Source organism: Garra rufa, chromosome 13 (assembly GCF_049309525.1).
Source record: "Garra rufa chromosome 13, GarRuf1.0, whole genome shotgun sequence".
NCBI classification, from domain to species: Eukaryota; Metazoa; Chordata; class Actinopteri; order Cypriniformes; family Cyprinidae; genus Garra; species Garra rufa.
In genome coordinates this window covers 6,792,391-6,864,479 of record NC_133373.1, presented here as the reverse complement: position 1 = coordinate 6,864,479, position 72,089 = coordinate 6,792,391, and the positions used below count along the sequence as shown (strand labels likewise).

At 36.7% G+C, this 72,089-nt stretch overlaps 2 protein-coding genes across 2 annotated transcripts; both read left to right on the top strand.

The window, feature by feature from the left end:
• Positions 1 to 30,753: 30,753 nt before the first annotated feature.
• Positions 30,754 to 38,054, top strand: six4b (SIX homeobox 4b). The gene is made up of 3 exons (XM_073816460.1): positions 30,754 to 31,561; positions 33,242 to 33,879; positions 36,401 to 38,054. Exons 1-3 carry the CDS (start codon positions 30,828 to 30,830, stop codon positions 36,874 to 36,876), a joined length of 1,848 nt encoding a protein of 615 aa, XP_073672561.1. The 5' UTR covers positions 30,754 to 30,827; the 3' UTR covers positions 36,877 to 38,054.
• Positions 38,055 to 45,389: 7,335 nt separating this feature from the next.
• Positions 45,390 to 47,339, top strand: six1b (SIX homeobox 1b). The gene is made up of 2 exons (XM_073816622.1): positions 45,390 to 46,109; positions 46,773 to 47,339. Exons 1-2 carry the CDS (start codon positions 45,550 to 45,552, stop codon positions 47,065 to 47,067), a joined length of 855 nt encoding a protein of 284 aa, XP_073672723.1. The 5' UTR covers positions 45,390 to 45,549; the 3' UTR covers positions 47,068 to 47,339.
• Positions 47,340 to 72,089: the final 24,750 nt, after the last annotated feature.

Below are 72,089 nucleotides of genomic sequence, written 5' to 3'. Positions count from 1 at the left end.
TCAGCTTTAAACTGGGTTAAGTGATGTTTACTCAACATGGGCTAATTGTGTGGCATATGGTAAGCTTGGTAGATGGAAGAGTGGAGGTGGGTTTGTTGTTGGATAGTTTGGGATAGGTCTGCAGTAAAGCTATTAGGGATTACCTGGTCTGATGGCGGTGGTCTTGAAGACCCTGAGGGGACATGAGGTTGGAGAATTTAGAATCCGCCCTACGCAATCAACAGGGGGTTTCAAGATCTCTTCCTTCCATGAGCTCTCTAAAAATGTCTATAGAGAGAGAGAGAGAGAGAAATCTAAAATTGTATAAAATAATTTATAGTATACTTATTAATTTCAATTATTTTAAAGATAAATAAAAACATTTTATTCAAATTATTATAAAATAATAATAACACTATTTCTAATTTATAATATTAGATTCCCTCCAATGTATAAAAAAACAGGTATATATCTGATTAAAGGAGAAGTCACTTCTAGAACTAAAATTGACAGATAATTTACATTATCTTGTCATCCGAGATGTTTATGTCTTTCTTTCTTCAGTAGTAAAGAAATTATGTTTTTTGAGGAAAACATTTCAGGATTTCTCTCCATATAGTGGACGTCTATGGTGCCCATGAGTTCCATCAACTTCCAAAATGCAGCTTCAAAGGGCTTTTAATGATCCCAGTTGAGGAAGAAGGGTCTTATCTAGTGAAACAATCAATTATTAAAAAAAGACAATTTATATACTTTTTAACATCAAATGCCCGCCTTGTCTAGCTCTGCGTCCCAAAAAACTCCCATCTCATTTTCTTCTCAAACTTCAAAATAGTCCTCCTACATTGCTGTTTTGTAATTTTTGTAAAGGGCATTTGATCTTCTTTGCACGTTCACTTTGTAAACCCTGGGTCGGTACTTCGGCAGCGATGTACTGTAGGAGGATTTTGAAGTTGGAGGAGAAAATGTGAGTTTTTCGATCTACCATAACTGTCTTTAACTGGAACACACAGAGCTGACACAGAGCTAGACAAGACAAGGTTAAAAAGTATATAAACTGTCAATTTATTTTTTCCTGTTTTGCTAGGTAAGACACTTCTTCCTTGGCTGCATTTTGGAAGTTCAAACTCGGGGGCACCATAAAAGTCCACTATATGGAGAGAAATCCTGAAATGTTTTCCTCAAAAACACAATTTCTTTACGACTGATGAAAGAAAGACATTTTGGATGACAGATGGGTGAGTAAACTATCTGTAAATTTTGGTTCTGGAAGTGAACTTCTCCTTTAAGCTCTCTAATGGCATCAGTGGTAAACAGACTGATGTTAAACAATGTTTCTCAGTGTCACAAAGGTTGGTTAAGAGTAGCAGGGTTGCTCTTTTTCTATCCAGGGAACAGTGACAGCTGTGGGGCCAACAGTGGATCCGAGCTCCCCTGCAGCTGTCTTGTGTGCCTGGGGTGGAATGATTCAGTGATCCTCCTCTAACTGGACAGATCCGGACCAGCACAACACCTGCTCTCTCTGGCAAAGCACACATGGGCCAACCTTGCTATGGGGTTATTGTGCAATAATTCCACAGGACAGGCTAGTTGTGGTGCCCTGTGCATTATGAGACATGAAAAGTTGCTTTAAAAGGTTCTTCACAGCGATGCCATAGAAGAACCATTTTTTGGTTTCACAAAGAACCATTCAGTCAAAGGTTCTTTGAAGAACCATCTCTTTCTTACCTTTTATAATATGAAGAACCTTCTTTCGCCATAAAGAACCTTTTGTGAAACAGAAAGGTTCTTCAGATGTTAAAGGTTATGGAACCATTTAGACAATAAAAGGTTCTTCTATGGCATCTTGAAGCACCTTTATTTTTAAGAGTGAACCTTGATTCAAACAGGAACCACAAATGAGGGATTCTTCAGGCAGAGCTATAAGAAGAAGAATAAGGGATTCTGAGAGAAGAGAGAACAATAGGCTGGAATGCCCTCTGTGCTCCTGAATTTGCAACGTTCAGTATTTTTCTGTTTCTGTTAGTCAGCAAATGAATCATATTATAAATTCTGATGACTGCAGAATATACAACCAGTGTCTTTTTCCCCTCCCTTTTTTTCAAAGGCCCAAAGGAATTGACTTTGAAGGCTTCTTTTCCAACATCCTTCCTTGACCTAACCTGATTCATCTCCACGTCTCATTATCTAATACAAGCTTTGGCTAGGTGACCTCTTTATGTAGAGTCAGCAAGTCAGCTGTAAAGCTTGTGGCCTTTAGGCTTCTGTTAGGGGTTGACAAAGTACAAAGTGTAATCAATAAGCTTTCAGTAAATGCTGCAATGAAAACTTGTGAAAAGTTTTGGGACGCCGCCATCAAGTTTGTCGACGATATCTAAAATGTGTCGCAACTACCCGTCATTGGCAACTGGCCATGCGGTTGTACAATCAAAGACCCTCCATCACAACCTCTCCTTGGAGGATGTGTGTTATTAGTCTCGTTGACAGACAGATATTCTGTATGGCTACCATTCGCAAGGGAGTAAGAGGCTTAGCAATGGCTTTTTTGGGATTCTGCCCTTGCCAAGTTTCAGGGAGTATGTGTTTAGAGCATTCATAAGGATTGCCCTCTGGAGCTTACGAACACTGACGTGTAGGAATAGAGGGGCTACCATGCTGCTGCCCTTCTGAAGGGCAACTGGAAAAGTTTGGAGAGAGAGGGAAGAGAATTGGGGAGAAGAAAATGCTGACAGGGTGATGCGGTAAGACGAGAACAGCATGGCACAGTGTAAATGGAGTTGGCACCGTACTGAGAGAGCAAAGAGATTCACAGTACCAACTAGCTGGCACTTTTTGCCCATGCTTTGCAGCAAAAGTCATGGAGTAATGCATCCAAAACAGCTTAAATACATGCTGAAAATCTCAAATAAACATCCTAATTGTGGTTTGAGAATTCATAGTAATCACAAATCACATGTAATCTGGATTACGTAATAAGATTCCAAAAAATTAAGCACTTGTAACTAGATTAAATTATATTTTAAAATACTCATAATCAGACTACACTCTTAAAATAAAGGTGCTTTAAATGGTTCTTCAAGCGATGCCATAGAAGAACCATTTCTGGTTCCACAAAGAACCATTCAGTCAAAGGTTCTTTAAAGAACCAACTCTTTCTTACCTTTTTATAGTCTAAGAACCTTCTTTCACACAAAGAACCTTTTGTGAAACAGAAAGGTTCTTCAGATGTTAAAGGTTCTTTATGGAACCATTTAGACAAAAACCTCCTATGGCATTGTGAAGCACCTTAATTTTTACCTTTATTACATGATTACATATTATTTACGCAATAGCAATAAATGATTAATAATTTATTGATTCTCCCTCATTCATCTTTTGAATTTGAATTAGTGACAAATGAACACCAATAAAACAATTGGTGAGTGCATTAAAAGAAAATAGACGACGGATAAGGAAAGTAGGCCAATGTCCCTTGAGAAATAAACATCCTTGAGTTATTCCCTAGACTCAACAAGCAAACAAAGTACAGAAGAAATAGCTTTAGCAGGATATGAAATCTGGGTTTAATTGTTTAAATAAATCTAATAAGTATTTGGGTAAATGGGGTCTTGAACAGTTTAGCTTTACCAGACAACTGAGTTCCCAGACTATAAACTATAAAAACATGGTAACATTTTACAAGTTTAATTTACATGAATTTAGTCATTAGGCATCATTACAGCATTTTTTAAAGTTAATGTTAATTTACTAATGTTAATCAATGTCATTAGTGTTAATGTATTGTCATTTATTGTTATTCATCTTAGTTCATAATAGAATACGTCAATAAATAAATACCTTTAAAAAATCAAACAACAATATTTAGTTTTAATATTAAATATAAATATAAATATAATACGTATTAGTAATTATTGTTATTATAATACCTGATGCATTAACTAAACAGTGAACTAAAGCTTTAACATGCAGAACATATTGTCAAATACAAAGAAGGTACAAAAGCTGTTCCTGGGATGGTACCCTTTCAAAAAGTACACATTTATTACATTTATTTATTACACCTTATTTAACCCTACAGGGTGCACATAAATACCTTAAAGGTACATATTATATACAGTTTAGGTCAAAAGTTTACATACACCTTGCAGAAACAGCAAAATGATAATTATTTTACCAAAGAGGGATCATACAAAATGCAGGTTATTTTTTATTTAGTACTGACCTGAATAAAATATGAAAACTTTTTGATTTTGAAGATCAGGGTAAATTTAGCATATTTTGTCCTGTGGGAAACATGTAAGTATCTTCTGTAGCTTCTGAGGGGCAGTACTAAATGAAAAAAATATGATATTTAGGCAAAATAAGAACATTGCATCTTCATTCTATTCAAAAGTTTTCACCCTCCAGATGGTAATGTATGGTTTTTCATTCTGAAGCATCAGTGAGCGTTTGAACCTTCTGTAATAGTTGCATATGAGTCCCTCAGTTGTCCTCAGGGTGAAAAGACGGATCTCAAAATCATACAGTCATTGTTGGAAAGGGTTCAAATACACAAAAAGGCTGAAAAACCAAAGAATTGGCTGGACCTGAAGGATTTTTCTGAAGAACAGCAGACAGTTTAACTGTTCAGGACTCTTGAGACAACTATCACAAAAAACACACAGCTGTGGATCATTCAGGTAAGAAAAGGTATTAAGAATCAAGTGTATGTAAACTTTTGAACAGGGTCATTTTTATAAATTAAATACTATTTATTGGACTATATGTGAATGTCTGTGTGAAAATATCTTATTCAGGTCAGTGCTTAATAAAAAATAACATGCGTTTTGTATGATCCTTCTTATTTTGGTCAAATATTTAATATTTTGCAGATTCTGCAAGGTGTATGTAAACTTTTAACCTCAACTGTAGTTCTTTAATGGTACACCAAATTCAAATGCGAGTGTGTATAGAAATTAATTTTACTAGCGTGAAATAGCCAAATGCTCAAACGCCACTAAGGGACCCCACATAGTTCACATGAATCCGTAGGTTCACCTAATCCAAAGCCAGACACCAATATAACTGCCAAACAACTGACCTTTGACCTCAAATTACACTAATACTTCCTGTGTTCGGTACAGCATGTCTCTTATGGCCGACTGACATGAGAGAATTCCAAAACTCATATATATACTGCCAGAGGAGGCTAAACACATACACCAGGGTACATGGAGATGCTGCCATGAAGGTAAGCAAAACTTAAAAGGAGATTATATCCGAGAGGCCATCAGCGTATTGATTTGCTCAGAAGTTTTTTTTCCTCAGTCAGAGCTTGAAGGCTATTTCCAGCTCAACGCGGGCGGCTGTCCTTCCTGGTTTGATCCCCTAGGCAACCGATGTGGTCATTCCTTCCAGAAAATGGAGAACAACGCGTAACCAAACACCAACAGGGGCCCCAGAAAAGCCAATGTGTGTATGTGTGTGGGTAGGTGTACATTAGGGTTGAAAAGTGGAAAGTCAGAAAGGTTTTGTTTTCTTATAGCAGAATGTTTAAATTTATTTATGTGTTTAATAAATTGACTTAATATTTAAGATTTAAATAAATAATAACATCAATAAATATTTTTTTATAAAAATGTATCTAACTTCTCATATATTCATTCTTACTAATCATATTTACAACCACATATTCCACGTAAAATCAGCCATAGTAAAATGAATAGTGCTCAATGAAAACTTATTTTGTCTTCTGGTAAACATGTATCTTCTGTAGCCTCTGAAGAGCAGTACTCTCCGGCTCTTAATGCATGTTTTTTCCTTCTGAAGCATCAGTACATGTTTGAACCTTCTGTAATAGTTGCATATGAGTCCCTCAGTTGTCCTCAGTGTGAAAATATGGATCTCAAAATCATAAAGTCATTGTTGGAAACGGTTCAAATACACAAAAATGCTGAAAAACCAACAAATTTGTTGGACCTGAAGGATTTTCCGAAGAAAAGTAGGCAGTTTAACTGTTTAGGACAAACAAGGGACTCATGAACAACTATCACTAAACAAAAAGAAAAAACACTGCTGTGTATTATTCAGGTAATAACACAGTATTAATAATAAAGGGGATGTAAACTTTTGAACAGGGTCATTTTTAACTATTATTTGCTCTAGTGGACTATATGTAAATGTCTTCTATGCGAAATATCTTATTCAGGTCAGTACTAAATAAAAAATAGCATGCATTTTGTATGATCTTTCTTATTTTGGTATATTTCTTCTTCTTTAACCATATTTACAACCACATATTCCACATGAAATCAGCCATAGTAAAATGAATAGTGCTCAATTTTCCCTTGATTTCACAATCCCCATCTTCCTCCCACTGTTCAGTTTTCACAGCCTATTTCATGCACAATCGTTTCACCTCCCTATCCATCCCTTCCTGCTCAAGTGTCTTTCATATTCTTTCCCCCTGCCCTCCCTTTTTATTTCCCAACTCTCCCTCTGTATAATTTCCTTTCCACAGGCTTTGTTAGGCACCTTGAAACCTTAGCCGTTTCAAATAGCAACGTCTCTCAGCAGCAGGTCCTTGCTATAGCATTAGATGCAACTTGATCTGGGCCCTCAAGCAGAGGCTTGTTATTGGATAAATACAGGGCCTCCTGCCATGACTGATCTGTTCTACAGGGGGCACTAGAAGAGAAGAGATTCAAGGCTAGCGGAAACGCAGAGATAGCTTTTTAGGATCTTTTTGCAGCAAAACAGGTTGGTAGCTATTCATATACTTCATCGAAGTGTCATTTAAAGTGTATTACACTACCTTTTAGTCTGAGGGAGGATGAGCTTCTCTATAGGAAGCCATCTTACTCAAACAAAGAGAGTATGTAGGCCGGCCCCACATTAGCACACACTCTCTCAAGCTCCATTAGGGACATAATGAAGATACAAATCAATCTAATCCTATTGTGGAGACATTCCCTCCTACTCATCCACATAATCCCGCTGCAGTCCTGCTGGAATGCCGTGCTGAGGGAATACAAATCTCTTGCTGAGATAATTAGCATTTCACAGCTCCACCAATATAATGCACATAAGATGATTTTCCAAACACGTACAAAGTATCATATATTCACAAAATATGATTATATACGTATATTTTTTTATTTATAGGGTTTACACTGACTGAGAGGAAAGAGTTGAGGTGACTGATGGGAGGTGATGAACATGAGAGTGACTTTTGGGGGCCAGGTCTTCTCAGCAGGGCTGCTTCAGGTTCTGTCCCACATGTGTTCTGCATAAAGACTATCAAAGGCTGAGTCCCCCCCTGCGGCACAAGCCCGCCCTGCTGTAAAGAGCCATCAAACGAAAGTGTGACAGACTGAAGGGGCTGTAATGGGTATATGAGGGCCTGGAGAGAGTCCAGACACACATACACAAATGCAGGTCTGCATGAAGACATAAACTAGAGTTTTTCCTCTATTACAGTCACTCTGTCTCATGCAGGCACACAACCTAAATGAGAAAAAGACAAAATTTAGCAACTGACCAAACTGTGATGCTTTTAAACATTCAGTCAATGTACTTGATATTTATACACACTACCAGGCAAAAGTTTTTGAACAGTAAGATTTTTAATTTTTTCAAAGAAGTCTCTTCTGTTCAGCAAACCTGCATTTATTTGATTATTTAAGTACAGCAAAAACAGTAATATTGTGAAATATTTGTACTGTTTAGAATAACTGTTTTCTATTTGAATATATTTTAAAAATATAATTTATTCCTGCGATTTCAAAGATGAATTTTTGCATCATTACAGTCTCGTGATCCTTCAGAAATCATGCTAATATGCAGATTTTAAAACAGTTGAGTATATGTTTTTTTGTTACAAGCTATTTCTATTTCTGATAAATGCTATTTTCCATCACAGAAACCTATAACCTCAACATAGTAATAATAATAAATGTTGTTTGAGCAGCAAATAAGAATATTAGAATGATTTCTGAAGGGTCATGTGACTGGAGTAATGACGCTAAAAATTCAGCGTTGAAATCACAGAAATGAATCACGTTCAAATAGAAAACGGTTATTTAAAATAGTAAAAATTAGGGCTGTTGATTAAAAATTTGAATCTAATTAATTACATGATTCGATTAATTAATCTAATTAATCTCAAATTAAATTTGGCTGTGAAAATACCCACAAAAGATTATTTAAAGCTATTATTGTGTTAAATGAGAAAGTAGCAAGTACATTTTGCAAATAGTAGCTTTAGAAAGAAACATTTTAGTCAACTACTATTTTTTAAATAACTTATTAATTAAGTTAATGAGTTAAACTGACAACCCTATTAAGGATATTTAAAAAAAATTAATGTTTTTACTGTACTTTAGATAAAATAAATGCAGGCTTGGTGAGCATCCAAAGCAAAACTTTTGACTGGTAGTGTATATATTTTATATTTTTACATTAACAATGTCATCAATATTTAATTTATTACAGCCATGTATGAATCTCATCAAGTTCATGTTTTTAAGCATTTTGTTACACCAGGCCAGCAGAGGGAGCTCTTACCCACACTGACAGTTGCTTCTGCCAAGTCAAGCCACGTCACAGCTGCTATTCCTGCTGAGTCAAACCAAGCAGCTCTTCTTGAGTCAGGTCAAGTCGCAGCTGATCCTCCAAGGCCAAGTCACGTCTCCCCCGAGAGTTCAGAGCCAACGCTCCCAAGCCATGCAGAGCCAACGCTCCCAAGCCATGCAGAGCCAACGCTCCCAAGTCACGCAGAGCCAACGCTCCCAAGCCTCACGCCCACTGACCCGGAGGGCATTCCTCTGCCAACTGCGTTACCTGTTGTGGCAATCGCCATTTTGAGTGTGTGGACTGTACACTGCGCCCCAGAGGCCTCTTCTGCCCATGAGTCTGTCCACAAGTTTGCTCTGGAGGCTTCATCTGCACGCATGTCCGCTGCGCCTATACCTCTTTCGGAGGTGGCGTGCATAGCGGAACTTCACGCTCTGCCCGCTCCGCCAAGGCTTCACGCTCTGCCCGCTCCGCCAAGGCTTCACGCTCTGCCTGCACCGCCTATGCTCCCTGCTCTGCCAGCACCACCAGGGTTCCCTGCTCTACCTGCTCCGCCAAGGTTCCTGGCTCTGCCTGTTCCGCCAAGACTCCTTGCTCTGTCTGCTCCGCCAAAATTCCCTGCTCTGCCTGCTCCGCCAAGATTCCTTGCTCTGTCTGCTCCGCCAGAACTCCCTGCTCTGCCTGTACCGCCTAGGCTCCCTGTCATCTCTGTCTCGGCTTTTGGGGCCGTTCCAGAAGTCTCTGTCTGCCCAGTAACAGCCACGAAAGCCGTACCAGAAGTTCTCGTCTGCCTAGTCACGGCCATGGAGGCCACGTTCTCCCATGAACTCTCTACATCTCTCCTTGTTCTGTCTGCCTCCTCTGTCCCTACTCTCCCCAGGTCCCAGTCCATGATGCGGCCGCCTGTTCTGCCCTGGAGGGCTTCTGCGCCTCCTGTTCCGCCCTGGAGGGCTCCTGCGCCTCCTGTTCCGCCCTGGAGGGCTCCTGCGCTTTCTGTTCCGCCCTGGAGGGTTCCTGCGCCTCCTACTCCGCCCCGGAGGGCCGCTCCGCCTCCTGCCCCGCTCTGGAGGGTTCCTGCACCTCCTGCTCCGCCCTGGAGGGCTCCTAAGCCTCTTGCTCCGCCTCCAGCTCCGCCCTTGAGGGCTTCTACGCCTCCTGCTCTGCCCCGGAGGGTCGCAAAGCCTCCTGCTCCGCCCCGGAGGGCTGCTCCGCCTCCTGCTCCGCCCTGGAGGGCTCTTAAGCCTCTTGCTCCGCCTCCAGCTCCACCCTGGAGGGCTTCTACGCCTCCTGCTCTGCCCCGGAGGGTCACTAAGCCTCCTGCTCCGCCCCGGAGGGTCGCTAAGCCTCCTGCTCCGCCCCGGAGGGCTGCTCCGCCTCCTGCTCCGCCCTGGAGGGCTCCTAAGCCTCTTGCTCCACCTCGGAGGACTGCTCTGCCTCCAGCTCTGCTCTGGAGGGCCTTTGCCCAACCTGTTCTGCCTCAGTCTCCTGGCCCCCCCACCGCTCCCCTGGACTGTTTCTTCCTGTTGTTTTTTGGAGCGTCTGGAAGCCGCTCCTTAGGGGGGGGGCTATGTTACACCAGGCCAGCAGAGGAGCTCTTACCCTGCTAGACTGTTGCTGCTCCCTCTGCTGCCTCTATGGTAGCTTCCTGTTTGTCAGCCATAAAAGCCAGCTCAGCACACACTCTCACTGCGAAGTATTGATTTGCTATTGTGGACTCTACTTAGCGTTTTTCCCTGTTTCATTTCCTGGTTTTCCTAGTTCAGTTTATTCCCAGTCTTAGTCATAGTTTACCTTGTTTCATGGTTTATTTCATTTTTTCACGTTTGGACTGCTCTTTGGATTTTGACCCTCAGCCTGTGTTCTATTGGATTACTCTCTGGATTATCTCTGCTGTTGTTGTTCGCTGGTGATTGACCCTGTCTGTTTTGACCTCGTCTAATAAAGCCTTGCATTTGGATCCACCTCTCACCGACTCCTCTGTAACACATTTAAATGTGCTAAATATTCGTTTTAGATTTACTTTAAGTTTCTCCAAGTTAATTACTCACTAAAAACTCCCACAGATCATGTTTTCATGCCATTTTAGGTCTTACTATGTAAATATGTGAGCTATTTACTTACTTTTTTTAAAATTAGTATTCTTATTAACGCCATTATATTGTTCATTCAAACTGATTTGCAGGATTTATCGCATGAACCAATCACAGCCGAACATAACCAGTCATATCCAATCATATCATTATGGAGGCACTGCCTCCTTTCACATGACTTTCCCCATTCATTCTCAATTACCCCCCACCAAACTCACCGCACACTTTAGTGTTAAAGTGTTAAACTGTTAAGTCTCAATGGGCTCAGTGGAGGCAGGAGAGACGCAGACTCCTGATGTATCTTTACCTGCTGGTGTCACTGTTGGACAATGTTTCTTTAGAAAAACAAGTGATTTATACACCTTTTTATGTTATATTTTGTAATACTGACATTGTTTTATTTTTGTATTACTATGTCTCATCCAGTATTTTGAGGAGACACTGCTGCCTCCCAGTTGTTTTGTTCCTAAACAAATTGGTTAGGTCAATGACTCATCAAGAGAGTCACGTGTCGCCACCTACTGATGTAATGATGTAATTTATAAAAAAGGCACTTAAAAATCTGAAATACATACATTCTAAAAATACAGGCTACTTCTTTTATTTATATTGCATGCAGAACCGGAAAAGTATTTGAGAGCTGAGCTGTGTAGTCCGGCAGTCGTGTTGGCTCTACTGTGAGGGATGAGTGGCACACCTGCTGAGTAATCTGTCATTACAGCTGGGGGACAAATCTCAGCTGCCCACACCAATCATCCTCTCCTCTGCCCACCCCTGAACACCCCCAACATTCCTCACACAGCTCTGTTTTCAAACCTCTCTGTGTACGTGTGTGTTACAACACAGAGTGTGCTGTCGTTTATGTGGCCATGTTTAATTTAGATTGAAAGTTGACATTACATAAGGACAATGCATATATGGGTATAAAAACCAATATACATGTACAATTTTCAGAATAATTAATAATATTAATATTTTAATAATTAATATTAATAATTAATATTTATTTTAAACCGTGAGAGATTTTTAATGCTTCTTGAAGGAGACTTTTCTGCTTATTAAGGCTGCGTTTATTTGATTAAAAATACAGAAAAAAATGTAATATTGTGAAATGTTAATGCAATTTAAAATAGTAGTTTTCTATTTTAATATACTTTAAAATATAATTTATTTCTGTGCTGCAAAGCTAAATTTTCAGCGCTCAAAAGTTTTGGATCAGTAAGATTTTAATGCTTTTTAAAGGAGACTTTTCTGCTTATCAAGGATGTGTTTATTTGATAAAAATACAGAAAAAAAGTAATATTGTGAAATGTTAATGATATTTAATGCTTTTTAAAGGAGACTTTTCTGCTTATCAAGGCTGTGTTTATTTGATTAAAAATACTGAAAAAAACTGTAATATTAAAATGTTAATGCAATTTAAAATAGTAGTTTTCTATTTTAATATACTTTAAAATATCATTTATTTCTGTGTTGCAAAGCTACATTTTCAGCATAATTTCTGCAGTATTCAGTGTCACATGATCCTTCAGAAATCACTCTAATATGCTCATTTATTATGAATGTTGGAAACAGTTATGCTGCTTAATATTTTTTTGGAACCTGTGATAATTTTTCGGGATTCTTTAATAAATAGAACATTAAAAAAGAGCATTTATTTAAAATGGAAAACTTTTCTATTTAAAATAGAAAAGTTTGGGGGTCAGTAAATGTTTTCTATATTTCTCTCTTTAAAAGAAATTAATACTTTTATTAATGCAAGGATGTGTTAAATTGATCAAAATGATAGTAAAGACTTATATTGTTAGAAAATATTTCTATTTTGAATAAATGCTGTTCTTTTTAACTTTTTATTCATCAAAGAATCCTAGAAAATGTATCACATATTCCAAAAAAATATTGAGCAGCACAATGATGTCCAACATTAATAATAAAAGTAATAAATCAGTATAGTATAATGATTTCTGAAGGATCATGTGAGTAATGGCTGATGAAAATTCAGCTTTGCATCACAGAAATAAGTTATATTTCAAAGTATATTAAAATGTTATTAAAACTGTTATTTTGTTTATATTACTTTTTTATATGTATTTTTGATCAAATAAATGGGACTTTGATAAGCATAAGAGACTTAAAAAAACATTTAAAATGGTATATATATATATATATATATATATATATATATATATATATATATATATATATATATATATATTTACAGTAATCGTAGTGTGATGTGATATGGCAGAGACATATGAGGTGAATGAAACCGTTATCTTACTGAAATGCATGTCTGCTCAAGTTTGCTGTGCCTATAGGCACTGACTTGACAACTGATAGATGAAGAGAATAATAGTCTTTACATCAAGACAAATGCAAAGCCCAGCAGCTATCCTGGAGCTACCATGAAATTTGTAACTTTTAAACTTGGTACCTGACAATACAAATTAAATAATTTTCTTTGGCTTAAGTGTACAAGCCAAGTGTTTGATGTGTTATTGGTTAAACTGTAGGGATAAATTAACACTGCTCTCTAACCAAGCATGATGTGACATGTTTTTAGACAAGCAGATAAAAAAAAAACATTAAACACGGCATGTTTCGTGATGCTCTTGTGAATACGTGTCGACTGACACAGAAGAGAAGAAATTGTTGGATAAAGTTATTTTTGTTTTCTTTGCACTCAAGAACTATTCTTGTAGCTTTGTAACCTTACAAATGAACCACTAATGTTACTATTTTAACAATGTTCCTACTACCTTTCTGGGCATTGAACGTGGTAGTTGCGTTGCTGTCTATGCAGGGTCAGAAAGCTCTCGAATTTTATAAAAAATATCTAATTTGTACTCTAAAGATGAATGATGATCTTACAGGTTTGGAACGACATGAGGGTGAGTAATTCACGACAGAATTTTCATTTTTGGGTGAACTATCCCTTTATATGCAGCATACTGGTGGGTTTTCTGACAAGTCATATTTTCACTGAATGTGACCAAAGGCAACTCATATAGAGCAGGTTTCGACTAAAAGGAGATCACATGATCAGTGACTTCACTGTCTCATCGAAAACGAAAGACTTCCGTATGCTTTGTCAAGGCAAATTGCTGTCAGTGCGAACGCCTTCGTTTTAGGAATCAGTAGCGTTGAGCTTGTGATGCTGCAGTGTGAAACTTGATCTAGGAGTTCCCAACTGTGTTGAGTGCAATATACTGGGCAGGAAAACACTGAAAGGGACTTTATTCTAGAGGGAAACGGATGAAAGCATTCAGGATACCTGGTTGAATAGAAAAAGGAGAAGAGGTTCAGAACAGACAAAAAAGTCCAAATCAATTTGTAGGATTCCTGTTTCAGCACTTACAGTTGAGGTCAAAAGTTTACATCCCCGTTTAGAATCTGCAACATTTCATTATTTTACCAAATTAAAAGGGATCATACAAAATGAACAATAACCTGTCTTGTTTTTTAAATACTGACCTGAATAAGATATTTCACACAAAAGAGAAAATACTAGTTTTTTATTTATAAAAAAGACCCCATTCAAAAGTTTACATCCCCTTGATTCTTAATACTGTGTTGTTACCTGAATGAACCACAGCCTTTTTTTTTGTTTAGTGATAGTTGTTTATGAGTCCCTTGTTTGTCCTGAACATTTAAACCGCCTGCTGTTCTTCAGAAAAATCCTTCAGGTCCCACAAATTCTTTGGTTTTCCAGCATTTTTGTGTATTTGAACCCTTTCCAATATGACTGTATGATTATGAGATCCATCTTTTCACAATAAGGACAACTGATGGACTGATGGATATGCAACTATTACAGAAGGTTCAAACAGTCACTGATGCTTTAGAAGGAAAAAAAAAAAAAAAACGATTAATTTAGAGATGGGGGGTGAAAACTTTTGAACAGGATGGAGATGTGTACAATTTTCTTATTTTGTCTAAATATCATGTTTTTTTTTCATTTAGTACTGCCCTTCAGAAGCTACAGAAGATAATTACATGTTTCCCAGAAGACAAAATAAGTTAAATTTACCCTGGTCTTCAAATTCAAAAAGTTTTCACTCCCCCTCAATAGATGTTTTTCCTTCTTGAGCATCAATGAGCGTTTGAACCTTCAGTAATAATTGCATATGAGTCCCTCCGTTGTCCTCAGTGTGAAAATATGGATCTCAAAATCATACAGTCATTGTTGGAAAGGGTTCAAATACACAAAAATGCTGGAAGACCAAAGAATTTGTGGGACCTAAAGGATTTTCCTGAAGAACAGCAGGCAGTTGAACTGTTCAGGACAAACAAGGGACTCATGAACAACTATCACTAAACAAAAAAACACAGCTGTGGATCATTCAGGTAACAACACAGTATTAAGAATGAAGGGGGTGTAAACTTTTGAACAAGCTCATTTTTATATATCTTTTATGTGAAATATCTTATTCAGGTGAGTACTAAATAAACAATAACATGCATTTGTATGACTGCATGATGATATTTTGCTAAAATAATGAACATTTTGCAGATTCTGAAAGGGGGTGTTAACTTTTGACCTCAACTGAATGTTCTATGAATATTTACATCCCAGTAGACTGTCTTGATGAAAACATGGTCTAACAATGTGTCTTACACATCCTATGGGTCCTACAGAGAGAGTTGAGCCACTTGAGGCTCCCCTGTTAGTGCAGCAAGGGCGTTAGCTAAACTAATAAACATTAAATTATTAATCATGACCTTTTCTAGCCACTCAGATTCCCAAAGGTCCATAAGGAGGGTGGGCGGAGGCTGAACTTCCTGCTTTGTCGTCATGCTGCTCGGAGAGAGGGTGGGAGCGCACTAAACACTCATCACCGCTGTCCTTCTCTTCTTCCTCTGATGATGAGAGATGATTTCCCGACAACTGCTCCTTGGTAAAACAAATGAACAGAAAATCTTCTGGGTATCCCACCAATTAACCCGAAGAAGGGGAAAAAGTCTTTGGAATGCTTTTCTGATTGACAGTTAGCGCAGAGAAATCTGCGTCTCTCCGAGGTGAAGTCATTTTCTTACTCTATGCCAACAGCAACAAGAGCAAGATCGCTCACAGTTTCTCTCTCTCTCATTCTCTCGCTGTCAGCGCGTGAGGTTTAATTCGGGTTTGAGGAACTGCACTGCACAAGTCTCACAATCCTCCTGTGTTTTTTTTTGTTTCTCCCTTAATACACCACTTGGTGCCTACTGCCAAGATATGTGTAAGGAAAACATTCACTCACACTGCGAAAATCAGATCTCAGCAAATCAGAATATATGAGTCAGAGCACTCAGATACACTTATCGATGTGAATAAATTGCATATGACTATATAAACATAATGGCTTTCCACTTCTAACGTAGACTCGAAACTTCTTGCATTGATTTTGGCAAGGATCAGTCCTGATCTTCAGCACTGACTCATCCATGAGCTATTATTTTTTTAATTGACATCTGATTGACATTTTTACATTTAGATTGCCTTTGCCAGTTGCATCTATTCAGTGAAAAAAAAACATTTAATTGATAAAAAAGTGACTGTTAAACCTAATAAAAAAGTTATAGATTTAAATGCATAGTATAGTTCAAGTCTTAACATATTTACTGATGTACCGCTCAAGACTTACTGATATAAAAACACTGATATAAACTTTATTGGGAGTAATACTTGTGCACAATGCACATTTCTTAATATTAAGCCTAAAATATGTTTTAATGTCACTATTGATGAGGACTGTATAATCTTTAAATAATATCGGTCTTTAAATGCAAAATATTTAAAGTGTACCTAAAGTATATCTGGAATAGTTATACTTAAGCACAATCAAATATACTTAAATATGTCTTTAGTTGGACTTCAGCACTACTTCCACACAATTAAAGTGCATTAAGTACAAAATTAGTTGTTCAGACTTTAAGTATACCAGTTTAGTATACTAATTTTTTTATTAAATGCATAATATGTAAATATATTTGTAGTATACATAGCAATAACTAATGTATTTTAAATACATTTTAGTATATTTAGTTTAATTGCTACAGATTTTTTTTGCAGATGTTTCATGCAGTGCTACTTTATTAGATACTTTTATATTTTTTTAGTAATCTTATGAATTACTTTTTATATTTTATTTTTTCATTTTAATTTTAGTTAAGGTATTAGTAATGTTGTGTGTAATTTTTATTAGTTTTACCTTTATATTTTTTATTATTTTTAATATTTATTTTACTACATCTAGTTAAACTAAATGAAAATAAGGAATGTATCAAAAATATATATGTTTATTTTATTTTACGGGAAAAAAATGAATAGTTTAACTTAAAGAATAACCTTGTATTCATCAAACTATACATATTCTTAAAATAAAATAAACATTACTTAAAAAAAAGTTTTATTTTGGCTACATTTCTTTTTTAATTTAGTTTAACCAGATGTACAAAAAATGAATAAAAATAATTAAAAATATAAACGTAAATCTAATAAAAATTACATACAACATTAATAGCTTAACTAAAATTTAAATGAAAAATAAAATATAAAATCTAATTCATAAGATTACAAAAAAATATGAAAGCAATTTATTAAATGCATAATATGGAAATGTATTTGTTGTATACTTAGCATGAAATCAATGCATTTTAATTACATTTTAGCTTTCACTAGGAAAGACGTTTAAATTGCTACAGATTTTTTCGCAGATGTTTCATGCAGTGCTACTTTATTAGATACTATTATTTTTTTAGTAATCTTATGAATTAGTTTTTATATTTTATTTTTTCAATTTAATTTTAGTTAAGGTATTAGTAATGTTGTGTGTAATTGTTATTAGTTTTACGTTTATATTTTTAATTCTATTTAAATATTTATTTTACTACATCTAGTTAAACTAAAAAAAAAAAAAAAGAAAGAAATGTAGCCAAAATAAAATGTTTTTTTTTTTTTTTTTTTTTTTCAGGTAATGTTTATTTTATTTTAATAAAAAAAATTATAGTTTAACCTAAACCATAACCTTGTATACATCAAAGAATTCTCATTTTATGTTTTTAAAAAAATAAGGTAGCACTGTTATTATTTTTAACAGAATATTACATTATAAAAAAATCTCATCAACCCCAAAATTTGAACAGTACTGCTGCATGCAAAAGACTGAAGACTGAAACTTCAACACTGATGTGCTGCTGATACTAATTTTTGGAGGTATAAACCTGTTCATGACTGATCTGTGCAAAACAAACAAAACCACAAACTTTTTTCTTTTTCGACTGCTTGAAGGACAAGTGTTGTCCCTGTATAATAAACAAAGAGTTGAGTAATGGCAGCTGGCCTGGCCACATCTACGGTTCATATTCACACTGTAATATGCTGGATGATTTATGATGAGCCGATGTAGGTCTCCTGCAGCTGGCTTATAAAAACCTGACAGCAAAAAAAACATGCCTAAGTAAAGAAAAGAGTGAGTCAGTGAATGTGTGTGTGTGTGTGTGTGTGTGTGTGAGAGAGAGAGAGAGAGAGACAGAGAGTGAGAGAGAGAGAGGCTAAAGTAGTGGAGGTAGAGATAATGGCAAATAGTAATGGCAAGAGAGCACTCACTCCCCAGTTCTCTAATGACCATTTCTCATCCTTCTGGAGAATAATATTGATCACAGACAAATGAGCAGGCCAGATTAAGGTTGTCATGAGGACATGGATGGAAAAAATAGAACATGTGAAGAACAACGACTTTACAAGAGGTATTCTGTGAGGTTTCTAATAGCGCAGTGTTGTATAAGTCATGTTCAGTCATGTGTTTGGGGTTGTCTGCATTATCCGTTAAATGCTGCATCAACTATTTTTACAAAAACAATGGCACATGCACCCATTAAAAAAAAATCTTAAAGGTGCCGTGTTGAATTTTTGCATCTTTAACAATGCCAAATGGCACTGGGAACATTATTAATAACTTTGAAGCAAAAGGCACTGCCACAATGTCAGGGTCTTATGCACTCTTAAGAATAAATGCCAAAAAGTAACCCAGCACAATGCACAAAGAACCATTAAGTCAAAGGTTCTTTAAAGAACCATCTCTTTCTTACCTTTTTATAATCTGAAGAACTTTCTTTCGCCACAAAGAACCTTTTGTGAAACAGAAAGGTTCTTCAGATGTTTTTATGGAACCATTTAAACAAAAAAGGTTATTCTATGTCATCGTGAAGCACCTATATTTTTAAGAGTTTATACCCGTGCTACTTAAGACTGGTTTTGTGGTCCAGGGTCACATATACATTTTCATTGTCATGTCTCAGAAACCATCCTTAATTGATCTACAGCTGCTAACTTGCTGTTAACAATGGTTGAATTTACAGATGTAGATAGTTTGGTACCAAACCAAAAGTCAAATTAAGCAGATCTCTCCTTTAGTCAATATTATCACCGTAGGAGGTTCTGTCAAACAGCATGCATGCTTTGCTTATGTAAACATGTAGCAGACTGGTGAAGAATAATCATCTTCATGGGGAGCAGGCACTCATCCATAACTCCCTTTAATGTGGGTTTGTTCACTACGTGACTGATGGGAATCAAGACAGATGTGTTTGTCATCCCTTCAAAGATCAACCTGAAATACAAGTCTGATATGTGATGTTATTTAAAGCTATTTACAATAATGTGTCTGTTTAATTGGATTAAAATCTTCTTTTATGTCTTCTTCCCACATCATAACAACCAAAGGTCTAATTTGCAAAATGAGAGGCATGGATTATGTCATATTTAAGTTCTTCTCTTCAGGAGAGAAGACTGAAGCCAAGAAAAACACATTTTCTCAAGCATTTCTTAACAATAATGCCTGATAATGACATGCTTGATGAGGAGATGGAGGATTAAATACCTGTGAAAGGTGGAAAGATGCCAGAGGGTGGGATATATCAACAATACAGCGAAGGGAGCCAACTATGCCAAGAGCTAAAACCCTGACGGAGCAGACTTCACACCTGCAAGCTCTCTGCAGCAGCCCCTATGCAAACACTGCAAGCTCAGGGAGAAAGAGATAGTCAACAGCTGATAAGATAAGACAAGACATTTCCCACATTGATGGGGCTAAGAGGAAAACTACTGTGCGAGGTTATCAGATGCTTAATGAATTTTCAGAATCCTTCCTCATCAATAGATTGAAGGTTTTCCCACCTCATTTACTTACGTTTAAAGCCTGGATGTCGGCAAAGCGTTAGACTTTCAAAGCCAGCCTATGAGTCAAAGTCCACTGCTTAAGGTTTCTCACTGAGCAACACTGTTTAAAAGTAATTACAAAAAACAACAAAACCTCAGAGTGGCCATTATCCATTGTGGGGCTGTATGTACACAGACTTTGTGTGTGTGTGTGTGTGTGTGTGTGTGTGTGTGTGTGTGTGTGTGTGTGTAAGTGGTAGAAGTAGTATTTCATAAACTAGACATTTATCCACATATACAATAATAACACCCATAAAATTAAGTAATCGTTTATTGAACATATTAATAAATGTTCATTTCCAACCTATGTTGGGTTCATTATAAGCTAAAAATATAGTAATTTTAAGCAATAGTTTAGTTAAATAAAACTGTGCAGGAGGTTGGATTAAACATTTAACCTAATTGCTGGGTTTGTCCATATTTCACCCAGCGCTGGTTGTTTTTAACCCAGCATTTTATTTAGAATATACACTCCAAAAAATATTCTGTTTTTTTTTTTTTTAGCCTGTTGGGTCATTTTTAATATTTTTTACCCAGGTGCTGGGTAGTATTTCTGCTCTCTAAAAAATGCTGGGTTAATTTTTTTTAACCCAAATGCTGGGTTCAGCTTGTTTCATTTTTAATATTTTACCCAGGTGCTGGGTAGGTTTTCTGCACTCTAGAAAATGCTGGGTTAGGTTTTTTAACCCAAATGCTGGGTTCAGCTTGTTGGGTCATTTTATTGGGTTGTTTTTAATATTTTTACCCAGGTGCTGCGTAGTTTTTCTGCTCTCTAAAAAATGCTGGGTTAATTTTTTTTACCCAAATGCTGGGTTCAGCTTGTTGGGTCATTTTATAGGGTTGTTTTTAATATTTTTACCCAGGTGCTGGGTAGTTTTTTCTGCACTCTAAAAAATGCTGGGTTACCTTTTTAACCCAAATGCTGGGTTATGCATGTTGGGCCATTTTGTTGGGTTGTTTTTAATATTTTTACCCAGGTGCTGGGTAGCTTTTCTGCACTCTAAAAAATGCTGGGTTACCTTTTTAACCCAAATGCTGTGTTATGCATGTTGGGTCATTTTATTGGGTTGTTTTTAATATTTTTACCCAGGCGCTGGGTAGTTTTTCCCGCACTCTAAAAATGCTGGGTTCATTTTTTTTAACCCAAATGCTGGGTTCCGCCTGTTGGGTCATTTTATTGGGTTGTTTTTAATATTTTTACCCAGGTGATGGGTAGTTTCTTCTGCACTCTAAAAAATGCTGGGTTACTTTTTTAACCCAAATGCTGGGGTCAGCTTGTTGGTCATTTTTAATATTTTTACCAAGGTGCTAGGTAGTTTTTCTCCACTCTAGAAAATGCTGGGTTATTTTTTTTAACCTTAAAGCTGGGTTTAGCTTGTTGGGTATACTTTATTGGATTGTTTTTAACATTTTTACCCAGGTGTTGGGTAGTTTTTCTGCACTCTAAAAAATTCTGGGTTACTTTTTTAACCCAAATACTGGGTTCCGATTAGGTCATTTTATTGAGTTCATTTTAATATTTTTACCCAGGTACTGGGAAGCTTTTCTGCATTTTAAAAAATGAGGTTCGTAGTTCCCCTGCGAACAGCAGCCCATCACTGACTCACCAGCATGAGAATTAGTGGTATTTTGGTGAAAAGCACTTCAAAGTACTTAATTACATAAAACAGCTGTATACACTTGAATTAAAATTCTCACATGTAAAAATATGCATTTCTAAAATGATGATTGTTAAATGAGTTTAATGGTATGTAATATTATAAACTACGCTGTATTCACCCAAATAAATTCAATTTGTCTTATATTTTTGTCCATGGGTGTTCTTGCTTAATAATAAATGTTAATCTTTTGATTATTGCTGTTGCCTCAATTCCGTGTGTGAGTTTTAATTTCCAGACCAATTTAAGCCAGCAATATAATAGTTTTTTTAACAATAGTTGACTCTGCATGTTGGGTAAAAACCCAGCATGTGTTCTGTCCAATATCTACCCAGTGCTGAGTTGCCAAATAAACCAAGCTGGGTTGTTTTTAACCCAGAATTTTTTAGAGTGTACTTGTATACAAATTTGGATTGACTGGTTGGTGAAATAGCCAGTATTTGGATACTGATTTATTCAGCAGTAAACTTGTGTGTGTGTGTGTGTGTGTGTGTGTGTGTGTGTGTGTGTGTGTGTGTGTGTGTGTGTGTGTGTGTGTGTGTGTGTGTGTGTGTGTGTGTGTGTGTGTGTGACCGACCCTCCTCCGTTGTTGACAGTACACAAGGTTAAGACACACCCTGGACTGAGAGGCCTGGGAATGGAAGATTTGTTGGCAATACAAAATACTGCACAGTCATCACAGATGACACACTACAATACAAGTGACATATTTGTCATTTGAATGTTTTAGCCATATTTGTTGCCATTAGTAACGTCACTTTGACAATAAATGTATGTCATATATCATTACAGTGTTCAAAGGCATAATCTTAACCGCTCATCTGTGGCTCTTCATATTCATTGGTGGAATCTGATATGGCCAAACACTATAGGCCTCTGATTAGGGTGATTTTCCCTTTCACTGACTTACAACAGTGGTTTTTGTGTGACCTCTAACTTCACACCTTTCTATTTGCAGATAAGACAGTTGAAATTGCATTTAATTATATTTATTAAGAGACAATAAGTGATGACAAATGGCAGGACCCTTGCCAAAAGGTAGCAAGGCTATTAACTTGATATATGGAGTGCAAGATTAGCTGATGGTGATTAGCTGCAACAACCTAAAAGGCAGTATGACTGAAACATAAAACAAAAAGCACATTCTTCAAGGCTACGACTTGTCCCGCTGTCAATCATTCTTAGAAGGCTGAAGTCAGTTTTTACCCTCCAGCACAAAGTGACAACTAGATTAAACACATGTATGACTGCCGCAAAAGCCCAGAGGTCAAAAGAATAACCTGATGCATATTTACTGGTAGAGTTTGCCTGCAGCAATTGACAAGACACTTATTTCTTTGGAAGTCAATTTAGGGGTTGGGACATGTAACACCTACATTAGCGCCTACACAATATATTTGATACCAATCAGTTAGTCTTCAAAAATGGTGGTTGCCATCACCTTGACATCATGACAAAGGTGAAGGAAGTGTCAGAGAGACTATTTCCGCAGTTGGGTGGTTCACCTTAAATGAGTGTGTTTACCTTTGTGGCATTCCAAGTTTCTGTTTATTTCCATGTCTGTCAGAACTACCCATTGAACAGGTCCTGAGCACACAGAGACGCACACACTAATGCAAACATACTTCTGCTAATGCACATACCACGCACACTCTAAACCACAAGAATGAAAACTATTAGCATCTGAGTTTTGTAGTCTGTCACTTTAAATGCTCGAGCTGGATTCTGATTGGCTGATTGGACAATTTTATTTTTGTTCATTGGCTGGGAAAAATACATTCTGAAAGAGATTCCAACAATATCATTCCTTGTGTTGCTATTATTATAGCTATGGAATTACTAATTCTCATAATTAAGGGTCGTTCACACCAAGAACAATAACCAAAAAGATAACAAACTATATTAGCATCTACTTTAAACCCCATAAGTCACAAGAGTCTATCAGAACAAGCCGTTTGCAGAATCTGTAAAATGTGAGGTCACATTTTACAGGCCACGGCCACGAGTCAGCCACTCACAATCTGCCATGTTTATCTTCACGGTGGAGCATTTAAAAGCAACATTCATGTAAGAAATTCTCCTTTTCAGAGCTACATACATTTTTCATTCAAGAGCAGTGAGTTTTTTCTGTTTTTATTGTATTGTTTAGTTCATATTAACAGCGTAGACAGCAGTAGGTACTGTATATTATGCTGCCGTCACTTAACACTCTAATATAAACATGCAATTTCTTTCCCAGCTGTTTGGCTTAAAAATTGTGTGTATTTGACAATTTAAGCGCAATAAGAATTGAAAGAGAGCTTAGTTTAGTAGTCACTTTGTTTGGATGTGTGCGCTCAGAAAACTCTATACCAGAAGTTTAAACTGATATGGCTTTAAAACACATGATTTCAGCGAGATAGACATGATACTCAAAGGCAAACAGATGTTTTTTGGCAGAATATCTGAGATACAAGCTGTAAAGGCAATGCCCTATCCTGGAAAACAGGCGGGGAGCAGCAGCTCATTTGCATTTAAAGAAACATGCATGAAAATTGTGTGTTTCTGCTTCCACTCAAAATAGGCATTTTCAAAATGATACAATAAATGATCTTTAATCACATTGTGAAAAGGGGCATAATAACGTTCACAACAACAAATGATAATATTCTGTTTGTTAAAAATAAGTGAGAGTGCAGTTATGGTGACTGTCGGGTGAATTCTGATTGGCTTTTAATATTTTTATTGTTCATCAGCTGGAAAAAAATCATTCTTAAATAAGGTTTTTTTTATACAGCAACGCTTTATACTGCAAACAGCGTTTGGCAGTCTGACAACGCAAACCTTTGAAAACTACTATTACCATCTCTGCGTAAGCTACGAAAATACAAATTTGTGAAAACACTGTCATGCACATGTGTATTACCTGTTCAGTCTAGGAATGCTTATGTGCGTATGCACGTAGTGTTTCTTTACAAAGTGATATTGCCAACTACTGGTCCGGAGTGTGTAATACAGTGTTTTAGTCATTTTGGCAGATCTGTGTGAACAAGGGTTAGTCAACTTTGTTGTCTGTCGTTAAATGTTTAAAATATGCAATGGAGACACGTTGTGTAAATGCACACTGATTCCAATATTGTTCCTCTGTGTAAGGGGTTGACCGAAATGTGTTTTTCAGGGCCGATGCCAATACCGATTATTACAGATCAAGGTGACCGATAACCGATATATATGTCTGGTGTAAAAAAAAAACAAAAACTACCTGATCTCATGATGAACTTTTTCACAAGCTACGTACCAATAAGTGCATATCACTGCAGTTTTCAACAGAAATAAACACTAGAGGCAATAAAACAGTGAGCACAGAGTTATGATTACCGCTACATTTGTTTCACTTTCCAGACGTAACAAGCTTGCTCGGTAGCTTCAGCCGGCACGGAATTGGACCTAGGATGTGGAATTCTTGGGTACGAATGCCATTAAAAACATGACTCACGATGAAAGACAAGCTAAACTGGCATGCTTGCAATTAGCATTTTTATGTCATATTCCTTTCTGTTCATACTATTGGGTAGGGTTAGGTGTAGTGCAGATGGTACGTTATTTTAAAACATCATGAAGCATTAGAGTTATAGCCCCACCCAATGGACATTTCAAGTCCATACAAAACCAACATCACATAAAAAGTACAATATGTACGTTCATCTGTTCAGAACAAAAACAACAACTCTTATTTAGTGCCACTCAGTGGACATTTCCCATCAAATATGTCATGAAACGTACATGGCTTTATGTATTTCACATCTTGCAAAGATGTTCCCACAGATACGTTCTTGTCATTAGATCAGGTTTGAAGAATGACAAGGGCTCTGACAAAAAACTTTCTTTAAATGCTTTTTATCAGCAAATCAGTTTTAAAAATAAACAATGGCAATAACCATAAAAATGTTTAATATCGGCGCCGATAATTGACGTTAACGAGACTTGCAAAATATCCAACAACCACATCAACGTGTTTGTTGACCCTGGCATTCTTAAACATCATAACCATCGGGACGCTCAGCCACGAACCTGCAGCCATGATGAGATAATTTCTGGTAAAGTGAGGAAGCTGAACTCTGGTCAAACTGTGAAGCAAGTTAAATTGATCATTTTAAAGACAAGCCTATCTGAAGACGCCGTGCCAAACCTCTGTCAGAAGAAATAAAAAATGCTTGCACTGGCTCGTTTTGCTTACATTCCATCCTAAACTCAGCATTACAGTCAAATCAAGGGCATTTTATCCTACGTTTAGCATGCGTTGATCTAACAGATAACAGCTCACTGCGCAGTGCGAACAAACTGAAAAAAATCCCCTTTGTAAGACTGGTAAAACCAGACATGTGGGGAAACTAAAAGACTTGCACAAACAGATGCACAATGAACATAGACAAACACACACTCATACAAATGCACACATCAGCACTCTCATAGTCCATCACCTTCAGAATTACAAAATTATAAAAGGACACCTATCCCACTCCCTCCTATCTTGCTGATGTTCCTAAGTCATCATCAATGTTGGATTGTCCATCCTTAATGAAGAATAGGCCCCATTGTAGCCCGGGCAGGGGCAGGTGCTTAGTGGGAGCCCCCCAGGCCACAGGTTTAGATGTATTGGGAACATATGGAGGGAAGGGTGGAGGTTGCAAAGAGGTTGGGGTGGGTTGCTTCTGTGCAGTTGCAGTGCCACAAAGGATTCATTCATGGCCATAGTGTTGGACATGTGGAGATGCCACAAGCAATGAAACAGACAGCGGGTGGTGACCATATTTGAGAGAAATAGAGATCTACTCTCTATACCTTGACATTAAGAACATAAAAAGTTATTCATCAAATGATGAACATATCTAAACCCCTTAAGGAGCTTAGACATTTCGATTAGTCTGGTATAAATAATAGAAATAAAAGCAATAATAAAAATAAATTAAAAAATAATAAATTATAAATAAATACACTACCAGTCAAAAGTTTTCGAACAGTAAGATTTTGAATGTTTTCAAATTTCAAATTATTTGATCCAAAGTACAGCAAAAACAGTACAATTTTAAAATACTTTTACTTTTTTTACTATTTTAGAAAACTTTTTCCCATTTCAATTTTAAAATGCAATTTATTCCTGTGATTTCAGCTGAATTTTTAACATCATTAAAAAATATATATTATTAAATATTATGAAGTTGAAAACACCTGAGTGGAATTTTTTTCAGGTTTCTTTGATGAATAGAAAGTTCAGAAGAACAGCATTTATCTAAAATAAGACATTTTTGTAACATTATAAATGTCTTTATCATCACTTTTGATCAATTTAAAGCATCCTTGCTGTGAATAATCTTACAAAAGCTTTTCATTTTAGATAAATAAGTTTTAAATATTGATAATAATAATGAGTGTTTCTTGAACAGCTAATTAGAATGTTTTCTGAAGGATCATTTGACACTGAAGACTGGAGCAATGATGCAGAAAATTTACAGGAATAAATTACATTTTGTCAAATAGAATGCAGTAATTTTAAATAATGAAATGATTTTACAGTAGTATTGCTTTTGTTGTATTTTGGATCAAATAAATGCAGGCTTAGTGAGCAGAAGAGACTTCTTTAAAAAACATTAAAAATCTTACTGTTCAAAAACTTTTGACTGGTAGTGTATCTAAACCTCGTAAAGAGGTTTTCACATTTTGATCAATCTGGTATACAAATATTAATAAAAGCAATAATAAATAAAGACAAATAAAAATTTATTATAAATATTTAGAAATGATAACATTTAAAAAAATAACTAAAATCAATGAATTAATCACTCAATGAATGAATGAACATACAATTAAACATTTCAGAGAAAAGATTTTTGGTGTTTCTTTTTGTCCGCCACTCTCTGCTTTGACTATTTTGGCCAATTGACTGAAGCACTGTGATGGATTTGGTTGCATGTGTTTTGGATCATCTGCTGAAGCTCCAGGTATATCGAGGATTTAAACTGGCAGGAAATTCTCTGCTGAATTCCAACACCCAGCCCCCTATGACAACCTCATCATCCCACTCTTACACATGGATTCAACCAGGGAAATTTCACAAGCCACCCAAGAAGCCAGTAAAGAGAAACTATCAATAGAAATGGAGCGTTTTCAAATGCAAAAGCATGTAAAACATAAATATCGTAAAAATCTAAGAGGGTGGTTTTGGTGACAATGATGGATTGTATTGAAACGCTTTGTATCACAACATTTTATCATACCCTGATTAGAGATAACATCCTTGTAAAAAGAGAAATGAGGAAAATTGACAAATATGAATTTACAAAGTGACTATTTAAAATATTCAACAAGTCAAAATCCCACTAATTGTTTCTATCAGGCAATTGAGACTATTTATCTGCTAACACTACAAGCAACACCTAATCTAAAGGTCTTATCCTGATGCATGTAACACACTATAACACAGCTTCATGACAGCTCTCATCATTACAAAGTCCATTCCTGAACGTAGAGATAGTTTACTGCTTTTCCCCTGAGACAGGCATGGGCTTCTATAATCACTGACCAGTATAAAGTCTGATACCTACATACCTACGTGCCGCCGTCATACCAAAGAGCATGTGAATGGAGGGTTGCGCACAGAGCTTCTGCCAGGTATTCTGTTTGTGCTGTGTTTAATTTTAGGGATGCAATCACGTCAAACTTCCCTTTGCTTTTGTGAGAGGCTTCTGGGGCCTCCTCTCAGCTGTTGCGGTTGTTGGCTCCCATTCAGACCTTCGGTTTCCAGTAAACAGCATGACAAACTGAAAAAAAAAGAGTGCAATCAAGAGGCAGATTGTCAGTGCCTGTCTGACAAATGGACAGACATAAACAGTTGGAAGAGTCGCAGTGCTATTTGAGATTCAGAAAATCTGCTTCTTATACAACCTGCGAAACAATAGATGGCTAACTAGCTTTGCATTTTGTTATTTTTTTTATCAGTGGTGAAGCTTTCTAAACAATAATGGTCCATTTCTCCAAATTGTATGTAAACATACACTACCAGTCAAAAGTTTTTGGACAGTAAGATTTAATTTAATGTTTTATAAAGACGTATCTTCTGCTCACCAAGCCCGCAATTATTTAATCCAAAATATAGAAAAGCAGTAATATTGTGAAATATTTTTACTATTTAAAATATCTGCTGTCTTTTTGAATGTATTTTAAAATGTAATTTATTCCTGTGATCAAAGCTAATTTTTTTAGCATCATTACTCCAGTCTTCAGTGTCACATAATCCGTTAGAAGTCATTCTAATATGCTGATTTGATGTTGAAGAAACATGTTTAAATTTTAAAGATCCAAAGATCAGGATTTATCGGAAATAAAAAGGTTTTGTAACATTATACATTATATGATTTAAAAGCTTGGAGTCAGTATAATTTTTTTTTTTTTTAGAAATTATAGAAATTAAGACTTTTATTTAACAAGGATGCTTTAAAGTTATCAAAAGACATGTATAATGTTACAAAATATTTCTAATTAGATGAATGCTGTTCTTCTGAATTTTATATTCATCAAAGAAAAAAAATCTACTCAGCTGTTTTCAACATAATAATAATAATAAATGTTTTTTGAGCAGCAAATCAGCATATTAGAATGATTTTTGAAGGGTCATGGAACTGGAGTAATGATGCTAAAAATTCAGCCTTGAATTCAGGAATAAATTACATTTTAAAATATATTCAAAAAGAAAAGAGTTATTTTAAATAGTAAAAATATTTCAAAATTTTACTTTTTTTGCTGTACTTTGGATCAAATAAATGCAGGCTTGTTGATCACAAGAGACATCTTTAAAAAACAATAAAAATCTTACACTTCAAAAACTGAAAGTGTACTGGTAGTGTTGCAGCACATTTAGTTTCTCTGAAACTTATTGTTATTGTTTTTTTTTTTATTTTTGCATGATGTGTCTCAAACTTTTATATACTGTTCCCATATGTATCTCCTATAAACTGAAGTAGTTTGGAAATATAAAAAAGTAACTTAAAACTATGTAAATTAATGTCAAATACAAAGAGTGGTGTTGTTACACCCAACCTCAATACCTGTTTTAAATTCTGTGTATGAATTTATTGTGGCAATTATATTTTCTAAGATAATTTCACTTAAAACATTTAAATAAAGTAATAAAAGTGAGTAAATAGTTCATTTTTAACAGTAAATTAAATATTTGTGACCAAAAATGACCAAAAATACATATGGGTCAAAATGATTGATTTTCTTCTATGCCAAAAATCATTAGGAAATTAAGTAAAGATAATGTTGAAGATATTTTGTAAATTTCCTACTGTAAATATCAAAACTTAATTTTTGATTAGTAATATGCATTGCTAAGAACTTCATTTGGACAACTTCAAAGGCAATTTTTCTCTCAATATTTAGATTTTCCACCCTCAGATTCCAGTTTTTTAATAGTTGTATCTCGGCCAAATATTGTCCTATCCTAACAATCCATACAACAATGGAAAGCTTATTGTATAAAAGTATAAATTATGTAGAAATCTCAATTTCTAAAAATTGACCCTTATGATTGGTTTTGTAGTCCAGGCTCACATATATAAATTCATGAAGCAGGGTAAAAACTTTTAAAACATTCAATTTGTGTGTGTGTCTTAGTCATACTTACAACCATGGCAAATATAAACAAGTAATGGAAAATGCTACAACCCTCCCCATAGGCTCATGTTATTTGTTTTTTAAACATATGAATGAAAGGTAGTAAAAGCTGAATGCTTTATATTACTAAACAAGACAATCTGCTGATTCAAGAGATACCAGCCATCTGAAAAGTTCAAGGTTCTCCAAGTTTCTACTTTAAATTTTACATAAAGCCTTATAATTTCGACTATCAAACTCTGGACAGTAACAGTCAAAGATGTCAATTAGGCTATAATTCCTAATTAAAATGATGCTGTTCTCTTCAAGACAATGCGTGTTTTAGCCTCAAAGCAATTACTGAAAGTAACTCATGAGTGATGACACTGACACTAGCTGAACAGGAAGCAACTATTTTGTACGAATGTGAAATCTCATGTTTGTAGAAACAGCCTGCATTACCTTTCGCAGGTACCCGCGTTCTAGCTGCACGCTTGATGGACGTTCCCAGCGCAAACATTTGTCTTCTCATCCCAGTCGCTCCTCCCCGCAGGGGCAGAGCGGCGAATCAAAATGCGCTCAAGACTTGGACTCCTTTCCAACGTGGGCTGTGGAGTTAAACTTGTGGTGGAACGGGGGACGCCAGATCTTATCCACACCACACAGCGGCCAGATACCTGATCGTGCTTGGATGGAGGGGCGAAACCCGATCGCCTGATGTGCTGCCTGAAACCCAGAGGAGTGACTTATCAGGACGCGCTCAAAATGTCTTCTTCCTCAAGCGAGGTCATTAGTGCCGATGAGATCAAGAGGGAGAATCGTGGGAGTGTCAAGCTGTCAGTGCTGGACCCCGCGGAGTTGCCGATGGAGAATGCCGAACTTTTGGACTGCTCGCCGGCCTCCCTGGCCTTCTCTCCGGAGCAGGTTGCGTGCGTCTGCGAAGCGCTGCTGCAGGGTGGGAACGTGGAGCGCCTGGCCAGGTTCCTCTGGTCACTGCCGCAGAGTGACCTGCTGCGGGGGAACGAGAGCATCCTGAAAGCGCAGGCGATAGTCGCGTTCCACCAGGCCCGCTACCAAGAGCTCTACTGCATTTTGGAGAACCACAGTTTCAGCCCGTCAAACCACTCGTCTCTGCAGGATATGTGGTACAAGGCGCGCTATATCGAAGCGGAGAAGGCGCGGGGCAGACCGCTGGGTGCCGTGGACAAGTATCGCTTACGCAGGAAATATCCGCTGCCTCGGACTATCTGGGACGGAGAGGAGACCGTGTATTGTTTCAAAGAGAGGTCCAGGAACGCGCTGAAGGATATGTACAAGCGGAACCGGTACCCATCTCCGGCCGAGAAACGAAACCTGGCCAAAATGACAGGACTCTCTCTGACGCAGGTCAGCAACTGGTTCAAAAACAGGAGGCAGAGAGACAGAAATCCATCCGAGGCGCAGTCAAAAAGGTAAGCGCCGTTATATTTAAGTTGTTAATCGAGAGTGGAAAACGTATGATGGAATGCGTGAGACCGAATGGAGGACACGTTTCACCAATGTTTTGAAATACGAAGCTTTGAGCGCGGTGCAGTTTTGAAGAACGTGGAGACCATGACGCTTTTGGAAATTAAAAAGCAATTTAAAGTACACGTTTGAAGTAGATTTAAAGTTCAATTTGAAGAATTGTTCAAAATTAATTTTGAGTTGTTAGTTCTGCTAACAAATACTAAGTATTTCTTTTTTAAATTGGTGTATTTAATTCAAAGGACCGCATTAATTGGATGAGCAAAACAAACCTGACAAACAGACATGTTGCTGCTTTCAAAAACAACCCAAACAGACCCTAGGTTTACTTTAGATATGATCAGCCATTACATTACCATAGCCATTGTCTATGTTTGTTTCTGGATTTTAAAGCTATTGTCCCACCCTGATAATCAGTCAGAGAGATCTGCACTCAATCTCCTGACGTGGCCAAAATCCTCTTCACAGCTAGAGGCATCTGAGGCAGATAAGGAGCAGCTCTGTATTTGTAAACTTTTGCTTGCAGATCGTTCAGAGTTTCAAACTGCGGTGGAAACAACGCTTAACCATTACGGCCGCAAAATGCTGCTTTTATCATAAATAATAAATCTTGGGACTCGTAAATAAGGGAGGTCAGCCTTTTCCGTGCGTCAAGATTGAGAGCTGCTTTGATGTTTCACCGTCACTCTGACAATGATAATCACTTATTGTTTGAACGAAAATGTCCATGAACTCCTTATGGGAGATCCTCGGACCAGAAAAGACCAACGGGTTGTCGTGTCAATAAGATCTTTGTATAGATGCGGGTTGGCTTGCTCGAGCCACTCTGAACGATGCACCCGCAGCTGTCATAGTCTGTAACCCACCAAATGCCTCCAAGAGCTCAGATCCTTTTATCTGATTTTTGACCCCCGGGGGCAAGAGGTTCACTTTAGAAATGATGACTGAGATATTTACAGAAAATGATTTTTATTATAGCGGTCTGTTTTTAGAAGAGCACAGAGGTCGAATTTCTAATAGTATTTGTAATTGAAACGTGCCTAAAAGTTGGGCAGTTCGTTTATAGAAATTAAGTGTTTCAACATTAGAAGTGCCTTAGTACACATGCTCTTCCTTTTGTAGTTCCACAGTATTTCTAATTCCCTGATTAAGAGAGAAACAAACAGAGATATCAATTGAAAAAAATATAGACCTATAAAAATATAGGTGCTTTGCAATTCCATAGAAGAACCTTTATTTTTGTTAAATGGTTCCATAAAGAACCTTTAACATTTGAAGAACCTTTCTGTTTCACAAAAGGTTCTTTGTTGCAAAAGAAAGTTCTTCAGATTATAAAAAGGTAAAAAAGAGATGGTTCTTTAAAGAACCTTTGATTTATTGGTTCTTTGTGGAACCAAAAATGGTTCTTCTATGGAATTGCTGTGAAGAACCTTTTAAAACACCTTTTTTTGAATAAGAGTGTACACAGGTAGTTACAATACACAGGCTATTTTCAAAAAATCAATTATGTTGTATATTGCAACAATTCAAATGAAAAGTGTAGGTGCAGAAGACTGCAAAATGCTGATAGCTTTGTAGAAAAAAGCACTAAACCATTGGTCTGTTTCTTAAACCATTTTTTTCAGTGAGTCAGATGGCAATCACAGTACAGAAGATGAGTCCAGTAAAGGCCAGGAGGACTTGTCACCACGTCCCCTCTCCAGCGGCTCTTCTAGCTCTGTCGCACATGGAACAGCCCCCCCTACAGTTTACTCCGATGGAGGAACGACGGTCATCCAACAAATTGGAGATGTCAAGATGCCTTCACACGCAGCTGGAGGAATGAGTTTTAACGGTGATCTAGCAAGCGTGAATGCTCACTACATCAACGGCGGAGCCTACGTTCAGTCACACGGTAGCAACGCTCTCCTGAATGGACTTGGTACCACGAGTGGCCATTTCTTGACCTTTGATCCCCAAAGGGTCTCCCATCACTGCCAGGAGAGGCTGTTAGGTGGGTCTTCCGTGTCTTACGCTCCGTTCTCAATGGGCATTTCTGAAACTGCCTCTGGAAAGCTGGAGGCCATGCAGACTCTGGTATCCAATGCTGAAGATGGAGTCATTTCTTCAGTGGTCTCCTTCGCTTCGGCCCCCTCCACGCCATCCACTACCTCAGGAGGCCTTCATCTCAGCGGTTACAATGTGGTCAATCTCCCTGGAGGTGAAACCACCATGGGGCTTCCTCCTCTAATGCTGCCTCCATCCTCAACATCATCCAGTCACGGTAGGAGGCCATTTATTGAGATATATTGAGACCGTTACCAAAAATCAGTCAGAATTGTCTAACTTTCATGTTGTTCCAACTTCCAAACACAGAAGAAGATATTTTGTGCTTATAATAAATTTCAGTGGGTTTCAGCTTCTTTTATGATCATACAGGTTTGGAACAACATGAGAGTGAGTAATTAATGACAAAATGTTAATTTTTGGGTTATTTCTTTACGTAAATTGGATATATACGTGTTTTCCTGACACTTCCAGTTCAAAATGGCAGTTTTGCGCCTCTGCGTCCCAAGCGCATGTCTTTGAAGATGCAAAAACAACAATATCTAAAGTAGTCCAAGCACTTCTAGTGAGCTCATGAGAGCCAGAGTAATTACATCATCACTTTGGAGAATACTGTGACCGAACATTTATGTGGTTAAGCTTGCCAAAAGTGACCGCAGAGCTCAGTGCAAAAGAGCAGAGGTTTTGCAAGAAAGCCTTGTGGGTCATGGGCAGTTGGAGTGCATTGTGGGTGAAGCTGTGAGAGGCATGTGGGGGTCCAGGTCAACTGGCTAGAGGATCATACCAAACGCAGTCTCTCAACACGGTCCCCACCTCCCCTCCATGGCCCTAACCACTCACTAATGGTTCTTTCCATGAATATTTTATGGCCACATCAATAACAGCAAGGCTAGCTGCGTTCTGCTCCTCTCTCGCTCGTCTGTTTTATCCTTTAATATGCAGTTTACGAGCCACATAAAAACAAACCCACCCCTGGCTGAACTTTTGATTTAGAAGGAAAACAGTTGAGCCCAAACGATCCAAGCAAGAAAAAGACGATATTAAAATTGTTTAGCCAAAACCCTATTTCCTTGTGCCCATAATTTTCAAGGCAATTCAATAAAACATGTCTTCATAAAAGGACAAAGTTTGATCTCCAGTGCCTCACAAATACAAAGAAACAATAGAAATTTCCTTGCAGTGCCATTTTTGTCTATGAAGTCAAAACTAGCGAGATACGGTTTCAGATTGTTCTGTTGCATAGTCGTATAAGTCAGATGGAAGGAAAATATATTCCTGACCCCCTTTACACAACAACTCTCTCCCACAAGCAATGTCTGCGGGAAGCTAAAGAAAACTTGTAGAAAACTTGGTTCTGGTTTCAGAAAGCGAGCGAGTATGAAGCGGGGGAGGAGGGGTTTTGGGCGCTGTGATTATTTATCAGACATTTGTGCAAGCCTAATGGAAGAAAAGTGTCTGGCCCAAAGCCAGAGGCTGTCACTACAAGAGACATGTGCCAAGAACCACATTCTAGAGTTACAAGGAAATCATAGCGAGTCTAACCGCAAACAGAAAATGAAAAAGGTGTTTCATTTTACAGTTCACAAGAAAAGTTCTGAAGAAAAGAAGGAAGAGAGGTACAAAGAGATATTGACCGAAAGAATGAAATACAAGACACAGAGAGGGACAGAAGCAAACCTCTTGAGAAGGAGTCCATCTGGATAAACAGATCACACCTTTACGCTCTGTCCTTTCTCCCTCATCCATTCTCAATTGAGTTGTTACGAGCCGTAAGAGTAGCTACTGCCAACTAAAAGAAAAGAACTTTGTATTTAACTGGAAAAGGTTGATGTCCTGGCCAAAGTGTTTGGGGTTACAGTACCTTGAAATACAGCACAGTATGTGAGCTGCTCCATTAGTTTCGTTGGAGACAGTTTGAACCTGAGATTTTCAGTTTTAAGCAATGAATCAAAAAGGAAAAACTGCTTTCTAATATTAAATACAATACATTAGCTCTCCTTTCTGACTCCAAACTTACATCTTTTACAGAATTAGATGTATTCAAAATACATAAAATAATTGATACATCAATAAGATGTTATGGAAAATATAATGCATTTGTAATAGTCAATAAGCAATATTTTGCGATATGTATTTTTTCTTGCTACAACTACTATTAATAGCTACGGACACTTTCCTGAGGCAAATGTAATGACATGAGAGATTATATATTTAAGTTGTAAGTTGTTTCCAACATATTTTCTGATGTTCATTGATGTTTATTTTGTGCTATAACGTTTGTAAAGCAGAAGGAGATAAAACGATCAATTGCGGCACATTATAGAGATTTTCTGCTTAACATTTTGAGAACTGACTGTAATTCAGACAACTTGAAATAATTTGTTACCCCGCTGACTTAAAACTTTTAGTTTAGTCAACTAAAATATCCAAGTTGTCACTTAAATTTTCATTAAGTAACTTAACATTTCTATTTGACTAAACTTAAAATTTCAGTAGTAGGATAACAATTTATGTTAATTTGAAACAATTATTCTTTTGAGTAAGTTGAAGTTTTTTTTTTCTCCACAAAGTCAACAAACAACTCACTGCAACTTCCGGCTCAAAATGATAGTTTGTAAATGAGTGTGAGTGTGTGCACGTGACACGTCACAAATATTCAATTATTTATGAAACTTACCAGACATGGAAAGCTACCTTTACTGAACTGGATTTCATCTTCTCTTTTGTCCCCCATACAGGCTCTGCTCCTTTGGGCAATGTGGTCAGTGACTCTCCTCAACACTCGAGCCAAACCCTGCTCTACACTCAGACTGTGAAGCAGGAGCCTTTGGACGTGTCTGGAAGCTACACTTATCCTTCTGAAATGTCCCTGGACCAAGGCAGCAACCTGGGCTACACAGCCTCCCTTTTCCTTTCTTCTTCCTCTACCGGCGGTTCACTTCCCCCCACCGTCACAGCCACGGTCACCTCTGCCCTCTCCGGCACCGAGGTTCACCACACTCTGAATCAAGCTGGACGTGGCCTCCAAGAGAACAGTGTAGCCCTGTCTTCAGACTACAGGTCTCAAGATGTTCAGCTGTCCAACAGTCTGCAAGTTGCTTCTAGAGCAGGAGAAGGCTCAGTCAGGATTGTTTGTGGGGATCTGGACATGGAAGGGAAAGAGCTGGCCAAGCTGCAGACTGTACAAATGGACGATGATGGAAGTGACCTATGATGATGTTATTAGCAACAAAGAGCTGCATTTCACTTGCTAGACTGGTTTTTCGCACCGCATTGTGCCCTTACGGACCCTGTAAGCACAAGTCATGTTCAGGTGAACCCTGACGATGGATATAAAATGCGAACAGTGCCTTCCTGTCCTCAGATATCCCAACTTGCACTAAGAGGGCTGCAGAATGTACCAGGCAATGCACTGACCTTCTGAAGAATATTTAGATGCACTGTCTTTACTCTCACCTCATGAAAATATACGAAAAGACCCGTTAAAAAGCACAAATGTGCTCTGAATCCAAAAAAATGCAGCTTTATAGTGATTGTTTTCTTTTAACAAGATTTTGTTGAAGCACAGATGCGTTTTTGTTGTTGTTGTTGTTGTTTATGGTCTTTTGTATTTAAATTCTTTGAGTGTGACGATGCAAATGTGATAAAGGTTATTTTGTTATGTTTGACTTTTATGTTACAGAATTTTTGATTCATACATCCCTTTCTACACATCCCCAATGTGGACTTTGTTTTTTTTAAGTATATAATCTCGGCCATTAGCACAACCGGTCACACGTGCCTTCCTCATAATCTGTTAGCTAGGCTAGAAAACAAGCCATTTGTTTGAAAGAATTCATCAGGAATAACTGAAGTACAGGTGTTTGTTTTTGTTTATTTGTGTGATAACTGTTTTGGACATGTTTTGTCATTTTTCTTTTTTTTTGCATTAGAAAATGCACTGAATTCTGTAAGCTTCGTAGAGCGAGATAAATATTTGTAAGGTGCGGTCACATTTACCATCGTTTGGTGAATTTTCATGAACAAATTGCAGTAAGAATTTCAATTCAAATTGGGAATTTTGCATGAGGGAGAAAGATTCAATACATTGTTAAAAATAAAGGTTATTTATTGACATTGAAGGTTCCCTAAAGAACCTTGAACTTCCATGGAATCTTTCAAATGCAGAAAAGGTTCTTTAGATTTTTTAAATGTTCTTTAAAATGGTTCTTCAATGGCATCACTGCAAAATCACCTTTATTTTTAAGAGTGTACCAATATTAAAATTCAAAGATATCACCACAAATTAAGAATATACCCTTTCAGCCATGAAATTTTCCTAATGTGACCGCATATTTACACCAAACAGGAGCTCTGTAAATATTTCGAGAACCACAAGTAACCTTAAAACGTCAGTCCTGCTTGAAAGAAAGCTATTTTTCTAAACCCTTCCACCCTATTAAATATTTATATTTGTACATATATAATGAATGATCCAAGGGTTGTCTATGTCACTGACACCGGTGTTTCACATTAGAGCCCTGAGCCTGATAATTCAATAAGTAAAGGGAATGACATCACTTTCAATGAATCATCTCTTATTGGAAGCACCAGGTAAGTCAGCTATATGTTTTTAACCAATGGCAGGCTTGATGTCAGTCCACGGGACTATCCGTTTAACCAGATCAGGCTACAACTTGGACCCCCTGGATGGCTGGCGGTGATCTCAGACATTACTAATGCATGGACGTACACATATGCAGAATGGTGGAGATCAAGCTTGTGTTCTCACCAGGGGCGTCCTCTGTGATCTCCAGCCAAAGCCTGGCAGCTGAATAAGCCCCGCTCACTCTTAAAGTGTCATATGGTACCTGTCATGACATTACTCAAAGTAAAGGTCATCCAAAAAGCCAGAGTATATGAGGAGAAGTTACATATCCTTATTAGATTTCCTGAACCGTCCTCACATGATCTAGCAGGAATAGACATTTGGCTCGAACTCTGTGGCAGGCTCATCGTTTGGTAGATTATGAAAGGGTGATAAAAGATATATACTCTCATCGTAGTATTACTAAACATGATTTTACAAGGGCATATCAGGATGTTGTATGCAATATGACAGCGGATAATTAAATGAACGAGACAGGTATTTATGCAAATTGTGATTGCTCGTAAAAGTCTTAAAGTAGGAGCAAGGCCATCCAAAGTCAGTTTGCTGCCGTGGGAACATTTCCTCCTCTTGACGCACACCAGTCTGTGTGAGTCAGCGCTAATTGAATGGCGCCCAGGTAGGATTTGCTCCCTCGCACAAAGGAGGAGACAAAAAAGCACATTGGGTAAAGAATCTATTGTTACCTGCCCAAAGGTGACCCTGTCGCCTAGGGCACCAGATTAGCTGATTGCCAGGTATCAGATGGCGCCTCCTGGAATACTGAAGGGTAAGAAAGCACTATTGTCTGGGGATGTGAGCAAAGAACTGGTGGGCGCAAGAAAGAAGGACATGTGTGTTTCATGTCCCCTATTTCCCCTTGGCAGACTATATGTCACTGTGCGATTCATGGGAAACGGTGTTATGTTGCGTTTTGGTATTATTTAAATACAAAATACGTCACTCCATCTCCTTGTACCGTGAATGGGATAGTTTATTGGGCGACCTTAAAGAGCTTTTCATCCTTTATAACAAAAGAGCAGAAAACACCTTCCTTTTAATTCGTTCTCCAGTTTCACCAAAAGAATGTGAAGTACAGGGAACGGTCCTTCAGTGTGAATGAAGTCAAGCAAACTTTACATATATGTGACCCTGGATCACAAAACCAGTCATAACAATTTTGGACAATATTTGACCGTTATACAAAATTTTAATCTGGAATCTGAGGGTGCAAAAGAAATAATCACCTTGGAAGTTGTCCAAATGAAGTTCTTAATGCATATTAGTTATCAAAAATTAAGTTTTGATATACAGGTCCTTTTCAAAAAATTTGCATATTGTGATAAAGTTGACCTTTGACCTTGATAAAACACAGTGGACCAACACCAGCAGCTGACATGGCACCCCAGACCATCACTGACTGTGGGTACTTGACACTGGACTTCAGGCATTTTGGCATTTCCCTCTCCCCATTCTTCCTCCAGACTCTGGCACCTTGATTTCCGAATGACATGCAAAATTTGCTTTCATCCGAAAAAAGTACTTTGGACCACTGTGTTTTATCAAGGGCAGGGTCAATGCAGCTAGCTATCAGGAGATTTTGGAGCACTTCATGCTTCCATCTGCTGAAAAGCTTTATGGAGATGAAGATTTCATTTTTCAGCACGACCTGGCACCTGCTCACAGTGCCAAAACCACTGGTAAATGGTTTACTGACCATGGTATTACTGTGCTCAATTGGCCTGCCAACTCTCCTGACCTGAACCCCATAGAGAATCTGTGGGATATTGTGAAGAGAAAGTTGAGAGACGCAAGACCCAACACTCTGGATGAGCTTAAGGCCGCTATCGAAGCATCCTGGGCCTCCATAACACCTCAGCAGTGCCACAGGCTGATTGCCTCCATGCCACGCCGCATTGAAGCAGTCATTTCTACAAAAGGATTCCCGACCAAGTATTGAGTGCATAACTGAACATAATTATTTGAAGGTTGACTTTTTTTGTATTAAAAACACTTTTCTTTTATTGGTCGGATGAAATATGCTAATTTTTTGAGATTGAGGTTTTCATGAGCTGTATGCCAAAATCATCAATATTAAAACAATAAAAGGCTAGAACTACTTTCAAATGAGTGTAATGAATCTAAAATATATGAAAGTCTAATGTTTATCAGTACATTACAGAAAATAATGAACTTTATCACAATATGCTAATTTTTTGAGAAGGACCTGTATTTATGGTAGGAAATTTACAAAATATCTTAATGCAACATGATCTTTACTTAATATCCTAATGATTTTTGGCATAAAAGAAAAATCTATAATTTTGACCCATACAATGTATTTTTGGCTATTGCTACAGATATACCCGTGCTATTTAAGACTGGTTTTGTGGTCCAGGGTCACACATATATATTCATAAAAGAAGTGAAGGAAGTAATAATAGATTCACACTCCAAGAGACAGCAATTTTTAGAGTGCGTTTTTAAAAACACCAAAGATGTTCATAAATCCTGAGAAAGACAGACCATAAAAAAGGAGGAACCCTACAGAAGTGGGCTTATTAAAGAACCTGACCCCTGACTTTTTCTGGAGGTTTCAAAGTGTGACATTTAGAGAAGCACAGCAGACTGTGAAGCACATGTAACCAGACCCTCGTGCCCACTGCGCCGCAGCACTATACACTGCTAATGTGGGGTCAAGGGGCAACTGGGTCTGAGACCCACCACTTCTGTACACCCCCTCTTAAGGTTTGTTTTATAAAAATACTTAGTGAATGTTATTATTCCTGACTATGACTTGTTGCAAGACAATCACTATAAATAAAGGGTATATTTAAAATATTTATACTGTCATTGCAAAAGGTTGATGACAATATATTATTAAGACAATTAATATTATTATGGTTATCATCAACTTTCAACAACATCCAAACCAGCAGGGGGCAGTGCTGCATGACTTCAAAGTCAATAGTCCATTAAATGTAAAAGATGCTCATGAACCGGTTTTAAATGCTGAATTGGTTTGTGTCTTCTTTGGCTTTACAAACTTTATCTCAGGAGCAAAATATAAAAATTAATGCTAATGAGGGTTGTGGCAAAATGAAAACAAAAACTTTACACTACACATTATTTTAAAACACTTTAAAACTCTAAAAATACTAGTGAAAAGGAAAACTTGTTCTATTACAAGCTTTCATGCAGACAGCATGTGGACCTACTTCTTGAGGCAAATTTCTGAAATAACTGCATGGAACTGATCATTATCAGTGATGTTTTTGATTAGAATGAGGAAAAGACAATAACAATGTGATTAAAAAATGATGTTCACATTATAAGTGTCCAGTATGCCATACTGAGACCCAGCAAAAACACTTTCTTATTATTTTTATTAGTGACCTTGGACCACAAAACCAGACACAAGGGTCAATACTTTTTAAATTGAGATTTATAAATGAACTGAAAGCTGAATAAATTAGCTTTTTAATACTTTTTTCTTTTGCTAGAACATGACAATATTTAGCCAAGATGCAACTATTTGAAAATCTGGAATTTGAGGGTGCAAAAAATTTAAATATTAAGAAAATCGCTTTTAAAGTGGCCCTAATGAAGTTCTCAGCAATGCATTTTACTAATCCAAAATTATTTTTTTAATATATATATTTACGGTAGGAAATTTACAAGATATCTTCATGGAACATGATCTTTACTGATTTTTGGGATGAAAGAAAAATTCATTATTTTGACCCATACGATGTATTTTTGGCTATTGCTACTAGATATTTACATATATAGTAGTGCTTGGGGCACACTAAACATATGACAAAATCATTGTTGTAAAGAAGAGGTTATAAATAATGGTACTGCACAAAATGTTGAATAAGACAATAAGACAATAAGATAATAACTATTTTTAAAGACATTGGTTAAAAAACACTGGCATTCCCAACCTTACACAATGTCTATTTTTCATAATAACATGTTTTAGCAGCAACTGGTAACACAAAAAAAAACTGAAATGAGTTTCATAGAAATATCATATTTCGTAGGAACATTTTTTAGCATGTAATTAATCTGTTGTGTCTCCCCAGGAGATGAACACACACACACACACACACACACACACACACACACACACATAGTATTAATGTCCTCTGCTGAGGACACAAGGAAAAAAATCAATGTCTTTCTTGTACAGTAAATTTAACTCTTGCTTAGAAAACAAGACCCAATCTAAAAAAGACAAATAAAAGATCATAAAAAATATACAGGTTCTCTGTATCAGGTTTTCATATTTTAAAAACCAAGAAGAGGAAGATGTCATGCCCTAGGCCTCAAACATTTTGTTTCTCTGAAAAGCTCATGATAACCTCTTTAAGTTTTGCAGTTACACTCTTAAAAATAAAGGTGCTTTAAAAGGTTCTTCACAGCGATTCCATAGAAGAACCATTTTTGGTTCCAAAAAGAACCATTCAGTGAAATGTTCTTTAAAGAACATTACCTTTTGATAATCTGAAGAACCTTCTTTCGCCACAAAGAAACTTTAATGAAACAAAGGTTCTTCAGATGTTAAAGGTTCTTTATGGAACCATTTACACAAAAAGAGCTCTTATCTATGGCATCATGAAGCACCTTTATTTTTAAGAGTGTACATTTAAGCATTTCAAAGAACAGACAGACCTTAGAACAGACCTTAAAAGCAAAATAATCCATACATATTTGCATCTTTGATTGATGGTGATCTGTGAAAGATTATATTCATGGGTTTTTCATTAATTAATTTTCATTTAAAAAGTTATGAAAATAATTAAATGTAAAAGTCCTTTAAGTTTCAAACTTCTTTGATTATCTCCCTGCAAATTACCCAAATTAGTTTTGCGATTTGCTCTTAGTTAGCTTTATTTATTTGTGGCAATCCGTTTTTTGTCTAATTTTGGATTACTCTGATATTAACTGTCACACTGCATGTTATATTAATGGCGCTTTAATAGAACATGCTAAAAACCGCTGAAAATAAGAATAACGTGTTTACGAACGAAATTATTGCTGGTTTAAAATAGAATTCCGCACTTCAGCTATTCCTTTAATACGTCTGGAGAGTTATGGACATGACTGAAGCATACTTTAAGAGAATGACCTCATTGTAGTCCAATGTATAGCCTACCGTGATGTCTTTTTGAGGGAAGCAGTTTATGGTGTGTTTACCATTGGTATGTGTGCAGGAGTTAGCGTCGACCTTGCCAACCCTCGCCTTTAGGCCATAAAAGAGCACATCTTGAAATGATCAAGGCCTGAGAACGGGCACGGCCTTTCGATTTCTGAGGTTTAAGGAGGGGGCGCGCCGCAATGTGGTGGAGACATTACAACAACCCGAGCGCCGTCAATCACAGGCCCGTGTGCTGTTACACTGAAGCTGATACTTGACCCTACTGACGAATAGACCTAAATGTCGTTAAATTCAATAACGTCTACAGTCACATACAGCAATGGAAAACTGGTTACGAATTGGGAAACCACCGTTACAAACTTAAAAAACGTAATTTAATCCAATAAGAAATAAAGCGATAAAGAAATCAAAATAATAACACACTAAGACGCGCGTAGACATTCGCATGAAGGTTGAAAAAATAAATAGAGTAGCCTATTCTTATTTAATTCTGTAAGAGAAAAAAAAATATTTTTAAACGCTTTTCTAAAAAAAAAAAAAGACCAAATGTAAAAAAAAGTTTATTTATTTTGTATTTTAAAACAATTTGTAAACCCAGAAAATAATTTGTGGTAGATCTTTAGCTTTTACATTTGAAATGTTTTTTTGTGCCTTGGGTGATCTTTCAGGACAGATGGATGGGGCAGCTTTCATTAGCCTGCTCCTCTCTGACCCTTCAGAGACAGTGGGCAAAAAGTTGTTTTCACAGGTGTACGGATTGGCTGCTAAAACCGATTAAGTCCTCGTTTCATGTCAATGTCTCGAGGCTTGCGAGATCATTTCAGAGCGCCAGATAGAGGCTCCTTAAGCATAGTCCACATTAACGGCCCCTGTCTTAAAAATGAACGCCGCGTCTCAAATTAAATTAAAAGAGGTGCTCCATTCTGGCTGAGTGATTGTGAGTTTTGCGTCGCCGTGGTGTCAGGTTGCAGATTTCGACGAAGATAAAGAAACGCGATCTATGCCTTAAAACAGCGTCTGGACGGCAAAGACCTCAACGAACACAGAACTCATTTACTAATGCACCGGTTTTAGATTTCACTGTACAGGGAGAGGAGAGAGGACTAGAAAGAAAGAGCTGGGAAGAATGCATTTTTTCTGAGCCTATAGAATACAAATCATTTAAGTGCTACAGGCTATGTTTGATGCGTTTTTAAATAAAATAAAAGTAGAAACTAAACATATTTTCTCCTCATTTTTTCTCATTTTTGTTTGACCGATTTTGTGCAACTCAAATAAACAGCAGATGTTGAGCACTTGAAGTGTGTATTTTATCGATGGATGTGGCTCTATTATATTTCTTGTAAATAAATGCATCACATTCTTTTCTGATTCTACCGGCCTCGTACGGTTGAAAAGCCAGGGGCGCTGCTTATCTAGTGACTAGCATTAGGTTATCTTACCAGCTCAAGAGGCGTATTGTTTTTAATGGAACTCTAAATATCTCTGTGCGCATCTAGACCTTGCGCACAGCGTGTGCCCTTGACAATGGCACAAGCCAAGCAGAGTGAAAATAACAGATTATTTGTATGATAATTTGCAACTGAGGAACGTCTTTTCTTATAAGTTAATAAATGAAGACAATGCTTCACTTACAAAACATCGTGCATTCAAATTCTGTTAGAATAAAAAAGCACGTATTGGGTGCAATAAGAGTGAACGCTGCCTTCAGACAGTTGCTATAATTGATTAGTATCGAGGTGCCCGGCTCCCTCAGGTAGAACTGGAGACGGGGGATCCAGTTTCAGACCACCGAGTCCCCGTGGGAGGAAATGGAAGCAGAGTTCTCCTTCGCACTGCTGCTGGGGATAGGGCAGCTGGAGAGCCAATCAGCAGTCGCGCAGTGCTCTTTTAGCGCGACATGAGTCGATAGTGAGCAAACTGTCTTCAACAAACACCCAAAACTTCACGGCGCGCACGGAGGACATCTCCAAGTCCAAAAATCTTGTCGAGCGACCTAATCGCTCTCATTAAACGAAGGCGAACGGGGGTGTCTCCCATTCCGCTTTCTTCACAGCATCTAGAGGAGAGCGGTTTGGTAGCGGGAGTCAGACGTCATGTCAATGTTGCCTTCTTTCGGGTTTACTCAGGAGCAAGTCGCGTGTGTGTGCGAGGTGCTGCAACAAGGGGGGAACCTTGAGCGTCTCGGCCGTTTTCTGTGGTCTCTTCCGGCTTGCGACCATCTCCACAAGAACGAGAGCGTCCTCAAAGCCAAGGCTGTCGTCGCCTTTCACCGTGGAAACTTCAGGGAACTTTATAAGATACTAGAGAGTCACCAGTTCTCTCCGCACAACCATCCCAAGCTGCAGCAGCTGTGGCTCAAGGCCCATTACGTTGAGGCTGAGAAGCTGAGGGGGCGACCGCTGGGAGCGGTGGGGAAATATCGAGTGCGGAGGAAATTTCCTCTGCCACGCACAATATGGGACGGCGAGGAGACCAGCTACTGTTTTAAGGAGAAATCCCGCGGTGTGTTGAGGGAGTGGTACACGCACAACCCCTATCCATCTCCTCGGGAAAAGAGGGAGCTGGCCGAGGCCACAGGGCTGACCACCACACAAGTGAGCAACTGGTTTAAAAACAGACGGCAGAGGGATCGCGCAGCGGAGGCAAAAGAAAGGTAATCAGCTGAGAACAAAATAAGCTTAAATATGTGTTTTATAAACCTGGTTTAGCAGCTCATAACACTTACTTCACAGCTGACTGCTGTTGCAGTGCTTATGATGCTATTGTTGACATATTTATTTGGACTCCAAGTGCGATGCTTTATTTTAGAAAGACCAAAATAGATCAACATCGCATCACTGTAAACATATAAGTGTTTCCTTAAGGATCTATTGATGTCTTATCTAAATTTTACAAAATATATTAATTGGTGTAACCAGTAAAATCAGACTGATTTGTTGTTGTTGTTGTTGTTGTTGTTTTTTAAACATTTGTTAAGCACTTAATGTGTTATATTATAGATAGAGATCGAGCAGATAGAGCACCTGAAATTAAACAACGTTATTATATTTGCATTATAAGAATAAAGGTAATTCATGTAAACACAGCTTAAAAATAGCCTACCAATATTTTTAGATAATTCAAATTCAAATTATTCCTTTTATTTCGATGGCCAGTTTGCCATTCAGTAAATATTAACTAAACGTGTGCGAATTTATATTTTATTAGCCTATAATTCGTCACGACCGAAATCAGATTTAGTTTAAAAAATCTATATTTTAAAAAGCAAGTTTTATCTACAATGTAAAGTGAACACTCATCTCGTTATATTTGACAGAGAGAACAGCGAGAACAGCAACACGGGCGCTAACAAACAGAACCAGCTGTCACCGCTGGACGGCGGGAAGTCCCTGATGTCAAGCTCGGAGGACGAATTCTCGCCCCCGCAGAGTCCTGACCAGAACTCCGTGCTCCTGCTCCAGGGTAATATGAGCCACCCCGGCGCGTCCGCGTACTCCATGACCGGCCTCGGCGCCGCACAGTCGGTACACGGCATGCAAGGACACCCACATCAGCTTCAGGATTCATTACTGGGACCTTTAACTTCAAGCCTAGTGGACCTCGGTTCTTAAGTGATTGCGACTGAGCTTTTATTTATTTTTTGTTTATTTTGTACCAAATATAGACTGAGATCTGCCACTTTTACTGTATATATATATAAGGGAAAATGAACAGTATAAATATAAGTAAAACTCCTTAATTCTTCTCTGGATTTCAGAGAAATACTCAGTGGTACGCTTTACCGTGGTAGACTATTACGGACTGACATTTGCCAAGTCGTTAAACTGGTCAGAAGACAAACCAAAAGCAGTTAATAAAACGATTCTTTTCTTCAAACTAATAAGACATTCGTCTAGCATTTCATCATTCTGCTTTGCACCAATAAAATCCTAAGATGAATAAGTGGAAACTCATATTTCTATTTAAATACAATTTCGGGGTGGCATTTTTCGCTATAAAACGTGTTGTTTGATTAAGGTATTGTGAAAAACTTGTATTAGGCTGTAACCCAAATAATTCAAAAAATAGGTTACGCCATTACATTCAAATAATAAAATATGTTAGTTATTTTTAATTAAGGGTGAAAATAACATGCGAGTATTCACAAATTATCCTCGCTCATCATCTTAGACACATGAAAATTATACGCTCTACAAAAACACAATTGCTAATTGTTTTTTCCCGCTCGTTTTGTTCATCCCAGATCAAACCTAAATATTAAATCGAATGCCAAACAATTCGTTTCTAAATTTCTTAGTTTGCGTAGAAATTAGGCCGCAGACCAACAAAAAGGATTAGGCTATCTAATAAAAACGAATTATTTAGAGTATGGTACAAAAAATTACGCTATTAATTTTTATCTTCTAATAATAATAGCCCTTCTTCTTACAGACTAATTCATCTCGCTCATCTAATGCATCCATGTCACAAACGTCCTCTTAATAATGTGGGTCAACAAAAAGCGGGGAGTTGTTGATTTTCCTTTAGCCTCAGGAGGCGCGTGTTGCTTTTGTGGTCGCAGTGCATCGTTAGGTTTGTAGTGGGGTGTTTACTTTGCGCTCTCCCAATGTTTGTTCTGGTGGTTCTGGGCCAAAGAGAAGACTTACCAGCTGCGGGAGGCAAACTCACGTGGCTTCATTCATAAGTTTCTTTAGAGCAAAAACGCAAACATGGAGTTTTGCGGCCAGCTGACTGATGTTGTTATCTCATGGGCATAATGGTCTTCAGACAACAACAGCATTAATAATAATTCAAAATATGAACAACAACAACAATAATAAAATGTCCTTCACGAACTTTTAACCCTTATAGAATAACTACATTATTTGGCACTGCTCAATGTTGACGCATTAAAAATGTGGTCAGATCATAGCAAAGACTTTACAAGAACCCTGATCGTTAGGCCAGCTACACTGAGTAACAAGGCAGCCTCCCACCCATCTTCCACGCACGCATGTCAGGGTAATTGTTTTTAACAGAGAGTACCGAGGATTTCCGGTCGCTAATCGGAACCAGTTGCTTGCGCTAGGTTCGCATTGTAGAACACTGGAGGCCCAGAACCGCCCATAGAGGGGCAACTTCAATTCTGCCCCTAGGGTACCAAAACGTGCAGTTTTGACATTGAATGCAACATTTGTTGACAGCTGTGCGGGTACCATTTTTTTCCGTTTCTAATCTACATTCCCTTTATTTTGTTTGAATTATTAAATAATCCGTTTAGCGAATTACGCAGACTTTCTAAAATTAATGTATTATTTCGTATTTATAAAATTAATAAGTTATGTTTTGGAGAAAACGGAATAGTGGTATTAATATATACAATGCAACCTTTTTAATGTCAATTAACGAGTGTCTACACAGCTAAGAGCAATTTAAAAACATTATTTTGAGAAATTTAAACATATGAGAACATATTTGTGACCATGGACCACAAAACCAGTCATAAGAAGCAGGGTATATTTGTAGCAATAACCAAAAATACATTTTAGGGGTCAAAATTATGCCAAAATTAGGATATTAAGTAAAGATCATGGTCCATGAAGATATTTAGTAAATTTGTTACAGTAAATATATCAAAACTTAATTTTTGATTAGTAATGTGCATTGGTAACAACTTCATTTGGACAACTTCAAGGTGATTTTCTCAATATTTAGATTTTTTTTTTTTTTTTTTTTGCACTCTCAGATTCCAGATTTTCAAATAGTTGTATCTCGGTCAAATATTATCCTATCCTAACAAACATACATCAATGGAAAGTGTTTTAATTTTTTTTTTTTAATATCTATTAATTTCTAGCATTTATTTAGCTTTCAGATTATGTATAAATATCAATTTCAAAAAACTGACCCGTCTGACCCTTATGACTGGTTTTGTGGTCCTGGGTCACATTTGTGGATACATAAAAGTATGAAAATACATCTACACAACATTATAAGAGATACCTACTTTTGCTCTTTACAGATAGTCTTTTTCACATTTTCTAAAAATGGTACTTAAGATATTTGACCCAACAAATAAAATTCTGTCATCATTTACTCACCCTCATGTTGTTCCAAAGCTAAAACATTATTCATTCCGTAAATCACTAAAGTAGAAACCGTTTTTAAGTAAATTGGTCCAATGTCATTTATGACATAAACAGTCTTATAATATCTTTTTTTGTGTGTTCCACAGAAGAAAGAAAGTCACACAGGTTTTGTATGAATTGTCGATTTTTGGGTGAACTATCTCTGTAATAAATGTTAAAGGAATAGTTCACCAAAAAATGAAAATTCTGTCATTAATTACTCACTCTCATGTCATTCCAAACCCGTAAGACCTTCGTTCATCTTTGTAACACAAATAAAGATATTTTCGATGAAATTCAAGAGCTTTCTGCTCCTCCATAGACAGCAAGGTTCCTACCACGTACAAGATCCAGAAAGGTATCAAGAACATTGACAAATGAAGCTCTGAGATTACTTTTTGTTGTGCAAATACTAAACTAAGATAACTTTATTCACCAATTCTTTTCGTCCAGGTTTCTCTAGTGTCATTTGTTTGCTTTCCTCTGAACGTAAACAAGGTGCAACACATGCTGTTCTACATCAGCAGCAGCAGACGCATGCCTTGTTTACATGCGGATCAAAGCACACAAATGCATCATGGTAGTCTCTAAATTGGCACTAGGGTGACATGGAAAAGAATTGTTGAATAAAGTTATATTATTATTATTACTTTTTTTTTTTTTGCGTACAAGAAATATTCTCATAGCATCATAAAATTACAGTTGAACCATTGATGTCACATGGACTATTTTATTGATGTTCTTGGTACTTTTCTGGACCCTTGCTGTCTAAGAGAGCTCTCGGATTTCATCAAAAATATCTTATTTGTGTTCCGAAGATGAACAAAGGTCTTACAAGTTTGGAACGACAAGAGAGTGAGTAATTAATGACAGAATTTTCAGTTTTGGGTGAACTATCCCTTTAACATTTATTACAGAGATAGTTCACCCAAAAATCGACAATTCTGTCATTACTGACTCTCCCTCAAGTCATACAAAACCTGTGTGACTTTGTTTCTTTTGTGGAACACGAAAAAAAAAAAAAGATATTCTAAAGACTGTTTATGTCAAAAATGACATTGGATCAAATTACTTAAAAAAGGTTTTTAAAAACGTTTTCTTCTTTTGTTATTTACAGAATGAATAATGTTTTAGCTTTGGAACAACATGAGGGTGAGTAAATCCCTTTAAGTATTGAATACTGAACTCAAACAGAACCAAATATATCTTGGTCCGCTGTACGCTTTATTCAATATGCCACAACCATTTATAGTCGAGCACAAAAAGTAAAATATCAATAATTTTGGATTTTTAAAACTAGGTTTGCTGTTATTTTGTCACCACCCAAAAAGCAGGCAGGTTGGGAAAGAGTGTTTGGAGCTCTAGTGGGCCAAAGCTGCTTTTTAAAGGGTTCAGGTTTCCAGTCCCCCATTCCCCGTCGGAGCGTGAGCTCTACAGCACTGTAAACCAAGGTGAGCACACAAAGCAGAGGCCTGTGCTGAATGTGAATGAGACAAATAGAGTGTTTCTCATGTGGGAAGAAAAGGGTTCGGCTGTAATGTGAGCAGCCTTTGTGGGGTTTAGGAGGGGGAATGACTGAGTGCCATTTTCTTCACAGATAATAGTTGAGACTTTTGGGAGTTGTTAAGGGGGGTAAAGGGAGAACAGGTGGGCTTCATGGCTCCCTGCCCTTCCCTGTATTACCTTTTGTCACCTGAGCCCAGGTCATCCCTCGCCTCGAGGTTCGGCTCAGTGAGGCATCATGGGATTACAGGATGGGACAAACAAACAACATACACACGAGACAAAACGTTTGGAACCTGGACAGACCGAAACTTTTTTTTGTGAAACATCAAGAGGGGAAATCTGTGTGGCTACAGCGCACATATGACAAATGAACATACAGATGGTTGAGAAAAGGTAGACATAAACTGTTTAAATGAACCATAGAATTTAGAAGATTAAGACGGTTCTGTGTCAGAGGCAAATGTTAGTTTGTGTTAACAGCTTATAATAAATCACTGGAGTGCTCAGGAACGGTTGGGCATTTGCAATAATATGTGAAAGCAGTTTTCCATATGGTTGTGTCGTCAAAGAATATGGCCTCGGAGAGATGCTGAGAATCCCTTATTAACTGTAGTGGACCCTGAAAACTCACTGAAGCATTCATTACAATTCAGTGAATCATAAATCAAATAGATAGATATTATTATTACTAAATAATATTCTATTTTCATTTACACTTTACTTTAAGGTGTCCTTGTTACAGAGTAATATTAGTTAACATACTTATAATTGGGATATAATTAGGGTTTGGTTTAGGGTTATTTGTAATAAGGGTTAGTAATTATCCATAATTTACTGTTATTACTATAGTAAGTACACTACGAGTCAAAAGGATTTGGACAGTAAGAATTTTAAAGAAGTCTTTTCTGCTCACCAAGCTTGCATTCATTTGATCTAAAGTACAGCAAAAATGAAAATGAAATATTTTTATTATTGAAAACAATTGTTTTCTGTTTGAATATATTTTGAAATATAATGTATTCCTGTGATTTCAAAGCTGAATTTTAGCATCGTTACTCCAGTCACATTATCCTTCAGAAATCATTCTAATATTCTAAATTTGCTGCTAAAAACATTTAGATTTATTATTATGTTAAAAACAGATTAATGGAATTTTTTCAGGTTTCACTGGAGAATAAAAAGTTCAGAAGAACAGCTATTATCTGAAATAGAAATCTTTTGTAAATTATAAATGTCTTTATCATCACTTTTGATCAGTTTGAAGTATCCTTGCTAAATAAATGAAATAATTTCTATTAATAACTCCCCCACAAAAATAAGATGATTTATTATTTATTTCAGATAAATGCTGATCTTTGGATCTTTCTATTCATCAACGAATAAAAAAAATGTACTCAACTGTTTTAAATATTGATAATAATAACAATAAAATGTTTCTTGAACAGCAAATCAGCATATTAGAATGATTTCTGAAGGATTGTGTGACATTGAAGACTGGAGTAATTATTGCTAAAAATTTAGATTTGATAACAGGAATAAATTACATTTTATTTCTTAATTAAATACATTCAAATAAAAAAAAATAGTATTTTAAATACTAAAATATTTCACAATTTTACTGTTTTTGCTGTGCTTTGGTAATAAACAGTCTTGGGAAGGTTACTTTGTAATTGTAATAGATTACAGATTATAAATTACCCTATTTAAAATGTAATACGTAGTGTAACTATTTCAATTACTTTATTAAAGTAATGTAATTGATTACATCCGATTACCTTTTGACTTTCAAAAGTAACTGTAATTTAATAACACCTCTTAGACTACAGTTACATAGGAAGCACTGTTTAAAGGTTTAGGCAAGCAAAATGATTACAAGTTCAAAATTATTTAGAATGCTGTTCTTTTTAACTTTTCTAAAAAATCTAAAAAAAAAATCATGGTTTTCACAAAAATAAATAATAAAAATGTAAAAAATCGGCATATTAGAACGAGTATCATGTGACACTAAAGACTGGAGTAATGATGCTGAAAATTTAGCTTTATAGTAATAAATTACATTTTAAAATATATTCAAATCAAAACAGTTATTTTAAATAATAAAAATATTTGACAATTTTTCTATTTTTGCTGTACTTTAGATCAAATAAATGCAGCCTTGGTGACGTCTTTAAAATATCTTACTGTCCAAATACTTTTGACTGGTAGTGTACGTGTGTAACAAGAACACTAAAATAAAGTGTTACCCTATTTTCTTATTTCTTTATTAAAAGGAAAGTGGGGGAAAAAAAACACTCTGACATCCAAACCTGTATGACTTTCTTTCTTGTGTGGAACACAAAAGAAGATATTTTGAAGAATGTTTGTGCTGTGACTCTCCAATGAAAGTCAATGGGGTCCAAAACAACATTGCATAGACAATGAATTTTTTTAAATATATATTTTTTTCTGTGTTCCACAGAAGAAAGAAATGTTTGGAATGACTTAACAGAATTCAAAATTCAAAATTAGTCGACAGCTTTTAAAAGATTTTAATTTGTTTTGTTTTTGGTCATTCTCCCCGAAACAAACTAAACAAAGAATGAAGCGAGATGAAAGAGCCCAGTGCAGTACGCTGTATCACCTTACAGGAAGTTATGACTAATGGCATCACCACAGTGACTGCGTGTTTCTCTTAACTGTCGGCTGACCAGCATTGTGTTCCGTTGAAAAAAATGACATCAAGGTTGACATTAACAATAAAATTATAATTGTTGTAATTATCTCATGTCGGAAGGTCTGGACAAAAGCATAATCAGAGCTCCAGACTACGGTACCCTCACGGGGTGTCACGTGGTACAATACAGGGAACTAATTTTCAACATAGAAGGTCACTTGTAAACAAACAAATGCCACGTTCCCTTATGCACTGACAAGCGCTCGAGCAAACACACGTCATAAAAGCCCATGCCACACACCTGCCTGTGCGTCATCTCTCTGTATACCAGAATTACAGCTGATTTCAGATGAGCTTTCCTCTTTTATAGATTTGTCAAAATGACAGCAATATTACTCCATCAATTTGGCGTTACTTCACGCTTTTATCTGTAAAAAGTCGAGGGTCACACGCTTTCCCAGCACCCTCGATGGTCATGGTCTGTTCTGCGGAGCTGGGTAACGGATTACTTCCAAACGGTCACAGAGGCTCAGGTTTCAAAGCCAAGCCTCACTGATAAACGAGTGGAGGCAGTTGTCACCCAGGCAGGGAGTCCTCCATCAGCAGCGTCTGAAGAGTGAGAGGGCAAGGGTTTTTCACAGACTCGCTGTGAGCCTGGCGTCAGTCGCTCCAGGGTTCATAGAGCAGGTATTTAAGGGTGATGACCATGGAGGAGCCGACGCGTAGAATGCACAGCCTCATATAAATGGACATGTAGATGCACACAGTCACATTCACACATGCAAACCATGCTCATTCTCTTCAAGTGTTCCAGACTATGGGAGGCCTGTCTTACATTGCACAGGGAAAAAGAAAGAAAATCATATTAAAAAAGAAAAAAGGTATTTTTTTATCTCACAAGTCTGACTTTTTTTTTCCCTCACAATTGTGAGTTTATCTTGCAATTCTGACTTTTTTCTCAGAACTGTGAGGTATAAACGTAATTGCCAGTTATAAAGTCAGAATTGCAAGATATAAACTCACAGTTGTGAGAAATAAAGTCAGAATTGCAAGACGTGAACTCACTTTTTATCTCACAATTCTGACAATTCTGAAACCGTTTTTTATTCTGTACATTGTACATTATATTGTGATGCCTTCATTTATTTGTAGAATTTAAAGTGTTTGATTTTAGTTTTTTAAATTTTAATATATTTAACTGTAGGCCTAGTACAGTTGAGGTAAAAAGTTTACATACACCTTGCAGAATCTGCAAATTGTTAATTATTTTACCAAAATAACAAGGAACATACAAAATGCATGTTATTTTTTATTTAGTACTGACCTGAATAAGATATTTCATGACGTCTTTTAGACGTTTATATATAGTCCACAAGAGAAAATAATATGTTATAAATAATAGATGAATTTATAAAAATGACCCCTTTCAAAAGTTTACATCCCCTTGATTCTTAATACTGTGCTGTTACCTGAATGATCCACAGCTGTTTTTTTTGTTTAGTAATAGTTGTTTATGAGTCCCTTGTTTGCCCTGAACAGTTAAACTGCCTGCTGTTCTTCAAAAAAGTCCAAATTCTTTGTTTTTTTCAGCCTTTTTGTGTATTTGAACCCTTTCCAGCAATGACTGTATGATTTTGAGATCCATCTTTTCACACTGAGGAACACTGAGGGACTCATATGCAACTATTACAAAAGGTTCAAACACTCACTGATGCTTCAGAAGGAAACACAATGCATTAATGCATTTTTGAATTTGAAGATCAGGGTAAATTTAACTTATTTTGTCCTCTGAGAAACTTGTAAGTATCTTCCGTGGCTTCTGAAGGGTAGTACTAAATGATAATTAGGAAAAATAAGAAAAATGTACACATCTTCATTCTGTTCAAAAGTTTACACCCCTGGCTCTTAATGCATGGTTTTTCCTTCTGGAGCATCAGTGAGCGTTTGAATCTTCTGTAATAGTTGCATATGAGTCCCTCGGTTGTCCTCAGTGTGAAAAGATGGATCTCAAAATCATACAGTCATTGTTGGAAAAGGTTCAAATACACAATAATGCTGAAAAATGAAAGAATTTCTTAATTATGTCAATACTAAGTAAAAATTACATGCATTTTGTATGATCCCTCTTATTTTGCAGATTCCGAAGGTGCATGTAAACTTTTGACCTCAACTGTATATAATTGTAGACTTCTTCATATCTGCCATTTAATCTGTTGTCAGCCATAAAGTGAAAAGAATTCAAGTATTGCGCATTCCTAGTGGAAATGATAAGAAAGGCAGAGCTATAGATATGATCTTAGAAAGTCTCTCAAAGACTGAGATCATTCAAGGTGAGGGAGAGCAACTGTTTGTTTACACACACATATTCCGAAGCTCTAAACTGAACAAACCTGACTACCTTTTCACGCTGGACATTTCCACACTGGGTTTTTTTAAGTAGACTTGACAAACACAGAAAGGAGATCCTTCCTGCGGAGTGCAGAGGTGAAGACACGCACAATTACAGAGGTGAAGAGGGGCATTGTGGGAGGAGACTCACAGGTGACCAGCGCTGACAGACATCCTGTCATAACATCTTGATCTTTGTCCAGGAGAGAAGGTCAATCAATTTCAATCTGCACTGAATTTAAAGAGATAGTTTACCAAAAATACACATTTACTCACGATCATGTTGTTTCAAACCTGTATGATGATTTAAAAAAAAAAAAGTGTATTTTTGGACCCCATTGGCTTTCATTGTTCATCGTTGTTCTGCGTTCAAACATCTCTTTTCGTAAGTGTACAAAAAAAGAAAGTCAAACTGGTTTGGCATGACATGACAATCAGTAATGATGACAGAATTTACATTTTTAGGTGAACTATCCCATTAAGATATCATGTGGCTTCTTGCTAGTCCATATTTAAATTTCTAACTCAAGCATATGTGGCCCTAAACCACAAATCCAGTCTTAAATAGCATGGGCATATTTGTAGCAATAGCCAAAAATACATTGCATGGGTCAAAATGATTGATTTTTGTTTTATGCCAAAAATCGTTAGGATAATAGGTAAAGATCATGTTCCATGAAGACATTTAGTAAATTTCCTATGCATAATATAATAAACTAATATGCATTACTAAGAACTTAATTTGATCAACTTTAACATTAAAATTTTCTTGCACCCTCAGATTCTCGATATTCATATTTCAGATGGTTAAGAAATCTAATGACTGATTTTGTGGTCCAGGGTCACATATATTGTTAATACAGTATGAGCACTATGCATTTAGCATGTGTGTGTCCAAGCAAAAATTAATCGTAATGGAGGAGGCCTGTACGAGCCCCTGATCTCAGCTCAAAGAGAGAGTCGTTTGTTCATTGATGGCTAAGTGACTGGCCAGGTAACTCGAGCTCCTTCCCCCTTCCTCCCCTCCCCTTGTTCAGTGTAACGGGCACTGATAAAACCCTGGATGTTCCCTCAAACATTTCAGGAAATGAAAGTTTGAAACATGATCCAGCTGCGCCAACATCTCCTGCTCTGAGACAAAAGAGGCTCACAAACCTGGCGGATACTGTTCGCCTAACAGATGATGGAGGGAAGAGTGAGATGAAGGAGCAAGAGGAAAAAGAAAAAAAAACGAGAGGGATGCCAGAGAGGTGACTCAGGGAGAAGGTGACCAAGTGAAGAAGCAAAAGCTATGCATTTAGATGTTTTCATGCAGTAAAACTCAAATACTTTTGCAGTCACACGTCGCAAAACCAAGCACGTTCTCTTTCTCTTTCTGTTCTAGTCCCCGCAGCTGTCCCGTTCCCCACTGCTTGGAATGTTTAGTGCTGTCTGTCACTGCTCACTGCAGAGCTGGTCGTGCTTCACTGAAGCTTATCGTGAGAGTTAAATGAGTGACAAAGCATAAACTCATAAGGTGAGACAAACTGGAAACACCTTTGATGTCCTCTTTCGCTGAGACAAGCCTGGACAGCTCTGCGTGAGAAATAAAATAATTTCTAGTCCTCCATCGTCTCTGCACTGCATGCTGACAAACATGATGCAGAATTTAAAGGATCAGCCACTGTCTTGAGTTAAAGATATGGTTTACCTAATACATTTACCTATAAATGAAAATTCTGTAATTAATTACTCCTCCTCATGCTGTTTCAAACCTGTAGACCTTCATTTATCTTCTGAATACAAATTAAGATAATTTCGATGAAATCCAAGAGATTTCTAACTCTTCAAAGACAGCAACGCAACTGACCACTGACGTGACATGGACTATTTTAACAATGTCCTTACTACCTTTCCGGGCCTTGAACGTGTCAGTTGCATTGCTGTCTATGCAGGGTCAAAAAGCTTTCGGATTTTATCAAAAATTTCTGTTCCGAAGATGAACGAAGATTTTACAGGTTTGAAACAACATGAGGGTAAGTTATTTTTGGGTGATCTATTCCTTTAATTAGCATCCTGTGCTCAAAAACAAGTATCTTTGTCACTACATACTTTTCTACCTCAGAAAAATGGTTATGGATTATATATTGATTATTCAAGAAAGCAAAACGTTAGTTTATGTATTCATAATTTCAATGCTTTAAGTCTGTAACAAATATTTTAGCTCCAGTGTCTTCATAAATAAGGTGTAGAAGTTGCATTCAAACCAAATGCAGAAATAGGGCCATACATTATACACTCTTAAAAATAAAAGTTCTTTATTGGCATTGGTGGTTCCATGAAGAACCTTGAACATCCTTTTAAATGCAGAAAAGATTCTTTATAGTCGAAAAAGGATCTTTAGATTTTTAAATGTTCTGCAAAACGGTTCTTTTAAGAACTGTTCACTGAAAGGTTCTTTGGGGAACCAAAAATGGTTCTTCTATGGCATCACTGCAAAAACACCCGTTTGGAACCTTTATTTTTAAGAGTGTACTGTTTATACATTTTAGTTAAAAAGTTTGGGCTCAGTAAGACTTGAATACTTTTAAAAAAATTATTTGCACTGATTGCACTGATTATTCAAAAACACAGTAAACAGTAATATTGTGAAATATTCTTACAATTTAAAGGAATGTTTGGTAACACTTTAGTTTAGAGACCACTTCTCACTATTAACTTGTTGGTTATTAGCATGCAAATTACTAGCATATTGGCTGTTGATTAGTACTTTTAATGTATGGCCATACTCTACATGCTTAATCCTACCCAACACCCTAATTTAACAACTACTCTATTAACTATTTGTAAACAGTAATTCTGAGTTTATTGAGGCAAAAGTCATAGTCAATAGTTAATTAATAGTGATTTTCAGCATCATTACTCCAGTCTTTAGTGTCACATGATTTTCAGAAATCATTCTAATATGCTGATTTGCTGATGTCAATAAACATTCATTCTTATTATCAATGATTAAAACAGTTTTGCTGCTTAATATTTTGTGGAAACTGTGTTTATTTCATATTTGTGACCCTGGACCACAAAACCAATCTAAAGTGGCATGGGTATATTTGTAGCAATAGCCAAAAATACATTGCATGGATCAGATTCATCGATTTTTCTTTTATGGCAAAAATCATTAGGATATTAAGTAATGTTGGGTTTACATGTTTTATGGGGACGTTCCATAGGCGTAATGGTTTTCATACTGTACAAACCGTATTTTCTATCGCCCTACACCTACCCTACACCTAAACCTAGCCCTCACAGGAGATTGTGCACACTTTTACTTCCTCAAAAAAACTCATTGTGCATGATTTATAAGCCTGTTTCCTCATGGGGACCTGAGAAATGTCCCCACAAGGTCAAAATCTACTGGTATTACTATCCTTGTGGGGACATTTGGTCCCCATAACGTGATGAATACCAGGCACACACACACACACACACACACACACACACACACACGTTGGGTTTACATGTTTTATGGGGACATTCCATAGGCGTAATGGTTTTCATACTGTACAAACCGTATTTTCTATGGCCCTACACCTAAACCTAGCCCTCACAGGAGATTGTGCACACTTTTACTTCCTCAAAAAAATTCATTATGCATGATTTATAAGCCTGTTTTCTCATGGGGACCTAAGGAATGTCCCCACAAGGTCAAAATCTACTGGTATTACTATCCTTGTGGGAATACCAGGTACACACACACACACACACACACACAAATATATCACCTTCATTTTTTCTATGCATTCTTTATTAAAGCTGCTAACATTTTCCAGTTCTTTTGTCCATCCCCTGGCCTGCCATCAATCGCACACCTGTGGCCCCTCTATTTCATCCAACGTCAACAACAACAACTTGCTTCCCTTCTATTGTACACTGTATTGAATCTAATATTAACATACAATTAAAATCAATATCTATGTATCTTGTTGTTATTAATACTATATCAGTAAAATGACCATTTGTGTGCCATTTTGCTTGAATACATGCCAGCCTCAAAAAGTGAACTTCCTCAACTGCTTCTTAGTTCCTTCTATGTCCTTTAACATCCAGGGGCTGAATTTATTAAAGCTATTTCACTGCAATGTCAGAAGAATGGGACAAAGCTTTCATGCCCTAGTGAGTGTTCTTCAGTCAGATCCCTACGGAAGAGGCCGCTTTAGCCTCATTAGCACCCGGCCTCATCTAAAGGCCCGCCGGGTTCAGTGTGTGGGACGGGGATAATAATGAAGAGGACAGAGATTCAGCGGCTCAGTCTGCATCCGCTCCTCCTCAAACAGAATTACTAAGTTACATGGGGGTTTAACACACCTTAACAGGATCTTTTTCACATTGCAAGATAAGCTTCAAATTATGGATACAGAAAAAAAAATAGAAATGAAAAATAGAGTATCTATCTTTACAGAGACTGTAAAGAAAAGCTAGTATCAGGTCTTTCCACGATGAGCCATAATTTGAATCTACTTTGAATATATTCATAATTTGAAAGCAGGTTTATATAGAAGTGTTGTATTCAAAGAATAGATTCTATTGATAAGAACCTTTGAATATATTCAAAGATCAAATATATTAGTCAAAAACCACAATAATGGTCCTAATGTACAGTCCATGAGGGACTTTACGCTTCTCAGTGGCCTTTCCTTCATAACAGGATGTTTTCTGCTCTTGATGAATGAATCTACAAGCTATCCGGTACATCAGGACTTGTTAGGGTTCACAGACCGTCCTCAGAGAGATACAAGGAGCAGGAATTAACTATGGTGACAGCTGCAGAAACCAGAGACCAGAGTTATTTTTAAAACCTCTACTGTAACATTTCAAGTCAGCATCCCTCCTCAGACAAGTGCACTTATTAACTGGTGCCACTCATTATGTGAGGAATCTACACATTTTGCACAGAGCATGCATGATACATTTTCAAACAAAGTATTTGCGAAATGAGAAGGCACAGCGCCCAAAAATATAAAAACAAAAAGGCCGTTAATAGTTTTAAATAATAAAATATAGAAAACAAGAAAATAAGCATGCCTACACTCTTAAAAATAAAGGTGCTTTAAAAGGTTCTTCACAGCGATATCATAGAAGAACCATTTTTGGTTCCACAAAGAACCATTCAGTCAAAGGTTCTTGAGGGAACCATGTCTTTCTTACCTTTTTTTAATCTGAAGAACCTTCTTTCGTAACAAAGAACCTTTTGTGAAACAGAAAGGTTCTTCAGATGTTAAAGGTTCTTTAGACAAAAAAGCTCTTCTATGGCATTGTGAAGCACCTTTATTTTTAAGAGTGTATTTCCTAATTTTCCATCAGTGCATCTGTTGTGGGATCAATTTTGTTGTCAGGACAGGTCACTGCATCATTCATGTGCTGCCATGCTAATTAGGAGCGCTACAGCCACATGCCATCTGGACTGCAGGCTTGACGTAAGTCTCTATGTAAAAAAGAAGAGTTTCTGTCACACCAAAGTCATTTTTACAGCTTCTCGTTAAGATCAAAGTGTCAATATGCATTAATATAAATTATTATGTACAGTGGAATTATTGGATTATCTTGTATTGTGCATCACTTGTTTCTCATGAGCCATTCAATGACAACCAGGCATTTTGTATTTCATTTGTTCATTTTCATTCAGGCATTTGTAATTTTCTTATCTGCCTGACTCTGTGAGTAGGTTTGTGTAGTGGCTAGTTGTTACAGTTGGTATGTAAAAAACTTCATAAAATTGCCCAGTGTTTGAAAAATATCATTCATGGATATCATACAGACTAAGAACATGTAACAAATATAGATGCAAAGTGATTGTTAGCTTTAAATCCCCCACCAAGTCCACCCAGGACGCTAAATTCTCACAATTCAATAGTTAGCCAAATCATTGGTAGATCTCCATCTTTTGGTCATTACTGAGCATTACAAGAGAGTCAGCTCTTAAGAGTTTGTTACGACAATTCTAGCTATGTAAGGAAAGTGTAAAGTTGTAGATTCCGAGTAAAGTGACGCAGAAATAGCTGATTATTTAGTTTATAGAGTATTCTGACTGAGATCTTAATTATTTATGTGAATGCTAAATAACGTAAGAGCCAGGTTTGTTTAAGAAGAAATTGTGAAAGTGTAGCATTTTGCAATATTTGCCGCTCTCTAGTGGACAGAGTTTGTATAACAGTCCACATAATATCCCTAACCGCTTGCAACTGTGGGAAGTTAGAGTAATAAATCATGCAACAACACTAGAAAGATCTGATCAAACACATTTCCATACGTACACACATATATATATATATATATATATATATATATATATATATATATATATACACACACACACACACACACACACACACAGAGACCACAAAACCTGTCATAAGTAGCACAGGTAAATTTGTAGTAATAGCCAAACAATACCTTGTATGGGTCAAAAATATTGATTTTTCTTATATTAGGATATTGAGAAAGATCAGAAATTATGTTCCATGAATACATTTGTAAATTTCCTACCACAAATATATCAAAGCTTAATTGTTAATTAGTAATATGCATTTCTAAGAACTTAATTTGGACAACTTTAAAGGCGATTTTCTCAATATTTTTATTTTTTTGCACCCTCAGATTTCAGTATAGTATAGTTGTATATCAGCCAAATATTGTCCTATCCTAACAAACCACACATCAATGGAAAGATTCTTTATTCAGCTTTTAGATTTCGAAAAAACTGACCCTCATGACAGGTTTTGTAGTCCAGGGTAAGACATAGGCCTACTTATTTAGTAACTGTAGCTTTATTACACAGGCTAACTGATTTTCACAGTTGTTAGGCTAAGTTTTGTATATGAATGATGATGACAGAAATTTTCTAGTTGCATTGAAGAATGGTATACTGCAACAAGAACGGTAACAATGCCTATCCACCTTAATTTTTCAACACAGAAGTAAGCCACTTTCTGTGAATGAGCGAGACTTACGGTTCACTAGCCGATGTAGAGAAATAACGAGAAGAATAACAAAGTGCAGTAAACAGTAAAACTGTTTGCACAACAAATCAGTGTGTTCATAATTAAGATAATATATTAAAATAATTTATTCCATGGAATGTCTGGATACTGGATTCTGATTGGCTGGCAGGTATGCAGTAAAACCAATTAATGCACAGGTAGTTCCAAGTCAGTTTAATCACCGTTCTATATTAATGCCCTGCTTTAATTGACGCACGCAAACGCAGAGAGAGAGAGAGAAATCGGAGATCGCATTGGGCTGCGCACATAAACTTCTTGTAAGCGCTTACCCGCGTTTCTTATTAAAATAGCCTAGCTACTAGATCGCTACATTATATTCCTCAGCAAAGAGGTGGTAAAACTGCTGTTTTTGAATGAATTCGTTGTTTGTAGAGAGAGACGCGCAGACGCACAGCATGCAGGCAGGTACGCACATCAGGTCCATATATATTTGGACACTGACACACTTTTCATAATTTCGGCTCTGTATGCCACTAGAATAGTTTTAAAAATGATACAATCAAGATGAAATTGAAGTGCAGACTTTAAGCTTTAATTCAAGGGGTTGAACAAATATATAACATAAAATGCTAAGGAATTACAACTATTTTTATACTCAGACCCCCCATTTTCAGGGGCTCATAAGTAATTGGACAAATAAATATAATCATAAATAAAATGTTCATTTTTAATATTTTGTTGACAATCCTTTGCAGGCAATGACTGTCTTAAGTCTGGAACTCATGGACATCTCCATAGACTGGGTTTCCTCCTTTGTGGTGCTTTGCCAGGCCTTTACTGCAGCTGACTTCAGTTGTTGTTGGTTTGTGGGTCTTTCTGCCTTTAGTTTTGTCTTCAGCAAGTGAAATGCATGTTCAATCAATTTGAAATCAGAAGATTGACTTGGCCATTGCAGAATATTCCACTTTTTTTTACCTTTAAAAACTTCTGGGTTGCTTTTGCTGTATGTTTTAGGTCATCGTCCATTTGTACTATGAAGAGCCGCCCAAACAACTTTGCTCCATTTAACTGAATCTGGGCACTAAACACCGGTAACCCAGTGCCACTGGAAGCCATGCATGTTCATGCCATTACACTGCTCCACCATGTTTCACAGATGATGTTGTAGGCTTTGGATCATGAGCTGTTCCAAGCCTTCTCCATTTACTTTTTTCTTCCTGTCATTCTGGTACACATTGATTTTAATTTCAGCAGTCCAAAAAAAGCTTTTCCAGAAGTGGTCTGGTTTTTTTAAATGTTTTTTGACAAAGTCTAATCTGGTCTTGTTCGCACCTTGTGGTAAACCCTCTCTATTTTGCTCTGGTGAAGTCTTTTCTTGATTGTAGACTTGACAGTGACATGCCTACCTCCTGGAGAGTATTCTTCACTTGGCTGGATGTTGTAAAATGTTTTATTACCATGGAGAGGATCATCCAATCATCCACCATACTGTCGTCTTTTGTGAACATCCAGGCCTTTTTATGTTGCTGAGCTCACCAGTGTGTTCTTTTTCTTCTCAGAATTCACCAAACTGTTGATTTGGCCACTCCTAATGTTCCTGCTATCTCTCTGATGCATTTCTTTTGTTTTTGAAGCCTAACAATTGTCTGTTTTACTTGCATGCAGAGCTCCTTTGACTGCATGATGGGTTCAGAGCAACAGCTTCCAAATACAAATGGCACACTTAGAATCAACTCCAAATCTTTTACCTGGTTAATTGATGTAGAAAAAATGAAGGAATAGCCCACAACTGTCCATGAAACAGCTTTTGAGTCAACTGTCCAATTACTTATGGTCCCTTAAAAAAGGGGGGAGGTACATATTAAAGAGCTGTAATTCCTTAACCTTTCTACCAATTTGATGAGACTGCCCTAAAAATTAAAGCTCAGAGTGTGCACTTTAAGCCCATATTCATTGTATAACTGTAACTTGAATATGTTTTGGTCAACAGCTAAAATAATAAACATTGTGTCAGTGACCAAATACATATGGACCTGACTGTATATACACACACAACTGTCATCTCTATCTCGCCTTCTCGCTCTCTCTCGGTCGATCGATAATTTACTGAAACAAATTCTATAATTCATTCAAATAAATGTGATCTTACCGGACTATTTCATCTCCGGGTCTGATTTGAAGCGGGCAGAATGCTAGAGCTGCATGTCATAACTGACGAAAATAACCGTCTTTTTTATCCTTTCGGTCAAATTTTGCGCTGCAAAGAGCAATTCTAGTTTTAACTTGTCTATAACTTGACAAATGACCATGGAATAAGCGGGATAATCAACAGCTTGCCGTTTAATGCACGGCAAACCGTTGATTATCCCTCACATGGTAATGCACACCAGTTTGCAATATCCAACAGCAAAACAAGGCTCTTTAAAGCAGGATTCTGATTGGCTGTTGAAGTGTTTTAATGGTTCCCAGGCTGCAAAAATTGTTATGAAAGTGATTCCAAAGATTTTGTTCCTCTGTGCTTTTATAGTTGCATAGTTGTGTTGCATGTGTATAGTTATATTAAGGGGCCTTTAGACAAATGCACATGATTGTAAAAGCACTGTAGGAAAAACAATTTTTGGAAATTGAAAAATTAAGCTTTCCATTGATGTGTTTTTTGTTAGGGTAGGACATTATTTGCTTGGGATACAACTATTTGAAAATCTGGAATTTGAAAAAAAAAAAAAAAATTCAAAATATTGAGAAAATTGCCTTTAAAGTTAAAATCAAAGTATTGATATATTTACAGTAGGACATTTAAAAAATATCTTCATGGAACATGATCTTTACTAAATATCTTAATGATTTCTGGCATAAAAGAAAAATCAATAATTGACACATTGTAAGACTGGTGGTTTTGTGGTTCAGGGTCACATATGAAGATTGCACAGGCACTGGCCATGGTGCTGAAATTGTGAAATTGCACACGACTAATGAGCGACAGCAACAGAGAGAACAGATTTGCAGAAAAGCGCATAGCCTGTGATGAAATTAAAAAGAAAGCGAAATGTTTTACTTGCAGCAAAGATATGTTATATATATATCTAGAACTGCAGAGTCTGTGTTACTTTTTGTCCCAATAATGCAATAATGTTCTTAAACTGCATTTGTAATTCTTAAGATAACCTGGTCTTTCTTCTTAAATGAATAACAGAATAGAGCTATAGCACTAAGAGGACAAAGCCATCAGAGTGTGAATTGAAATAGGTAAATTGATATTTTAATTGTAACATAAAACTAAAAGTAATATAAAGATTTCCTACCTGAGGCAAATCAATCAGTCATCTGAATCTTTAATGTTCATATATGTAATTATTAACAGAATTGTTATTAATATAAAATTTTGAATTAATAAGGTAATTTACTATCATGTAATATATATAATACAAAATAATAAGTAAAAATTAATTATTTTTAAATCACACCCATAAAAACATGCCAGTTTTTCATTATCATTTCAAAACATTTTACCCTACAAGTCTAAATTAATAAATTAATAAGTGTCCAATGGATTCAATCTAACACTTGATGCTCAGAAGGAAAGTAACAGGAGTGAAGCGATTCACATGTTTATTGCGGTTTAGTGCCATCTATGGCCAAGAGGAAAATTAAATATGAGGAGGACGTCTTACACCAGGGGGCGTATTGTACAAAATTATTTAAAACAGCATTTAAATAAAACGACAAATTAAAATACAGAATAAAGAGTATGCTATAAATTAAAAACCTCGCTCGCTCCACTCATCAATGGATGCTGCGACCTCGTTGAAATCCACGCACTCGAGCTTTTACTTCTGGTAAAGTTGACCAGTGACAGTTTTGGATGGCCATCTGTAGTGACAAATCTGCAGCTAATTATAAAAGACACTAAAATGAATTAGTATACTAATATTTTACATTTATTTAAAAATCCAGTAATCCATCCAGTTATTCGATTACTGAGAAAAACATGAATATAACAAAGTGTGGTCACTCCACAACATATGTGACCCTGGACCACAAAACCAGTCATAAAGATCAATTTTTTCGAAATTGAGATTTACACATCATCTGAAAACTTATGATAAATAAGCTTTCCATTGATGTCGCCTATGGTTAGGATAGGACAATATTTGGCCGAAATACAACTATTTGAAAATCTGGAATTTGAGGGTGCAAAAAAATAAAATAAATAATAATAAAATTAATAAATACTGAGAAAATCGCCTTTAAAGTTGTCCAAATGAAGTTCTTAACAATGCACATTGCTAATCAAAAATGATCTTTTAATATATTTACAGTAGTAAATTTACAAAATATCTTCATGAAGCATGATCTACAGGTATGTGCCAAAAAATTAGAATATCGAGGGCAAAGTCCTTGTTTCAAAAAGTGAAACTTGTATGTTATATTAGTTCACTAGACACAAAGTGAAATATTTCAAGCCTTTATTTGTTTCAATTTTAATGATTATGGATTAAAGACAAAAAAATCCAGTATTTCACAAAATTAGAATATCATGACGAAGTTCATGACAAAGACAACAGTGTAGGCTCCCTCTGTCCTAATCTAGTCAGCTAATTAACGCAAAACACCTGCAAAGGTTTCCTCAGCCTTTGTCTCAGTCTGGCTTCAGAATCATCTTCCTCCAGACTCTGGGACCTTGATTTCCAAATGAAATTGGGACCACTGGGCAACAGACCAGTACTTTTTCTCCTTAGCCCAGCACAGATGCTTCTGACGTTGTTTTTGGTTCAGGAGTAGCTTGACGCATGGAATTCTCCAGCTTTAGCCCATGCAATGCAGACGTCTGTATGGTTCTTGATGCACTGACACCAGCCTCAGTCCACTCCTTTTGAATCTCCCCCAGATTTCACCTGCCCACAAAGCCAAAACTACCAGTACGTGGTTTAATAGCCATGGAATAACTGTACTTGATTGGCCGGCAAACTCGCCTGACTACAACCCCATTGAAAATCTATGGGGTATTGTCAAAAGGAAGATGAGAGAACAGAGACCCCGAAATGCAGATGAGCTGAAGGCCAATATCAAAGCAGCTTGGGCTACCATAACACCTCCATGCCACGCTGCCTTGATGCTGTAATTAGTGCAAAAGGAGGCCCAACAAAGTACTGAGGACATAATACAGTACATTAACACACTTTTCAGAAGGCCAACATGTGTTTAAGATCCTTTTTTATTGATGTTATTTTTTATTCATGTTTTATATCACATGAAATATTCTAATTTTGTGAAATACTGGATGTTTTTTTTTTGTCTTTAAGCCATAATCATCAAAATTGAAACAAATAAAGGCTTGAAATATTTCACTTTGTGTGTAGTGAACTAATATAACATTCACGTTTCACAATTTGAAACAAATTATTGAAATAAATGGACTTTCCCTCGATATTTTAACTTTTTGGCACATACCTGTACTTAATATTCTAATGATTTCTTAAAAAAAAAAATCAATAATTTTCCTGTTGAAAAACCCCCCAGCTAAAACCAGTCTAGGCTGGTTGGCTGGTCTTGGCTGATTTAAGCTGGAAGTAGCTGGTTTTAGCTGGTCTCCCAGCCTGACCAGCTAAGACCAACCTGGCTGGAAAAGTCGCCAAAACCCCTCTAAAACCAGCCTGCTGACCAGCTAAAACCAGGGAACCAGTCTAGGCTGGTGTTAGCTGTTTTTCTCACCAGGGTTTGACCAATACAATGCATTTTTGGCTATTGCTACAAATAAACCTGTGCTACTTAAGACTGGTTTTGTGGTTCAGGGTCATATTAGCTATTTAAACCACCCAGTCATTAACAAAACGATGAGACTTTAAAGTGTTTCATTACTTTGATGAAATCACTGATAAGACAGGTGCAATGTTTAAGTTTTTGCTTACGTTTAGTTGGTGTTTGGTTGGTTCCAAAGGCATCAGTGGTCTTGGACTTCATATTGACAACTAATGATGTGGCTCGTGGATGCAAAGTTTGTTTACTAACTGCTGTCTCTCCTTAGCGACGCAGGCTAGCTATATGTAGGTGTCCGTCATACATAATAATACAAGTGCGTGATGAACATTTTTTGATTCAACACCTGACTGACGTTCTGTTCAGCTGCGGCTGCTAGTGTAGGTTTGTGCTGGACGAGCTATAATAGGTAAATAAAGTATGTAAACATGTAATCCATAGAAGTTCAAGAAAGAAAGAAAAATCTTCAATATATTATTACTGCAAAGCCATTGTATTTACCTTAGTTTTTAATGCGGAAGTAAACTGTTTTCTGGTCATGTGTGAGACTTCCGGTTCATAAATTAAGCCGCCGTTGTGAAATAACGCAAAGAAAGTGCCATAAACGGTAAAACTGTTTGCACTACAATCCACTGTGTTCATAATTAAGACAATACATTAAAATATTAGGGTAAGAAACGCCAGTTTGCAATATCAAGCGACAAAATTTGCTGTTTTGTAGAGCTAAAAACAGCTAAACAGCTAAGGAAAGCCAGACACATCACATTTACAAATGGCCGCGCCCGCTCTTACGTGAAAAATAAAGTGCATGCTATTCTAGTAGGCCTATATCATAAAAATACATAAAAAGTACAAATATTCTAGAACATAATCGCATTTAAATGTCTGTGCATGTCACCTTGCCTAAAGTTACCTCGCAATGAATGGCATATTCTTAATAATGTTCATTCCACAAGAAATTAACATAGCCTACAACCGTTTTGCAATAATAAAATACTATTTCTTGTATATCACTCGAACAAGTTTAAACTAAAACGTCTTCTTAGTGGTTCTGCTCTAACTGATAACTGCTTTCCAATCCAGATTTATTATCCAGACAATTATTTTAACTTTCTTTTTTTTTTTTAAGCAATCCGTGCCATAGTATTGCAGATTAACAAACGAGTTTTAACAGCAGAGGGCGCTAAACTCTTACAAAGCCAAACACAATGTATTTCCCTCGGCGGTCTCCGTGTTCGACAGATAAGGTAATAGGCCTACATTCCCTCACAAAGGACCTTGTCCTTTAAAAACAAAAACAAAAAAAATAACAAATACATTGATCATTTTAAAAATAATTCTATAGCTTGTTTTTTTTTTATCAGGGGCAAAATATAAGACCTTTATATTCAATCGGGATATGCGTTATTCCAATGTTTGTTTAATACATTTAATTTCGATTGTTTTCTGTTCCACCCTTCAAAAAAAAATCAATAACGATAATGTCGAAATTAATTCATTCTGTGCAAATTCGCAACCAATGGTAGGGCATGTTCTGACTAATAATTGAGTGTGTAATTATTTTTCTACAAAAACACCCTAGCCACTTTAACCACAAAAATCCTCATAATATCGTCTGTTGTGATTTAAATCGATCTCCAACATCTCACAAACAATGTCATCTTCTCCGTACAAACTACTATGTGGTGAACAGGGTCTCTGCATGAAAGTACGGCAACACACACCACCAATTATTATTGTCCGAATTAGTTCAGTGAAACATAAAGCAACTTTGATGCCTTTATTACCTTATTATTTATAACCTAATTTTCCCTTTTATATTTTATGTGGAAGTTTTATTTTATTTTGAAAGTTTTTTCTATTAGTCCATCAGTTTATAAGTGTGCTTACATTTAATTCGCAATTGGAGATCAATGTGCAATGCAGCAGTATGTCTTTCAGCCAAGAGAAGGATCTTCAACAATCGCATACACCAGATTTTACTCACCCAGCCTCATTTTAGTCATTTTAGTAATTGCAATTGGAAGTCCATGGGGTCTGTATTTTAAGACAGGTTAAGATAGAACTACTAAACTCATTTGTGATACTTATATACTATATATATATATATAAAAGATACATTGACTGTTCCACACATAATTTTAGTATAGGCTATCAATTGCTTGTGCTCTGGCCTTGAGCACGATAACCTTGCATTGTGTCATGTTCACAAAAACCCATGCCAATTCTTAAACGCTCAGGAATTCTGAATACACCACTCATTAGTAAACCTCGTTTAGTAGTGAATGCAAGTCCCTGCTCAATTTGAATAGGCTAGTGATATTTAAAAAATGAAAATTTCATTCGAGCCAGCTGGTAGTGAATTTGTATTTTATTTATTTATTTATTGCAAAGAAAAAAAAATTAAATTAGCCAGATTTATTTTAAAAAATGTTTACGATTTTGTCGGTGGTGTTTTTGTGCTAATGATATGAGGAAAACCTATTTCTGATGCTTTCACACACATTATTTACAGTATATTTTTCGATTTTGCAATAAATATGCACTGAAAAGCATTCTTGGAGCACGTAGGGGAGAAAGCACCCCCTTAACCCCAACAGAGCTTTGAAGAGCTTACTATTGTTCCAGTTGGGTTTGAGAACCGGTCATTACCGCTGATTAGCGCTGAAGAGTTTGACAACCTTATTGACTGTCAGAAACACTCTTTTCACCTAATCTTTCCGCTTTTGTCCCTTTGCACACTCAATAGCGTGCTCTCCTTTCCCCTTCCACATCTATGCCTCTTTTTTCGTCAATAACAATTTGTTAGCCAAGCATTATTAACAGACTTCAAAAATACAGTTAGTCCTTCCTTCCCGTAACAAAAGTGACATTAAAAGAATTTAACCGTGATTCGAAACGAATAAAAAATAAAAGCAACTGAAAAAGCACAAGATGAGTAGAACTTTGAACACCCCATTCAAATGCAGAAACGGTTCTTAAAATGTTCCTCAAATGGTTCTTTTAGGAACTGTTCACTGAAAGGTTCTTATTTTCAAGAGTGTAATTAGAATAAAAAATTGACATTCAATGCTTACATTCATAGGGGTTTGAAGTTTTGATTAGACCTTGAAAATGAAAAAACTGTAGTAAACCCACAATTTCGCAGTATTTCACTAAGCAATTAAACACAAATAAATAAGTAAATTAGTTAATAAATTACAGCATTTTACAAGTTTTGAAAGCTTTTACTCACTAGCTTACTC

Coding starts and splice junctions, on each gene's coding strand:
- six4b (XM_073816460.1), top strand. CDS start 30,828: ATGTGCTGCCTGAAACCCAGAGGAGTGACTTATCAGGACGCGCTCAAA. Junction 31,562..33,241: donor TCCGAGGCGCAGTCAAAAAG/GTAAGCGCCGTT, acceptor CATTTTTTTCAG/TGAGTCAGATGGCAATCACA. Junction 33,880..36,400: donor CTCAACATCATCCAGTCACG/GTAGGAGGCCAT, acceptor TCCCCCATACAG/GCTCTGCTCCTTTGGGCAAT.
- six1b (XM_073816622.1), top strand. CDS start 45,550: ATGTCAATGTTGCCTTCTTTCGGGTTTACTCAGGAGCAAGTCGCGTGT. Junction 46,110..46,772: donor GCAGCGGAGGCAAAAGAAAG/GTAATCAGCTGA, acceptor TATATTTGACAG/AGAGAACAGCGAGAACAGCA.